The sequence below is a fragment of the Chiloscyllium plagiosum genome, unplaced genomic scaffold (genome assembly GCF_037043375.1).
Source record: "Chiloscyllium plagiosum isolate Xiang-an unplaced genomic scaffold, Cpla_swu_hap1 HiC_scaffold_21, whole genome shotgun sequence".
Classification (NCBI taxonomy): domain Eukaryota; kingdom Metazoa; phylum Chordata; class Chondrichthyes; order Orectolobiformes; family Hemiscylliidae; genus Chiloscyllium; species Chiloscyllium plagiosum.
Window position 1 is genome coordinate 99,703,838 of NW_028270159.1, and position 72,089 is coordinate 99,775,926.

At 41.9% G+C, this 72,089-nt stretch overlaps 1 pseudogene; it reads left to right on the top strand.

The window, feature by feature from the left end:
• Positions 1 to 433: 433 nt before the first annotated feature.
• LOC148146541 (uncharacterized) lies at positions 434 to 39,845 on the top strand (annotated as a pseudogene).
• Positions 39,846 to 72,089: the final 32,244 nt, after the last annotated feature.

A 72,089-nucleotide genomic window follows, 5' to 3' on the forward strand; every position in this document is an offset into this window, starting at 1 on the left:
CAAGAGCAAGCATTTTAAAAACTGCAAATTATAAAGAGTATTTAAAATGACAGATACACAACACTCAGTCGAAAACTTCATACTGTTCTTTGTTTATTTTTCTCCATATTTCAATACTAAGGCAGCATGAAACTCTTACTCGTGCCAATATGAAGTCAAGCACCTGAATTCCTTGTTCTAAAGGAGGTCATGATCTCTTCAATTTAAAAGCGTCGCTGCCAGATCTAGATGAGAAAGGGAATTCTTCTACCACATAGTCAACCTGCAGTTGCATTTAGCAGAGTAAGACGAAGTCTGAGTACACTTTTTCTTTTGCAAATTGCATGAAAGTTTAAATTCTGTACCAAAAGGGAAATTTGTATACAGTAAGGATCCTGGCAAGTGGTAAGTTTTCCAGAATGAGATATGATTGGAAGGCTGTCAAATAGCATGAATGGAGAAGCTGACGCACACTGAGACCAGCGAAAAAAATTGCAGCACAAAACTCAGATTGATGCAAGGAGTATGGAAGGTCGACTTGACTAGTCAGCGAAAGGTTGAAGTGGGTAGCGATCATCATGCGAGAGAAAATGCTGGGCAACGTGAGAAGGAGAATCGTGAATCAGAAGTAATGACATTAACACTGAGAAAAAGGTAACTACAAAGACATGAGTGAGATCTAGCAAGTGCCAATTGGAGGTGGAGACGAGCAGGGAAGATGGTGGAGCAGCAAACGCAGGAGTTTCTGGGGTTAATTCAAGAAATACAGCTGATAGTTTTGCCTATCACTTGTTTCCTGCACTGAATTAAGCATCTTTAATCTGGCCCTGTACTAATGCTGTGATTTAACACGCTCCTTGGCACCTTTCTCAACCTTTGGGCGGTTTAAGTTCTTATAGAGTCCTTCTGTTTGAACAGAAACAATCATTGCTGAGCATTATGTGATATCTTTTGAATGCCTGCTCATGTATACCCACTGATATTCCTCGCTGTCTATTTCCCCATCCAACATCAGACCAGATGTCAAACAGAAGTCGTCAATATTGATGCCTTGTTCATTTCCATAATTAAGGGGTAACGCCTGCAAATGGCTGGACACATTATCGGCTGAGAGTGAATCCATTCTCCCAATTTCCCCATCTCTGTCGTTTTTCTGTGGTGATACCACATTCCAGTGATCAGCCTTTGACAGGATTTCATTTTCTTTCAAAGTAGAAATCCCCCTAATATTAGTAGATTGACCCTTCAGTTGTGACTGTCCCATCTCTGGGCTTTTCCTTTCACCCCTTCACTTTCTTCCCAGAACAATGACAGAGATCCCCTTGCCCTCACTTCCCACTGCAGTAGAATCCACATTCACAGAATCATCTTGATCCACGTCCACCACCTGCTGCAAGTCATCATAGACTATAACAGTGCAGTACAGAAATTAAGCTCTCAATGTTGCACCGAACTATGAAACAAATCTAAAGGCCATCTAAACTGCTCTATTCCATTTTCATACACTTGCCGACGCAATGACAATTGTGGGCGGCAATGTGGCACAGTGGTTAGCATTGCTGCCTCACAGCGCTACAGACCCGGGTTCAATTCCCGCCTCAGGCGACTGACTGTGTGACGTTTGCACGTTCGCCCCGTGTTCTGCGTGGGTTCCCTGCGGGTGCTCCGGTTTCCTTCCACAGTCCAAAGATGTGCAGGTCAGGTGAATTGGCCATACTAAATTGCCTGTAGTGTTAGGTAAGGGGTAAATGTAGGGGTAGGGGTAGGGGTATTGGTGGGTTGCGTTTCGGCGGGTCGGTGTGGACGTGTTGGGCCGAATGGCCTGTTTCCATACTGTAATGTAATGTAATCTAATCCAATCCAAATGCCATTTGAGTTAACCAGGCTACTACTGTTGAAGGTTGTTTGTTCCATGCCACGACTACTCGCTGAGTAAAGAATCTACTTCTGGCAGCTGTCCTATACCATCACCTAGGAGAAAGTGAGGACTGCAGATGATGGAGATCAGAGCTGAAAATGTGTTGCTGGAAAAGCGCAGAAGTTCAGGCAGCATCTAAGGAGCAGGAGACTTGAAGGTAGGGAGGAGAGACTTGGGGGAGGGGCGTGAGAAATGCGATAGGTGAAAGGAGGTTAAGGTGAGGGTGACAGGCTGGAGTGGGGGTGGGGACGAGGAGGTCAGGAAGAAGATTGCAGGTTAGGAAAGTGGTGCTGAGTTCCAATCCTCCCACTTCCTCCAAACCAAAGGAGTAGCCATTGGGACCCGCATGGACCCCAGCTATGCCTGCCTCTTCGTAGGATATGTGGAACAGTCCATCTTCCGCAGCTCCACTGGCACCACCCCCTATCTTTTCTCCGCTACATCGATGACTGTATCGGCGCTGCCTCGTGCTCCAAAGAGGAGGTTGAACAGTTCATCCACTTTACCAACACCTTCCACCCCGACCTCAAATTTACCTGGACCGTCTCAGACTCCTCACTCCCCTTCCTCGACCTCTCCATTTCTATCTAAGGCGACCGAATCAACACGGACATTTACGATAAACTGACCGACTCCCACAGCTACCTAGATTACACCTCCTCCCATCCTGCTCCCTGTAAAAACGCCATCCCATATTCTCAATTCCTTCGTCTCCGCCGCATCTGCTCCCAGGAGGACCAGTTCCAATACCGAACCACCCAGATGGCCTCCTTCTTCAAGACCACAATTTTCCCCCAGATGTGGTCGACGATGCTCTCCACCGCATCGCCTCGACTTCCCGCTCCTCCGCCCTTGAGCCCGGCCCCTCAAATCACCACCAGGACAGAACGCCACTGGTCCTCACCTACCACTCTACCAAGGTCCATTTACACCGTATCATCCGTCGTCTTTTCCGCCACCTCAAAACGGGGCCCACCATCAAGGATATAATTCCCTCCCCTCCCCTATCAGCGTTCCGAGGAGGAAGAGCGCCTCATCTTCCGCCTAGGAACCCTCCAAACACAAGGGATGAACTCAGATTTCTCCAGTTTCCTAATTTCCCCTCCTCCCACCTTGTTTCCATCCCAACCCTCGAACTCAGCACCACCTTCCTAACCTGCAATCGTCTTCCTGACCTCTCCGCCCCCACCTCCTCTCCGGCCTATCACCCTTACCTTATCACCCTCACCTTAACCTCCTTCCACCTCTCGCTTTTCCAATGCCGCTGCCCCAAGCCCCTCCTCCCTACCTTTTATCTTAGCCTGCTTGGCACACTTTCCTCATTCCTGAAGAAGGGCTCATGCCCGAAACGTCGATTCCCCTGGCCCTTGGATGCTGCCTGTCCTGCTGCGATTTTCCAGCAACCCATTTTCATCTCTCCCATCACCTGCCAATATCAAGCTCTGTCTTTGCTGATGAAGGGCATTTGCCCGAAACTTTGATTTTCCCGTTCCTCGGATGCTGCCTGACCGGCTGTGCTTTTTTTAGTTACAATCTAATCGTGACACTTATCTCCAGCATCTGCAGTACTCATTTTCACCGTAAAACTATGTCCCCCTCATGCTAGCCATCACCATCCGAGGAAAAGTGCTCTCACTGGCGACGCTATCTAAACCTCTGCTCATCTGATATGTCTCAATGAAGTCGCTTCTCAACCTTCTCTCTAACGAAAACAGCCTCAAGTTCCTTAGCCTTTCCTCATAAGTCATTCCCTCCCGACAAGGCAACGTTCTATTGAATCTCGTCTGAACCCTTGCCAATGCTTCCACTTGCTTCTTATTGTGCATGAGATTGAGGGTGCTTTGGCGGTTTCGATCAAAAATTGTCGAGCTGATGGAAGACATTACAGGTTAACCTACAATATCCTTTGGCACTATCCACAACTCTGTCGACTTTAGTGTCATCCACAAATGTACTAACCTATTCTTCCACACCCATATCCAGGACATTTATAAAATTGGCAAAAGGCCGTGGCCTTTGAACAGATCCTTGTGTTCCACTACACTACCTGAACTCCAGGATGAACGGAGATGCACCAAGTGAATCAGCCACATTCAGGCGATTGAATTGGATTTGTAGCATGAGGAGAGAAAACCGCCAAAACGTATTGACAGATGGTGGTGGTAACTTTGAACTTCCTGCCGGCGAATGTCCTTTTATTAGAAACAGGCACTGTAATCAAAGTGAACCTTGTGATGCCAAACTGGACAAGGCAATGTGCCAAGTACTGAAAAAATTGGGATTAGAATCATTGGCGCTTGTTTATAAGTGATGCTACCACTGTGGCCAAAAGACATGATTTTGCTGTGCTGTACTATTCAAAAAATCAATCACAACATGAAAAATGGAAATAAAACAGGTTGAACATTAGCAAGAAAACTGAAAGCTGAATGCTATCTCCTGCTCGAATTGCACTGAAGTCCGTTCCCTTCTCTCCAGTAAGATTATCAACCTCAAGCTTTTCCTATGTAATTCGAGTACCTCCATTTAAAACTCGAATTAGAGGAATAAATGAGGCATAACATACACAATGGATCAAAAACGTCAATACTCAGCACTCTTTGAGGGTGTACAGCAACACCAAAAAAAAACTGAACAGTTCTAAAATGACATTCTGTTTGATTCAAAATAACAAAATGTATCAGTACATGATATAAGACTTGCTGGAAAAAGAAAAAATAAATTGCAGTGTGGAGAAGGTATAATCCAGGACTATTTGAATTTTACACAGTGCAGCCAAGTCCTGGTGGTGAAATCGTGGTCCGGAATATGGCGCGCGAGGCAGTCAGAGCCTGTGCAGATAATTCATGGAACCGGGCCCCGGGGCAGAGGCCAGGGTAAGGAGGCAGCTAGGCTTTCAGTTCTGATACCTGGATTTCATGGACTCAGTCAAACCAACTGTAATTTGTTTACTTTTTCAAGACATTTTTATTTATACGCTTACGTTTATTCTGTATCCTGAATTAAAGTTTGTATTGCTTTGTTAAACGTTATGTTTACACTGTCAATTTGTAACAAGCAGTTCAGAATCTATACCTAAGTTGGCACCAAATTGGTGACATTATCACCTTTTAAATGCACATGGCAGTGCATGTGAAAATAAAGGTCATTCTACTCTATTTTGATATTATATGCAGAAATAACAGAACTCTAACAAACATAAGATCCAATCCGGCTACACTAAAACGCATCCTGAACTAACAACTTGTGCAGTTTACCTCCAGATAATGTCTTTTTGAAAATTAGGAAATATTTTCCTGTTCTGTCGGCGACTGTTCACAAGTGTTACATCGTTCCAATGAACAGAACAACTGCATGTACATGACATCGGGTTCAGATGTTCACGAAGAATACTCAGTACATACAAGTGCATAATCGTTGTTCAAACAGTTATACACAGATTGACATAATAATTACGAGAAAGATGTCTGACTCATCAAAGGAAATTGAAAGCATTACACAGGGAACATGTCTGACCATGTAAACCCAACCTGTTTCTCCGATTGGACGATTATCGGGAACTTGAGCTACTTAAGCTGACTCAACTTCCTGAACATGCCCTTAGCCCAAGTAAATGAAACGTCTGAGAGATAACACCTTGTCTGCAACATCTGAAATTCAAGGAGAACATATTTCTTATTGGTATGCATACACTTCACAATGGGAGCAAAGAACTGTCCAAATTAAGTCATCAAAATACTTATTTTCTTTATAGTTTAACGATTTCAGTCTGTTAGATTATTCTAGTCCTGACCTCCACTTTCAAAATCAGAGTTTAATGCAAAATGTAATGATCTCATGTTCTTTGCCTTTCTTTATCTGCGCATCGTCATTGATGTCTCATCATCACGAATATTAAATAAACCTCGCTGTCGTTTCAAGTTCGTGCATGAACAGGATTGCAATTTGCTTTGCCCTCTCATTTGCATTCGTTAATTTTCTTAACTGTTTACTCTACTATTCAACTCAGTCAAAATGCTGTTTTGCGCATCAAATACAGCAAATCAGTAAACCGGTTTTCAAATTCTCCAGTGATTCATACAGTCTGACATGTAACACAGCAAAACTTTAAAATATTTCAACTAGATTGGTCGTGATGGGGACCAAATATCTCACCGCGGCCTACGGTGTTCTGGCACAATTCTAACACTAGCATATAACCAACAATGCAGAAAATTTCCAATGTCTAACTTTTACACAAAACAGAACAAATCCAACATAACCAATTACTGCAAATCAGCCTCCTCTTGATCATCAGTGAAATGATATAAAATGTCATCAACAATGCAACCAAGCAACAGAATTTAAATGACAGTGTGAAGAAGATGTAATCCGGGAATATTTGAATGTTTGAACGACACCCACTTTAGCTTCCACCAGGACCAATCAGTTCCTAACCTCACAACCATTTTTGTTCAAATATGGCAAATGGAGTTAAATTCCAGTACTGTGGTAACATCAGCCCTTGAAATCAAGGCTGCATTCGACCAGGAGAGGCATTAGGGTCCTCTATTATAGCTGGAATCAATGGTTATTAGGAGGAAACATCTCCAGTGATTGAAAACTTACCTCGTACAGATGATTATAGTCATATTCATTGGCGGTCCCACCTCCATGTCATCCATGCAGAAATTCCTCAGGGAAGTGTCCAAGGCCAAAGAAGCATCAGTTGCTCAGAAGTGAGGATGCTCGCTGGTGCCTGCACAGTTTTTAAGACAATTCACGAGTCCTCGCATGCTGAAACAGTCCATGGTCAAATGCAATGAGACCGGGACAATACCGAGGGCTGGGCTGACAAATGACAGGCAACATTTGCGCAACACAAATGCCAGACTCTGATGATCAGTGCCAAAAAGTTTGGTATTGGAAACTTACAGCCAGTCTGGCAGCATCCGTGGAGTAGGAAAGTCGACGATACAAGCATAAAATCTTCATCATGAATGTGAGGGGGGGAAACGAAACTGAAAGATCGATGGGAGTGATGCACTGGAGGTCACGTTGCTGAAAATGCAATAGGTCGCAGAAGCTGGTTGGGTTGGTGTGTCAGGTTGGAGCATTGGGTGTAGGGGTGGGGTGAGAAGGATGGCGTGCAGGTATGTCAGTTGAAAATGGCAGTACCAACATGGAGTGGTGAATTTTGGGATAAGGTGGAGGAGGACAGCTGAGGAAAAAGATGAAATTGACATTCCTCCTATGTGACCGGAGGGTCGCAAGGTGGACGATAATGCATTCTTTCTTCAGTCGTCGGGTGGCTGGAATTTGGCAGAGGAGGAGGCCAGGGACTTGCATGCCCTTGGCACGGTGGAACATGGAGTGAAACCTTTCGGTCACAGGACAGTGGATTTGATTAGTGTGTGTCCCCGAGATCTTTTCTGAAGCGTTCCGCAATTTAGTGTCCCGTCTCCAAAATGTAGTGGAGATCACATTGAGAACAACGGACGCAGTCAATTACATGTGTTTTTGTACAGGAAAATCTGCCTTGAATGAAGAAGAACCCTTTGGGCCTAGGATGGCGATGAGAGCTGCAGTTTTAGGCACAGGCTGTACAAATTTTGTGGTGTTAAGTGAAGGCGCCAAGAGTGGAGGATGGGTTGGTGGGGGCGTAGACACAACAAGGGAGTTGTGGTGGGAATGATCTGTGTGGACCACAGACATGGGAATGGAGGCACATATATTCCTGGCGGTTGTGTCCGTTTGTCGGTTGTAAATGATGGAGGATAATACACTCTATCGGGAGGTTGGTCTTTAGAAAGTGAGGATTGGGGCTTCTGTCCTTATTGCGATTGGAGGAGTGGGGTACAAGCTCGGAGTTGTGCGGTGAGGAGCTGATGTGCTGAATGGTAATGTTGATACGTCGAGGATGGAAATCGGTTCCTTGAAGAAGGAGGCCATCTGGGATCTTTTATGGTGGAATCGGACTAACTAATGTTAGCTTAAAAGATATATAAACTCTCAATGTGTTCATCCAGATATTGCGAACCAACCTGCTTAAATATGTAATTCTGTACCTCTCGAGGAGTTGGTAATTGAGCGCAGATGTTCTGGAACCGAGGTTGGGATCTAGCTCTATATCACAGGAAGCCTGAAACTATATCCATTTCAACAACAAACTCGCCCATTAACTCCCTAATAATATATTTCATATTCATATCTTACTTATTCCACGTGTATCTGCCGACAAAGTCAGGGCAAAGCAATATAAAATAGCAGGTGTTACACCATAGCTTTCCCCATTCGAGCTCTCAATTTAAAATCTGACCACTGAGTGGATATTGCGTCTCTCCAGTGTAAGATCCAGAAACAAAATCAATCAACATCTCACAGCATTTCAGATATTTTACTATGTTTTTGTTTCGATTCCGAAGTTTCATTGAACTCCAAAAATCTGCGATTCATCACTTCCCTGCTCATGACATTGCCAAAACGGTCTGAATATTTTTTTAAGACAGAATGTCGACAGGAATCAGCAACATCGTAAGAATGGAGACTTGTACTGACAGACTCAGCGGTTAGCAGTTTAACGGGCAAACTTCAGTGTCCCGATCATGTTCAATCAAATGTAACATTGTTAGTCTGAAATATGTGAAGTTTCATACCGTCAGTCCAACGCTTAAATTTGTCAATAGTCTCAATCATTTAAAAAGTCGTGCCCACACCCATGTTTTCTATATACCCTAAATTTGTTTTGCTTAGACTATTTAACAGTGCTCTTAAAGTAACAGTATTTTAACAGTATTTCGTTCTGACCCCGATTTTAGGCAATGCAACAACTACTGAGTGCAATGCTATCAAGTTCAGAATTGGGGAGACGTTCGAGTTTGCACAGGCAGCACTGTCACAGATGGTTTTCTGCAGTGAACGGTGCAGTGAACAGTGCTGCTGGATTTCGATGTATGTCCATTTTGGCGAATGTCAAAAGTTCAAGGAAATTTGGTGGGCTGAAGTTGATGAGAATCATGATGAACCTATCGAAGTGCTTACAAATTACGGAAGTGAGCGACAACGGGAGCGAGTGAGAGATGCAAGCTGTATGATTTTCCGTTGGCCACATATTGGCAGTTGTCTTCTGGAAGGTGGTCACTTATGATCGGAGTAAAGAGAGGTTAAAGAGGTCCAAAAATATTCCACCATCTTGTCCGCACTGGATCTGAGTGCAAGGCTATGGTTTCAATCCAGGCCAGTCGCTGTCTGTGAGTCCTCACAGAAGAAGATCGATCTTCCATCTGTGGTGGTAATCGTGGTTACGTTGCATCCCAGGCTGCTGTGATAACAAGCTTACAGTGCTTTGAACTCGTCGAGTTGTGATGTATTATTGTCCGCAATTCTGTTCAACTTCTCTTTGTATTCTGTTGTGCATGAAAGTCTTGGCTCAAATGACGGTGTCCAGATTAATGTGTACTTATGAAGGGCTTACTTGGATTTTCTGAACAAATCAAGATTACTCGACCTGTTCACCTCTGACGTGGAATTCAGTTGGGACAGGAACTTTCATTTCTGTCCATGTTGTGCACATTGCAAACATTCAGATTCCCATCTTCAGCACACAGTCTTCTGTACGCTTACGCTGTGAGTGACGGTGCTGGCATATTTGCTTAGTTTGGACACACTAAGTGCTTGAACAGAGCAAAGTCCACTTATTCTAGGTAGTCCCGCAATCGCCATCCATTGCCCAGATCAATACTGCACTCCTTTCTATATTAAATCCTCTCATGCCAATTCCTTCTTGCCAGCTGGGGGGAGCGGGACACACCCTGCGATCGAATGTTCAAAAATGCGAACGTTAAATGGATGGGTTCGCCACCTTTGATGGTGGTATATCTCTGGTCAAGAAAGTTCAGACCTTTGGTGGGAACAGGAGACATTAGGTTTGCCTGGTTTAAATCACCAACAAGAAGGGAAAAGACCTCCAAGTATTCTAACTTAAGATGGTTTGGAACATTGTACACTTCGTCTGGTGCATTCTTCAGTTCCGTGTACAGTGGGAGATAGACTACTTTCAGGATAGCAGAGGAGAAATCGTGCAGTAAGTCGTAGGGATGACAGTTTACTGTAAGATATTATTGATCCAGACAGTAGTAATTCATCAGCATCGCCACATCTGAGCACTAGAATGACTAGAATGCATAACTAACTGGGCGATGCTCTGCTCAAGGACACCAATCCCTCCATTCAATAAATTAAGAAGCACTCATGTAGAAATGCCTCGTCAGGTGCAACAGGAGTGAGGCATGTCTCTGGAAAACAGAGTGCCCAGCAGTCTGTAAATTCCCTTTGGAAGATACGTCTAAATTTAAGGTCATCCATCTTGCATTCAATAGCTTCTATGCTTTAGAGGTATATATTCGGGCAGGGGGATTTGAACCCTCGTAGATTAAACCTCACTGGAAATACAGCACATCTCCCAGGTTTCCTGCACAGCAGTTCCAGCTTATCGATCCGGGTGTGCTTGAGCGAAGCCTGCTATTCTTGGAGATATGTGATTGGTTCCTGGGCTCCCTTCATTACCCTGAGCATTCGAGGGCGTACTGCGACCTGTTCAATCGACATCCACGATGCGGGGTCACTGTGTTTCTTGTTCCCATGATGGCTGAGATTCGTTTCCAAGTTTCTGTGAGTTCGGATCTGCCAGTGTCGGCAAGCCAAGGAGGTCCAATTGGCTCTAGTGAGTGAGTCTCGTACATGATGCTTCACGAGGTCTTGCCGTCGTCTAGTCGGCTTGGTATTTGTCACCATGGGGTCAGTTCTTGCTCCCAGGCTAATTGAAGCTCAGTTCTGGGTTTTCACATGTGGGCTGGGTTTGCGGGGAGGTGGTCGGCCTTTTTCCTTGGCTGCGCTTGAGATTGGCGAGATTGCTTTCGAGACTCGTCAGCCGTAACATCTTGAGAACTGAAAGAAGTTGTAAGCGAACGTTGTTAGTAATTCTATTAGACTTGACATTAAGGTTTAAAGAGCAAATTGAATTAAAACGTGGAAATGCAAGGTCTGCTATCGACCTCTCGCAAAATGCCACCATGCTCCAGTGAAACCTTGAATATGGTTTATTTTTGTGTAATATTATGTGCAATTTAGTCATGGTGGCGTAAGTGGAGGCGTTATAGAATTTCTTTCTCGCTGATTTCTTTTGAAGGTCGTCAGACAAGGAGACCAATTTCAGTGTGTGTGCTGAGGGTTGTAATTAAATTCCGTTCCTGTCTGAAGCAAAATCAAGAAATGGAATAATAGCTTCCGAAATGAACAGGATTTTACAAAGAGAAACGTGAAGGAGCCATTGTTTCCTACTCTGTGTCTCTTTATTTCATTATTAAGAACCGACAAGAATTAGATGAAGAGAACTCTCTTATACTTGAATATTCTTGGCAATAGTGCGACCACTTTTACCGTGAGCTGCTGCTTTGATCTTGGCGATGTGGCTACTACATTCAGGCTTGAAACTCAAAAATTAAACGAGGATTGATCAGGCAATATAATCATTTTCCTTTGCATCAATTGAACTTTTGGCCAGTGAGATCGTTATTAGTCACAGTCTATACCAATTGACGTTGAGAACAAAACTTTAATTCAGCTGGAAAGAAAGCAACGTGTGGTGCCCAATGCATTTGTCGCACATTCCATGTTGATGAGGTCAGGTAAGTATACGAAATTAATTTTCAATGAGTATTTCAAACTTGAGGGTGTCAACACGTCGACGTGTGTTGTTTTTGCCCAGTACAGACACAGTTGGCCGAAGAACCTTTTGTGTGTTATCTTTCATTTTTGTCACCCTGGCTCTGAACTAGCAGGAAATTATTATGTACGGTCAATATTTGTTGGGTCACACTGTCTATGGTATGTCCCACATATTCCAACTGAAATAAGATTAATATCAGCGAAATCTTTGCTTCGCATGTAATATCATTCGTTGGCTAACACCAACATGGGCACTGATCGACCTTAGTTCATGAAAAAGCAATGGCTATTTCATGGAAGACATATCATTGTTTCAGAAGTTTACATTGTCTACCGATTTTAGGACTCCATCAACTCCAAGAACACAAACATCAGAGCTATCTGTTGACCACTGTTTTGGGCTGATCGGCACTGCCAATTTTTTAATCCATTCAATGTGAAATCAGCAGAGGCTGCTGGTTTCAAAACCATGATCTGGAAGAGGGAAGAATGTTAAATGACTCAATGCATACTTCAAAAATTTCAGTTTGCTATGGTTTTATAACGCAAATGTGTTTTATATTTCAACACACATCTTTAAAAAAAACTTAGGTTGAATATTTTTGTCACAACACATGAAACAGTAGCATTTGTAGAAAGTCCAACAAATAATCAATCAAATATGAAGCAAACCTAGTTTCCAAACTCTGCGTTTACTCTTAATTATTGTCTGCAAATTGGGGTGACTTGAGGATCTCATTGCCAAAGTGACTGAGTCTTGTTCTCAGGACTATTCCTTTGATGACCATGTTGCCTGAGTTTGTTTTCGGCATCCAACTAAAACGTTGAAAATATATTTAAATTAGTACCTGAACAGGTAAAGTTTGAAGGGTTTGGAAGTGGGGCTGTGGGTTGGGACTAGTGTAGTAATGAATTCTGTTCGGCATAGACTAGTTGAACAAAATAGTCTGCTTCCATGCTGTCTGACTCAATATTGTATGATGACATGCAGTGACATCAGAGTGAGAGATGCGAAATAGTGATTCTCTTGCCTGATAATATTAACAAAAATCATGCACCCGATGGAATTATCAAATCGAATTCGCATGAGGAGTGGTTGGCACTCGCTAATGGTGAAGTCCTGTTGAACATGACAACAAAAACAGTACTGGATGACCTAAATATGAATGCAGAATCCTTAGTCCTCAGATGGAAGGATCTTATTCAGGCTGTTGGACCGAGGCTAGTGTTGGATGGCAAGTTTCATCTTGGAGGGTTTCTCAGGTTGGTTTTCATCCCACTTCTTTGCGGAAGTGTGCACATTTCATGTGAGAAATACTTTTGCTTTCCGTTACCTTTATTGCAACTACAATGACCACACTTTCCGGAAAGGCATGTGTAATCGTTTCCTGCCCTTCCATAAGGAACGATTTTGACATTATTTCTACGTGTTTTCTGTTATCAATTGTCTTTAATTACCGTCCTCTACTTCTGTCAATGGAGATCGTTTCACGATTTATATTCAATCTAACAACACGATGTATTTCTTTGAACTTTTAGTGATTTTGCGATCATCCAGTGACAACAGAACCAGAACTACATCAAAATTGCATCGAAATAATCATCAGTTACCTTCATCTTAGCTTGATTCACTGAGCATTTTACGTTAATTTTGCTAAATTCGAAGCGTTGTGTATTCCATGAGCTATGATCTCAATCCGGCATGCCAAATCAAATAATCTCAATGCTGGTATAACTCGCAATCAGAAAGTAGAGCGTTCCTGTGAACTTTCCATAAACTGAAATGGCGAAAAGCGAAGAAACATTAATTGAATAGGGGAAAATGTGCATTTTTGGATTTATTTCATTTCGCAACAAGAGGCATGAATGTAGGTTTTCTGGAAAAGTGACGTTGTGTGAAGTGAACTTTTGAAAAGTGGGGATACCTGTATGTATAACCCCTTTTATCTTTTTAACTGCTTCCTTTTCGAAGTAACATGTTAATTGTATTATTTTACGAATTTGTCCCACAAAAATGACTCGCAACACACTTTTTTGAAATTAATCTGCATTTGCTCTGATATCCATCTGGTATTCGTGAACGCCCTGCGGCATTTCATACAGATTTCGCTTTTACCGTCATGTCATTTTTTGAGATAGGGCTCTGGATAGTTAAGTACAACCGTCAATGCATCTCAGAGAGGACAGAAGTCAAAGCACTGACTTTGGAAAATTCAACTCAGACAGAAAGTGGTAGAGTCACGGAGGGATACAGCACTTAAAAAGACCCTTTGGTCCAACTCGACCATTCCCACCAGCTATCCGAACCTAATCGGGTCTCAATTGTCATCACTTGGCTCTTATCCCTCCAAATAATCGATATGCATGTACCCATCCAGATGGCTTTAAATGCTGCAATTTACCAGCCTCCAACACTTCCCCTGACAATTCATTCTATTAATCCAGCAGCCTCTGCGTGAAAAAAAAACGTTGCCTTTTCGATCCCTTTCGTCTGTTTCTTCTGTCAACCTCAACCTACGTCCTATAGTTCTGGACTTCCCAGAACTATTTATCCTATCCATACCGCTCATGATTTTACAAACATCTATAACGTCACCCCTTAGCTCCGACATTCCAGCGAAAACAGCCCCAGCTTATTCAGCCTTCTCCTTACAGCTCACATCCTCCAATCATGACAACATCCTGTGAAGTGCTACTGAACTCTTTTAAATTTCACAACATCCTTCCGCGAGGAAGGAGACCAGAATTGCACACAACGTTCCAAAAGGGACCCAATCATTTTCCTGTACAGGCGCAAGTGACCTCCCAACTCAAATAGTTCGTACTCGGACCGATAAAGGAAAGCATATTAAGTGCATTCTTCACTATCCGATCCTCCTGCGACTATACCTTCAAATAACTAAGAACTGCACTGCTAAGTCGCTTTGTTTAGCTGCGCTCCACATGATCTTACTACTTAGTGTGTAAGCCCTGATCCGATTTGCTTTTCCAAAATGCAGCAACTCGTATGTAAGTAAATTAAACCCAACCTGCCTCTTCTCAGCCTATTAGCCCATCTGATCACGGTCCCGTTATGCTTCTTCGCTGTCCACTACGCCTCCAACGTTGGTGTCATTTGCAACGTGCTAACTGTACCTCCTATGTTCACATCAAAATCATTTGTATGAATAACAAAAAGCATTTGATGCACGACCCGTTGTTGTGGCACTACACTGGTCACATGTCTTCAGTCTGAAAAGCATGCCTCCACCACCAGCCTCTTCTTTCTATCATAAAGACAGTTCTGTACCCAAACGGTAGTTCTCGCTTCACTCTCTGAAATCTAATCGCATTAAGCATTCCCCCATGAGGAACATTGTTATACGCCTTACTAAAGTCCGGAAAGATGACATCTACCACTGTGTACTCATCAATTGTCTCTGTTAGTTTTTCAAAAATCTGAATCAAATTCGTGAGATATGATCTCCGACGCACAAAGCCATGTTGCCGATCGCCCAGTCAGCACTTGGCTTTCCAAATACATGTAAATCCTGTTGCTCGGAATATCCTCCAATAACATGCACAGCGCTGATGTAAGGCTCGCTCAAACAATACTTACATCGGAAATAACATTATCATTCATCGCATTTCATTAGATCCCTAGCACTCTTCTAAGTTCCTGTTCACGTTGATTCAGTACTTTTAATCCAGATACCCAACTGTAACTGCACGTTGTTTTCAAGCTTTCTTCTCAATATCAGTTTCCATTTAGACATTACGTAAATAGCATTACAGCTGTGATTCATACCTCTTTCCCCCTTCCAATCGAAGTCATTTGTTTTGAGTATTCTGCACAGGACTGAGTTTGAGGTCACTGGACAAGACTTTGCCTGACCAAGACAGTATCGTTTTTTGCACCAGATTCTGCAGTGTCCAAATCAAGCCCTTGGGGTAGTATCCGAATGGCGAGGAATTGCTGGTCTGAATTGTACTGATGAAATAACCAGATATGTTACGGAAAAGTCCGAAGTGAATCAGTTAAAACAAAAGTATTGTGTACAGTTCATCATAAAACTTCCTTATCTGTTTTCATTGTGTTTGAGATAATTTATGTGGGCCCAATGTATAGTGACGCCACACTGTTTCATTTTGGTAATATCTGAAATGTTGTTTCCCGTGCGTGTTTTTCTCTCAGTCACTCTGCACTTCAATCTCTCAATCAAATTGGTTTCGTCTGTTCGTGCCGAACAACAAAGGAACATTCATTCAATATTTTCATTGTGGTTCCTTCCCTGACTGTTCCTAGTTCCACATATGCTGTTTCTCATTTGCCTTCCATTTGGTGGCACGGTGGCTCCGTTGTTACCCAGTTTTACAGACTCAGAGAACCGTGATCGATTTCAGCCTCGGGCGACTGTCTGTGTGATGTTTGCACATTCGCCTTGTGTTTACATTAGTTTCCTCCCACAGTCCAAATATGTTGAGTTTATGTGGATTGGACATAGGAATGCTGCATGGCAGTAATCGGCTTGTGTGTAAGAGTGAGTGGGATGCTCTTCAGAGCTATGGTATGGACTCGACGTGCTGAATTCCTTGCTTCCATGCTGAAGATATTCTATGATGAGCGCCACATCTCGATGACACTTCAATTGTCTCAGAGTTCTTGGTAATACGAATTCTCTGCCTGGCTCTGTGATCCAGCATTGTCGTGCACACAGACACACATGAGGTTAATGTGACAGTAGAAATAACAACAAATACGCTTATTATCCCTCGGGGCTTGAATGTTAGCGACATTGCAAGCAAAATATTCAAGAGATGAACGGTAAACAAAAAAGAGATGAACGTGAACGATATCCACCTGTTGCAGCTTCCATACGTATTATAGATAATCAGAAAAAATAGGACCCGATTGTTCAGAAGAAGTGGCAAACACATATCTGGACAGAAAGTGTTGGAGATTTTCAGAAGTACTTTCTGCCAACGGCTGTTGACTCGATGTCATGTGATAATTTAAGTCGAAGAACCATTTTTTGTGAATGTTAAGCAAATTGATTACTATAATGGGAGAAAGGTAGAAATATTGAGTTTCACAAGACATCAGCCATGGTACATCTGGCCGAGATCTGTCTTCTGCTCCTGGTGCATTCTCTTGCCTTTTTGTCACGACCTGAGGTACATTGCGAGATGAGATTTTTTTGTCAAAATAACATTGTTCATTCATGCAGTGCAGTTTGTAGAATATGCAACTTCTCGCAAATTGCATGGGTAATAAAGAAATTAAATGTCATAAATCGTTGAATAATTCTGCATCAAATGGGCTCGCTTTGCCTTAGGTTAGATGTGAGCTATTGAAACCTTGTTAGAGTTGCACTCCTTTGAACATTTGGAGAGCATTCTGTCGTACTCCTACCTGTGCTGGTAGGCAGTGAGCAAACTTGGAGCTGCAATATTCCGAGTCACTGACGGCAGTTATCGAAATATGTGACAGGCTTTTGTCGAGATTGCATTATTTAATTCATTCCAATTAATGCCGTTTGAAGTGTGACCTTGACAGAAACATATTATTTGCTTTCCACGTGGGAGATTCAGTAATAAACATGTCATTAAGCGGCATAAATAATGTACTGCATGAATGTTTCTTGCAACTTCCTAGCTAAAACTTGGACTTCTTTCCAAGTCTTGCTTCACAAGTGCATTGACTTTTCCTGGCTTGAGGCGAACTGTTTTTCTCTGTAGTCATTGCCAATGTCCACACTTAAGAAACTTGAAGCTTGTATAAAGTTCGACCTGCTTCTGTGGTGTGTCATCATAAATCAGAACAAGTCACACGGATTGCCGTCAATGACATCATACAGTTTTAATGATTGAAGTCCAAAAGAAAAATGACCACGTTATTTGGTAGGCTCAATGGAATATTTTATCTGCTGTGTCTCAATTAACTGTGGCATTGCATTCAAACCGATCTCTGTTGAGGCTAAAGCTCAAGTTAGTTAACTCACTCTGCATTATTCAGATTCTGAAGGGACCTGTAATAATGTCAAGGCTAATTATTGCAACTGCTATCGAGAAGTGTATAAGAAATACTAGTCTTGTCTTGACATGTATATGATTATCAGAAACTTTAGACACGTTAGTTTTCTGTTTTTGCATGAATAATGAAACAGTCATTTCTTTTATTTTCCAAGGTTATGTTATCCTTTGAAAAATGAGAGGTCATAACGGCAGATTTGCCGAAGAGTCTGCATTAATAAGGGAAGGTGAGCACTAATTTCCCGCAGTACATATTTTCTTTTCTATTCGGTTTTACCTGTAACAGTCATAGGTTGTAACAACCAGGAGAGTTGGGAACTCCAGTAAAACGTCCTCTGAATTTCTTTTCAGATCTTCTCTGTGGATGTCGTTGCCTCCTGCCTGTAAGAATCTGTCTTGGTCTTAACTTTTTTTTTGCCAGGGTGTGATTATTGAATCTTATTCTATAAGAAAAGAAAATTAAAAATAGCTACTGTATCGGGTCTGATAAGTTTTCCAATAGGCTATTCTAAGTTCTGCTTTCATTTGGAATGTCTTAACTGCCATGCTTAAATAAGTTCTCTTTTGCTTAAGGTTGATTGGTTTGACCAGCTGCATCATACATTAAACATCCACTCACATCTGCCTTTGAAATAAAAAAAAAGTTAGGGTTCAGGCTACATTCTTTAAATACTTTGAGTGAAGCTGGTCATTTTCATAACTTATGCGTTGCACTCAGGAAAGATATCTGCATCTAACGGATAACAATATTTAGAAATCTAAACTGACTGTAATTGGAATTTCAGCAATAACACGGTTGTGCTTGTTTTCCACAGAAAGTCAATAATCGTTTCGTTCATATTCGTGGCGAGCTTATTCTTTTTTCATGTTTTAAAAAACCTCAGAGAGCATCACAACACTTGTTAGAGAAGATCAGCCACAGATGCAAATATTTTACAAACGATAACCAGATTCATGGGGAAATACCTCATTATTCTGTGGGATAGTTATGCCAGGGTCAGGCAGACAACAGCATACCAGGAATTTGGCGAAAACAGTAACGTGGAGGAGTTTATCACAACAGGATAATGCTGAAATGTGTTGCTGGAACAGCGCAGCAGATCAGGCAGCATCCAGGGAACAGGAAAACCGACGTTCCGGGCATAAGTCCTTCTTCAGGAAGGGCTTATGCCCGAAATGTCTATTCTCCTGTTCCCTGGATGCTGCCTGACCTACTGCGCTGTTCCAGCAACACATTTAAGCTCTGATCTCCAGCATCTGCAGACCTCACTTTTTCCGCAACAGGATAATGACAGGGGAAATAAAGCGGACATGATTGAATCAGACTGAGAGAGGGAATGATGGAAAAACAAAGTCAAACCCTGGCACTAACTGCAAACAGATAGAGAGATACAATTAAGTATGAAGTGGTGAATGAAAGAAAGAAGACTGAAAGGAAGAAGAAAGAACGAACGAAACAAAGAAAGAACGAGAAATGGACAAGCACAAAGATCAGCAAACACGATCGTGGACAGAATGACGTAAAAAAAAACAATTTTTTCATCACTCTGTCTGGATTTCTTGTTCAGAATAATTTTAACCCAAACAGAAGGAAGTCGGTTTTGCATGGGATAAACTGATTTTTGTGATGGTAAACCGCTACAATATTTTGGGTTCATGGCATAAAATGTTTTTTTCCATGCAAACGCGAGAGACGATTTGAGGCTCAGTGATTCACGAACAAGTTAAAACATAATGAAGGTACTGTAGTTAATAACTGAGCGAGTGGAGACAATGATGTCCATGTATGTCTGTGCCTTGGGCCAGATTAAAACAAAATGGGTTCAGCAAACTCCTGATAAAATTCCCTATTAGTGTTCGCACGTGCTAGTCAACATTCCTTTTGGTGATTTCTGGAAAGGCATCATGACACGTTTCCTGATGTTCTAAGATACGTACAAGAAGCTTCACTTTCGTTGTTCACCGCTCTGGCCCCAGCCGGTGATTCAGTTGACTACAAGTGAAGCACAGTGTTCAGCTCTGGTCATCATATCACTTTCTTAGAAAACTGTGAAGAGTGATGTGCAACTCCGACCCCAAAAACAACTGCACTTGACAATAATTTTCTTATTTATTCATTCGACATGTATCAAATAGAATGAAATGTGAGTATTGTGCAGAGACATGAACATTCTGAATATTAAATAATTGAAACAACGTGCACAGTTCTGGACCGCAAACCTCTTTTCCACAAAGGCATGAGGGGATGCACATTGTCTCTTATCTTCAGACACAGCGCAAGAGGTTCACAGTGCACAGCCAGATTCTCAGCATGACTCATCGCCATGCCCACATTTTGCACCTCTAAATATATTAGATAGACGATACTCTGAAAGCGCTGCTCTCCCTAGATTTTAGTTCAGCCATATGTGGAATACTGGATGCGTTGTTCATGTCAGACTGCAACAAAACATAAAGTCATATGTTACAGGGGTGAGTTTCCAAGTTGAATACTGAACTGACTACTTCATGTAAGGTCTGTGATCACGGTGAAGGGCGTTTTTTTTTCAGAATGGCGAACTGTGACTCTTGGTATTCCACAGGAATCAGTGCTGTGACGTCTGCTGTTCGTGATCTATGTGGGTGATTTGAAAGGAAATGTAGCTCGTGTAATTAGTAAGTTTTTAGACCATATAAAGGTTGCTGGATTCGCGGTTACTGAGGGGGATTGTCAGCGGACGCAGCAGTATGTAACTCACTTGGAGACATGGGATCAAAAATGGTGGATTGAATTTAACCGGAACAACTGTGAGGTGATTTATTTTGCCAATGTACGCGCAGATGGAAATTATAGAATCATGGCAGAAACGTTCAGGTATTGATTTTTTGACTGTACTGAATGTGAAGGTCCACAGATCGTTGAACATGACAGCACGAGAAGCTGGCTTATCAAAAAGAGACAATTGCACACCTCCCCTCATTGCAACGGGCGCTGGACAAGGATAGCAGTTTTATCGATATTTAATAAGGCCATACTCGCAACACCGAATAGAGTTTTGGTCACCAAACAAGCAAACGTATGTGGATGCGCTGGAAAGTGTACAGTTTTTAAAAATAGAATCCCTAAAGTGTGGAAACAGGCCTTTCGGCTGACAAAGTCCACACTCCATCTAGGAAGAGTATCCCACACAGTTCTTCTGCCTTTCAGTATGCATTTTACAGACTTTTATGCACCCAACATACACAATCCTAAGAAGTATGGGCAATTATTTTGGCCAATTCGTCTAAACTGCAGATCCTAATACTCTGGGAGTAAACTGGAGCACCTGGAGAAAAACCAGACAGACAGACGCCCGAGACTGCAATGGAAGCCAGAGCCCTGGCGCTGTGAAGCAGCAGTGCTAACTACTGAGTCACCGCACCGTTCACCACTAAGTCATCGTCCTGCCCCACTTACTGGTACATTTCCTGTTTGGGGGTTTGAGCCGTAAAGAAAGTGTGGATAGGGAAGGGTTGCTTTCACGGGTGCGCAGGAAGTTGAGGAGTGACCTACTATGTTTTTACAAATTTGTGACTGACATTGGTAGAGTGGAAAGGATGAGGCTTGTGCCCAGCAAAAGGGGTCAGTTACGATAAAAAATAAACACTGGTTCAAGGTGCCGCGGCGCACATTAAGGAGAGGTGTGTGAAACACATTTTTTTTGTGTTGAACGGGTGGTGAGTGCCTGGAATGCGTTGTCGGAGGAGGTTCTGGTGGAAGCAGATATAATACTAGTATTCTACAAGCACGATGACGACGAAATTTTCAGAACGGAAAGACTGGCTTAGGTTTCCTGCAACCGAGAAGAATTTTATTGTGAAAGACCAAAATGTGGAGACACATGTCAATAAGTCAAAAGTGCCTGTTTCCTTGGTGCATTGTTCTTTGTTCTTTGTTACAGAGTTATAGAGGATTACAGAATAGAAACAACAAAGCAGCGACTTTCGCTTATAACTAACTTTACAAATTTTGCTTTTGACCCTTCGACCAATGTCTTTGCATTGCAAGTACAGTTCTAAATATTTATGAAATACTAAGAGAGTTCTGGACACTTACAGTCATCGAGTTATACATTTCCATCAACATTGCCGTTAAAAATCCTGAGAAGTCTCCTGAAACTTCTCTCCCGTTACTGTAAGTCCATGTGCATGGTAATTCAACCGTCCGTCTCGGGGAAAGTTGTCTTCCCTTCCATGCCATCCATCTCGCTCTTAAATCTACATACGGCAATCACGTTCCCTTTGTCTCAAGGAAACAATCCTGTCTGCTCTTCTTTACGTAAGTTAGACAGATAGCAGTATGCACAATAAACATTTCTGCTTTCAATTTGCTTGTTTTGCTGACACATGGATCAATGTGTGTTTTTTTCCCGGTTTTTCATACATCTTTCACAGATAATCATAAGTACACCATGCACCAAACATTTTCAGTAAATGTTGTGTCAACCAGATTTGCAAGATAGTTTGTAACTGAGTTCTCAGCAGTCTTCATTATTGTATGACCTAGACAGGAATATTTCCTGATTGGTGATGCCAGTGACCTCTTCCTTTTTCGCAGTTTTGTTCTTCCCTCCTTTCTTCCTCGAGTTATTTACAAGTTAAAACATCGTGATAAAAATGATAGCAACACTAAAATATATACGATACAAAATACCTGTCATGTGCCCCGGCACACACAGGCAAATAGCAGCACACATTCACTTGATCAACGTCAGAATTCTTGGACAGTCTTAACAGTGACACGCATGAGAATTCTTAAAGGCTTAGATTTCAACCCGTAATAGCACACAGAAGTATTTTGACATAGATCCCACATTCAAACCACTACAAGTCAAAACCAGAGGTGCTGCCACCTACCTGAACAGACCGACGCATATAAATATCAAGAAAACTTCACGGACGTTGCACTGATGATGTTATCTGTTATGGTTATGAAACCTTTGCATGACAATCCAACGTGACGGGGAGTTAATCTACAACCACGTTCACGTATTACTTTCGATGTGGTTGAACAAATGGAAAGGTGACTATGCATTAATGATTCTACAACAAAGTCTAATACCTTTAAACTTCACAAATCCGGAATATCAGCAATTTTGCATTAACATAACATGCAAGAACTCAAGTGGAGACGTATACAATGATGCTAGATTAGAATGAAATTATAGTTTCTTGGAAGGAGAAGAATATAAATGGAAAGATCGGAACAGAATGTGAAATTAAAAGGTAAGGGCACAACATTAGTTTCAGGGGCGAGTGGCAAGGAAATAAAAGCGATACATATTCAGGAAAGCAGTAATTACAGTCTTCTGGTGCGGTGCAGATATCAATTGAAAGAGGAAAATGTCGATGGAAGCGTGAAGTGTCATTCAAAGAGGAATGAGAATTAAAATGGATAATGCGACACATTTTGTATCATGTCTTTCAAAATCACTTGATATTCCAGAGGAATACCCGGATATAAAACTACTGGTGAAGAGGTATTATCCACAGATCCCCGGAATCAAGTTGCACAGAGAGATCCCCGATCTTCAGTTGCATACTGTTGCGGCAGCTCCTGGTCAGATGTGGCACATTGTGGTCGTCCATTGACCTAAATATGGCTGCAGTAACAGAATTAAATACCCGATGCTCAGCTAGCTGAGGCAATTTGTTAGCACAATGGCTGCTCTGACGTAGAGTAATTTCAAGGTAGCAGTGTCTACTTTGAACAAAGTCTCTTACGATCTTATTAACAGGTATTTCTGCAAACAACAATACCTGCAGATGCATGCAGGACACAGTTTTACAAGAGATATGTGAGAACAGACAGTCTTAATTTTGTAGTAACTGTTAAAAATAATAGAATAGCACAATTACATAGACAAATGATAATTTTGGGGATCATGTCTTGTCAGACGCTAGAAGATCAGTCAAGTTCATTGAGCTGTGCAAGCGAATAAATTTTCGTATTTTTTTTTTAAATGTTGTCCTATTAGGCAGAAGGGTTAAGGAGAATAAGGGCAGTAACTTCCATATCAAAAGTCAATATGTGATAATATGCAGCTGAATGACAGAAGGGCAGTGACTAACTGACCCTCCAATGTCAGGTGGAACAGCAACTGCACACAATTATTTCGGTAATGACTGAAAACAATAACAGTACGCATAAAGTCTTTAACATCAAATTAGCATTATTTTAGAGCTGATGTTAGGAACTTTACAGAAACTTGGAGTAACTAACTTCCTTTTTATCTCCTGTAATGAGGGCAGTGGGAAATGTAAGGTGAGCAGAATTTGGGAGCTAAAGCAATGAATACTATGAGTAACACAATTCAATGAGTGCTCACAGATAAGGAAGTATGGAAAATGTCTGTAAAAGATAATAAACGTTAACTTTGGAATATGAATAATTGGATATATTGTAAGAACCCAATAGTTGACGATTACGGGTTCTCGTAAACATGAGGAAGTCGGGCTGTCGATTGGGCTGACCTTCATTGATCAGGTGGTTTGCAGGATTTGATGCACAGTTTAATTGGAAGGAATAATGGCATTGTTGCATGCAATCATTATGATGCAAAATGAATAGAAGTGTTGTTCCTACTGTGAAATGTATCGGATCATTGATCTCTCTTCTGATCTGAGCGAAATACTCAGCGGGCCACGTTAAAGCCATGTTTGGAGTCGTCTCTGTCTTGTTGTGCACTTGTGGAAAAGGACCCAAATAAAGATTGATCGCAGAAGAGACAAAACTTTGAAACTCTACACCAAAATCTGCAAGAGCATTATCTGCTGCATTGTTATAAAAATTATGAATGCACCTCGCAGAGTTTGAGAATAGACCTTTCTCTACACTTTTTTTTTGTCTGAACATGATATATTCTGCACGTTGTTCTATTACCATCATTGAGTTCAGTTTAGTTTTGCCTGGAAAGCATGTAAATCTATATGCTTCAGCGTATCTTGGTAACGTGTGGATAAAAACTCAAATGCATTAAATTAAATGTAAACAATTGTGGTTACTCCATTGGTGCATTTGCAAGCCCAGTGTTCACAGAATTCCGTCTATAAAACATCATTCACCATTACCTCTGGCTTTTAAAAGGCCGACTTACTTTGGGTTCCACCTGGCGTAATCTTTTGAACAATTCCACCAGGAAAGATCTTGGAAAATACTTCAGTGAAGTCCATGGAGACACCATCCTCTGTCGTACCATTCTTTAAAAAATTAAACAGATTTATGGGACAAGACTTCCTCCGCATAAAGCCATGCTCACTCTCCTGCATTTCCAATTTCAGATAAATGTTGCACGTTAAAATCTTAAGCAATTATTTTGAGACCTTGACGTGAGATCATCCAACCCTAATTTCTACAAATAATATACTATGTTCTTCCTCAACTGTAGAAATGGCACTGGCTATCCTCCTGTCTTCCGCGACCTTTCATGCATTTAAATAGGGTAGAAGGATCTCTGCAGATAGCCCAGGAATCTCCAAAATTTTCTCCCTTATATCCATGGAATAGATCTCATCAAGACGGGGAGATTGATCTACTTTCTTTTTTTTTCTCAAGGTAGCAAATGGCTCCTCATTAATGTCGAAATGACAAAAAAATCTGCACGCCCCTCCCAAATCTTTCCAGCGTCTAATTTCTTATCGTTATAGCATGCAGACGCAAATACGCATTAAATGATTCATCCGCTTTATCAAGCTCGAAACCTAAAATTATTTATTGCACCTTGAGAGGGCGTCCTCTTTCACTACCTCCGATGTCGTCCTAATATGCATACAAAAACGTATTGTGATTCTCGTTATGCCCAAGTGCCAAGGGCGTTTTATCGCCCCTTTACCCCCTTCTAATTTCTCCTTTAAGTTTATTTTCCTTGCTATCTTTACATTAAGCAAGGGTCTAGACTAACGCTTACATGCTTTCCCTTTTCTTGTTTACTGCTGTTTCAATATCACGTGTCCTCCAACATTCCCAAATCCTGAAATCCTTATCTTTCATCCTGGCAGGAATGTGCTTTGACATATTCTCTGATGAACTGGCTTTAAAATGCTTGCATCTGTCAGATGTGGATACTGGATTTACTTTCAAACAACCGCTCCATTCTAATTTGTCCACTTACTGCCTGCTTCTTTTTTATGACCTTCCCACAATTTCCGCGATCAACTGTCCACCCGTTTATCCTGATATATAAATACCCCAAATTTTACAGAACGATGATCACTGTTCGCCAGATCCTGCCCAACCGAAATTTAAAATACTTCTTGAGTCTCGTTGCCCAATTACAAAGACTAATAACGCCCCTCTCCGACTTGAAATTTGCACATATTGCTTAAAGAAACACTCCTTCATTCAAATTCTGTCCGAACTAAACAGGGGTCATGAAGGAAGTCTCAGTCAATGTACAGAAATCTAATCAACGAGGATGATACAAGGGTATTGTATAAAACATAGATGGATTACGTGAGCATGTAAAATGCATCGAATTGCTTTTCAAGTGACCAAATATGTAATTGTGGATTCTGCCAGGAAAAAATAAAGGGAAGCATATATCATAGCATCATAAGAAACAAAGCTCTGAGATAATGAGTCACCTCAGCATCCACATCAGATGCACCAATTCAAAATTAACGAAAATTGAAAGTCTTTGATTATTATAACTGGAAAGAGGTTCCATGCTGCAAGTAACAATAACGCACAGATGTATCAGGAAATAACTATTTGCAAGAAGAGAGAATCCATTCATCACTAACTGACGTTCAATAGCAGTTTCTGCAACTATTCCATCACTGTCAATATCTTTTGTATTTACATTAATGTAAACCTAGAAATGCAATATGGTGGCCTCAAGAAGCACTAAATGCTATCACTGTTGGAAACCATGTCTCTCCCAATTCTGTGAAGCATCGACATAACACGAATCAGGAGTGTGACAGAATGTATCCCACTTAACTGTATAAGTCCATATTGACCAACTTCCAACAATCCCTACCCCATGGAGGACCATTTACTGATAGGAGCTGTCACTAACAACAAACGTTTGATCAGGTTCTATGGAACCTTCCTTCAAAGTTGGGACCCAAGTTGGTAGGATTGTGAAGATGGCATATCATATGTTGGCTTTCATTAGCAGTGGGATTCAGTTGAAGAGCTGCAAGGTTATGCTGCAGTTCATTAAGCTGTGGTTAGAATGCAGTTAACATATTGGGTTCAGTTCTGATCACCTCATTATAGGAACGAATTTGAAATTATAGAGAGGGTGCAGAGGATGCTTTCACAGGATTATGCCTGGACTGAAGGGGAACATTTATGAAGAAAGTGCACGAAGACAGATGTGAGATTTATTGATAGATTTGTAAAAGATGATGAGAAGCATGAATAGAGTGGATAGCCAGAGACGTTTTCTGAGGGTGAAAATGTTAATCGTGAGGGGGCATAATTTTATAAAGAAAGAAGGTAGGATTAGGGGAGATATCAGCGTAAATGTATTTGCACAGAGAGTGGTTGGTGTGTGGAATGCAGTGCGAGAAGGGGTAGGAGAGTAAAATGCATCAGTGACATTTGGTATTTATCGGATATGCACAACGGATGACAGTAAAATGAAAGATATAGAGTTTAGTTTGAACTTTGGGTAGAATAAAAGGTAGGCACAATGTCGAAGGGCGAAGGTCCTGTAGTGTTCTGTACTTTTCTATGCTCTTCGACAAATGATGTTTCAATCATTAGAAATTTGCAAAATTAGTGATCAATTGTGTCTACCTTGGTCGGCCATGAAATCCGAGTGGCATTGAATGGTTGTTCATTGAAACGCAATAATTTGTTGACATTGTGCATGCTGTCAATTTAAAAAAAAGGTGACCCAATGAGATACGATTGATGAGAAAAGGCAAGAGACTGCCAAAGAATGAAAAAAAAACTTTTCCTTACTTTGCGACTTAATCTTTAGACATAAGGGTCACATTAGAAGATGGAGAAGGAGAAAGTGAGGACTGCAGATGATGAAGATAGGAGTCGAGCGTGTATTGCTGGAAAAACACAGCAGGTCAGGCGCCATCTGAGGAGCAGAAGAATCTGTGGTTAGGGCAAAAGCAATTCATCAGGAATGAGGCTTGTGGGCCACCCTTGAGAAATGCATGGGAGGGAAGAGAGTTTGACGGGGGAGGGAGCTGAGAAAGGGATAGATGGATGATGGTGAGGAAGGTGATAGGTCAAAGTGAGAAGTGATGGACCGGCCCAGAGGTTGTGCCCAGATGCAGGCTTGGGACTGGAATAAGTGAGAAAATCCCAGAGGACCTCCTTCTTCCATGATTGCAACATCCCTTTCCATATGGCTGACGATGCCCTCCAGCACGCATCGTCCACTTGCCACTGCACTGCCCTTGAAACCCACCACTTGCAAGACAAAAAGGACAGAACCCCCTGTTCCTCATCTTCCACACCACCAACCTCTATACATATCGCATCATCCTCCGTCACTTCTGCCAATTCCAAACGGGCCCCACCACAAAAGATATATTTCCATCCCCATTCGTATCAGCGTCCCAGGAAAACAATTCCTCCCGCAACTCCCTTGTCAGGTCCACACCCCATTCTTGGAACCATTACCTTCCACTGCAGGAAATGCAAAACATGTGTCCACAGTACTCCCCACACCGCCTTTCAAGCCCCAAAGGATTTTGCCACATCCATCAGAAATTTACCATACCTCAATCATTGTCATCAACTGCGTCCGTTGCACTCGGTGTTGGCACCTCTCCGTCACTTTTACAGGATTCATTGTGCATATCGTTTGTGAGAACATTTCTGGGACAGCCGCATCTACCAACTCCACCACCTCGTGGTTGAAAACTTCAATTCTCCCTCCCACTCCGTCAAGGACATGCAGGGCCTGGGCCTCCTCCATTGCCAAACCGTTACCACCCGACGACTGGAGGAAGAATGTCTCATAGTCCCGCTTGGGACCCTGCAACCACAGGATAAATGTGGGTTTCAACAGCTTCCTCGTTTCCCCTTCCACCACAATTCGGCACCGGAATCTGCACCTGTCCATCACTCCACCCTCATAGTGATCACCTACTTCACCTGTATTCACCTGTTGCTTTCTCAGCTACCTTCCCCCCACAAACCCCACCTCCCTTCCATTTATCTCTCAGCCCTGGCTCACACACCACATTCCTGATGAAAGGCTTATTCGCGAAATGTCGATTCTCCTTTTCCTCTAATGCTGTCTGACATACAATTATTTTCCAGCAACACACTCTCGACTTCCATCAGAGGATGGGATAATTGAAAACTATATGACTGTTCAAAAAGAAGGACGCAAATTTGTTTGCAAAAACCACAGGTCGTTTGTTTCAACCTCAGTGGTGTCGAGGCTTTTGGAAGTGAAATTGATAAAATGAAGGAAGATGGGAAAATATCAATTAGCGTATGTTACTTCTCTGGAACTTTCCAAAGATTGTATGTCTTGGAATTTTTGTTTTTAGATTTTCAGCGTAATAATGTTGAAGTGGTGAAAACCAAATTCAGATCAGGATCGTCAGACCTGTCTTGAAGAATGGACCCAATGTAATGACGTGCACAACAGCAACACGGATAGAAATTCGCCCCAATGACACGTATTGAAAAATCGTTAAATATTATTTTCAGAACAGAGCAATGGTTTAGTTATTTTCCCAATATTTAATGATCAGAAAGCATATGATTGTTACCGTCTTTGATGTGCAGGGTTGAATCTCAGTCAGTGCCAAGTTATGAGTCTCAGACAGTGACAGGGATTGTATCTCAGTCAGTGACAGGGATTGAACCAAAGTCATTGAGCGGAATTTAACCTGAGTCAGTGAAAGGAATTCGGCAGGCGATTACAGAATAGGATTTATTGTGAATTGTGAGTGAAGCAGAGTCAAATGGCAAAGGGGCACGAAGAAATTGGTGGAATGAACAGACGAGGGCCAATGAAATGTCAATCAGAAATGGGTGAATTGATATCTGTGCTGAGAAACGCAACTCAGAATAATAGCCTTGGAAAGAAAAAAGAAACAGGATGCAATTCCAGAGGAGACAGAGGAGCGGAGAGCGCTGAATGCTTCAGTAAAAATTAATGACCCGACCAGGAATCTTTCAGGGAACACCTGTGTTTGGCCCACGGGGAGATCTAGCTGAGAGTCAGGCAGAGGTGGTCACGTACATCTCATTAAAGTGAAAGCTTTGAATAATACACTCGTAATGGACCAGACCAGATCCCTTCCAAACCTTTCTAGAAATTTACCCAAACATTAATTTTGCTTGTTTCTTTAAGCAGATGCAATGCGGATATTCCAACTGGGGATTCAACTCAGTTTAAGAAAAGCAGGATTTATTCACAAGATTACGGACTGAAACGCGATCAAAAGAGAACAGAATACCGAATAAAGTAACCGATCCAAAAACGCAACCAGATCATCCCAATATAATGATGCTGTTATAAAAACTTGCATAAATCCCCGCATTTATCATTTGGCACAAAAGGAAAAAGCAAAAAAAAGATCACAGGGTCCCAAACGTGACTGATAGAGCACGCAACATGGAACACCATCTTCCATGCAGCTGTTTCTTGATCCAGCAGCCTTAGAGAAACTGACTACACTCAGTGAACTAACAGACAGCCAAAACCAAATCTAACCAGAGGAACACTTCACTCAGAGAAATGGCCACACCCCTATCATTGCAAAAATGTTTTTTTAGCTTGAAAGCCATTTGTCAAAGTCAGTAACTGTTAGCTATAATCAAATTGAACCTAAAACGAATCCAAGCCATATTTATCAGAATCTATACTTTAGCTACCTCCCAGAAAACCCACGGACAGCATTACTTCATGAATGGAGGACAATTATTACAGATGACAGACCGAAACTGGAAGCTAAAGGGCAATATCCAGAATGGAATGATTTGCTGAAATTTGGCGTGTCAATTATTGTGTTTGAACAAGATAGATGTGAGTTGTGTAATGTTTTATTGTAGTGGGGCAAGTTCAGCTTGTGAAGTGTTGCGGAATTTTGTACTGGAGATGGTGTTCCTGTGAGCTGATGTGTGGGTCATTTCATTATAGACAAAAATGCATGTTATAATATGGGGGTTGTTTCATACAGGAGACGGTGCATGTAAGATCGGGTGTGGGTTATTGAATTGTGGACAGGGTAGGTGTGAGATGGAGTGCAGGTTCCTATGGAGGAAAAGCGTGTGCATGAGTTGTGCTGTACGTTCCTTTGTATCGGACAGGGATTGTGCAAGATGGAGGAGGTTACTGTATGGTGACAGGATGCATGCGAGATGGGGTGCAGTTTCAGTATAGGTGCCAAGCTATGTGTGAGATAGGGTTTTGCCTTGTGTGTTAAGGACAGATTCTGTTCGAGATGGAGTGCTGTCTGTTCTGATGCAGACATGATATGCCTCGATAGAGTTTCAGTGTTTGAGGCATCGTGTTTGGTGAGATGGTTTGTGCATTATTAAGTTGGGGATAACCTGCATTTCGGATGAGGGGTGCATCATCCTTTCGTGGAGAGCATGTGTGTGAGATGAGATGCAATTTAGGAACAGGGTGAGCGTTAGATGAGGTTTTGGTTTGTATATTGGATACGATTTGTGTGTTAGATGGAGTATTTAATTTACTGCATTCGGGACTGGGTGAGTGCGAGTTGGCACTGGATTAGTGTATTGGGACAGGAGTATGGAAGTGCAATGGAGTGTAGATAATTTTGTTGAGGTCACGTTCGATGTGAAAGAGAGTGAGGATCGTTCATTTGGGGGACAGGGTCTGCCTGAGATAGTTTGGGGATCATTGGTACATTGTGTGTGTGATATGAAGTATGCGTTATTAGCTTGGTGCAAGGTTTGCTTAAAATGGAGCACGACATGATTGCAGTTTTTGCAATGAATACGAATAGATCAGAAAATGAACGGATTGGAACCGACATGAATTAATTGCATTCTGAACTTAAGATATATATGCCATTGCACTTTCAATATAAATCTCAAATGCTCCTCTCCAAAGATTCAGCCATTCGTTTATAAATTTGCTAAATAAACGTATCACAATCAATCAAACTGTTTACTTTCCAAGCGATTGAGGAAGATTTTGAACATCCTCGATTTCACTTAGACTCCCACATACCCAATGCAATGCAATCAGCTACGATGTTAACTCACAAGCAACACACGTTGATTTCATATTCTGAATAGCCCAGTGTATGGCATCTTTTCCGCATGGATTCCTTATCCCTGCATGTCTGATTCAGGAGATGCAGCATGCGCTGAGGATCACATCTTGCCAGAGTGGACTTGTATTTCTCTCTTGTTTTCCACACTGCCAGCTCCCGGTATTTGTGGTTTCTGTTCTCACTCTTTTTCTCTCGACATGTGCGCTTTTCTCTCTGTCTCTTTCTCTCCTCTGGCAAACTCTCGCAGAGAATGTCAGAGAATTCTTGGGTTGAGCACAAACCCTAGAGGGTTTAAAATACTGCCAACGTGTCGGCTTCTTTTAAGAAAAAGATCCCATTAAATTAAGCCAGATCGGTCAAATTCTGTCATTGGTAAATTGCAGGTGCGACAATCCCCTACCTCAAATAATATTGAGCATCTCCATCCCGACAAAAGCAGGTTGTTTTCCCTTCTCCTCCTAATTCTGGAAGGTTCCCTGTCCATGGGATACAAAATCTTCAGTCACTCAAGAATACAGTGGACATATCAGCCGAGAGACGTAAAGACTAAGTGACAGAGAGAGAGAGAGAGTGAGAGAGAGAGAGAGAGAGAGAGAGAGAGAGAGAGAGAGAGACCGAGCGAGATTGATTCAAATGGTGAGACAGAGCAAAACAAAGAAAAACAAAGAATGACAGAAAGAAAAGTGAGGGACAGACAAGAGAAAGACAAAGAATGAAATGGTGATAAATAGAGAGATTGAGAAGTACAAGGGAGAGAGCAAATGAAAGAGAGAGAGAGAAAGAGAGGGAAAGTGAAAGAGGAACAGATAAACTGCGAGAGACTGAACGAGAGAGGGGGAAATATAGTTAGGGAATGTCAGACAGTCAAATGCAACGGAGGGGAAAGAGAGAGAGACAAAGAAAGAGATAGCGAGAGAGGCAGATACAGAGGCAGAGACAGAGCGAGGCAGACAGAGATAGAGAGAGTGAGAAGTGACAAGAGATATTAATGAGGGAGCAAAAAATGAGGAGAGAGAAAGAAGCAAAGGCTGCGAGAGAGTGAGAGAGGAAAGGAAAAGGTAATGCAAGGCACAAAGACAAAAAGAGTGAAAGGAAAGGGCAGAGACAGAGAGTGTCAAAGGGTGAAAGAAATACAGTGAGAGAGACAGACAGAGTGTGTGAGGAAAATAACGAGAGAGAGAGACAAGCAGACAATGGGAGAGGATGAAACAACTGCTTTTCATGCGAGAGAGAGAAAAGGAAAGAGTTGAATGAAAAATGGAGAGAGAAAAGAAGAAAGAGAAAGAGCGCACCAGAACGAGCCAAAAAAGTTGAGACAGAGTATTTGTGAGGGAGACATGTTGGGAGAGAGGAGACAATGAGATAGAGAAACGCAGACAGAGGCAAAATGACAGACAAAGAGAGAGACGCAACGATACAACAATACCACGCGAGACAGGTAGAGTGGCAAAGAAAGATAGGTAGAGAGGGAATGCGGCAGATACGGAGGCAAGTAGAGAGACAGAAAGAAAGAGACGTAAAGAAGAGAAAAAGGAAGACGCAGACAGGGACACAGAGAGAGTTAGAAACAATAAGTGAGGAGAGACAAAGATGGAGAGAATATTACTGAGAGAAAGAAAGAGGCAGAAAGAGAGAGAAAGAGAGACGCAGTGAAATCAAGAAAGAGTGGTATCGAGTGAGAGGTGGAAAGGCAGAAGAGACAAAGGCGGAGGGAGACAAAGAACAAAGAAAATTACAGTACAGGATCAGTCCCTTTGGCCATCCATGTCTCCGCTGATACAGATCCTCCATCTGAACCCGCCACCGACATTCTCAGAGTCTGTAACCCTCTGCTCCCTGCCCATTCCTGTAACAGTCGAGGTGCAACTTAAATGACACTACTGTGCCTGCCTCATGGTATATAGTCACAGTCTTCATCTCACAAGTCCACCATCACTTTAACTTTGAGAGAGCTGCAGGACAAAGTCGTAACTTCCCCAAACCATCCCAATGAATCCATGATTACGTAGCAACTCAGCAAACTCCAAACTCAATGTTGTTAAACTGAGAGATACCTAAATCTACAACTATGACAGATTACTGCCTGTGGAAGCAGAAACTGTGGAGAGTGTGATGTGCAATTGTTCGGAGTGCATGGCTGAATGCAAGATGGAAGATGTTTAAGTCAGAGAAATGCGAAGTTATCCATTTTGAGAGTCAAAATGTGAAAGGGGATTAAGAGATAGAACAAGCAATATCTCGGAATGGAATGAAATGCCCCTGGAAATTATCGTGCATTTCAGTGAAAAGGCAGGTCAGGTTAAAGTATGAAACTGACAGAATTCTTTTGGTGATGATTGTGTCTTGTCTTTCTTTGAAGAACGTGGTGATCAAGCCACTAGCCGAGGCATTAGGCCTTTACATGGGGACACAGTAAAACCGCATAGGTCTTTTGCTAAGATCATATGGAAGTCAAAAATGCGAGACAATATTTGCATACCCATGTAAGTGTGCAAAAGTGATTATTACCTCAGAAGTAAAGACCATGACAGAATGCTGAGAACAAGAGAATTTTACACTGACGAACTAGCGTTAGACATGTGCACATACTTTACAAATGAATTAGTGTGGCTTGAGAGGACACAAGACCATAGTTAAAACCATAGGATGTGACACGTAATGCACACAGAAACTGACTTTAAGACAGTAATCGTGACAGTGATGATGTGGAGAAAACAAAAATGATACTGGCTTTGCAGAACTGTCTGACCTTTGACTACTTCCTCGAAGCACAGGGCAGCACCCATGTTGTTATTAGCTCTGAATGTTTCACTAATAGCCCGGACACCCCAGACAATATGTTTAAATGGCAGATGACATATGACGAGAAGTAGACAAGATTAATGAGGAGTAGAAGCAATTCCATAACTATAACCCAAATGGCTACATTGGATTGCTTCTTAACGTCTCTTGCGGCCCTTACATTCCACATGTATTGATTATTCTCATATCCCTTGTCATTTCCTGTTGCTTAGTTATAGCCCTGCTCAATTCAAGTTGCAAATGTCTGCGAGGATTATGCTGGGTGTAACTCCGCTGATAGTGGGCGTACAAACGCACGATATTTGGTTGCTCACACATGCCTCGGACAATAAGATGAGAATTAAAAACGAAAAATGAAGGTTTCAAGTCAAATCTGTACTGAGCCTTGTTTTCCACACTATAACATGATGTCCTGCGATATTTTCTGCAAGCAGATATGGAGGAGAACCTCTGTGGTCATGGTCTCAGCAGAGTTCAGACAGCCATGACATCAGCAGTCAGCTTTTAAGACAAACCACAAAAGCTTCAGAGCTCTATGTCCCGTAGGCTGTGTCATGTGATTATCTTGTGGTCCTGCATAAACCTTTGCTAGTTGCCTGTAATCTTCAAGAAAGTAGATTTAATTGTCAAGGCCTTTGTCTGTAATAAATGACTTCTGATTGACTTCCAAATTTGAAATGTGGCATAATTTAACCGACAAAAAGTCACAGCTTCAATTATTGGACATTGAATCTCTTTCACATGCAAAATCGTCGATTTATCCCATTTTCACTTTCATGTGGATGACTTGTGCAGTGTCTGAAAGACTACGACTGGTACACAGTCGAGGCATTTGAAAATAATTGTTTTGTCCACGTTTCAAATCTCCATGGACTCAAACAGCTTAAAACATCAAGAACATTAGATTCAGTCACTAAACAAATGATATCAAACAGGCTCTTTAATTAGATTAGATTACAGTGTGGAAACAGGCCCTTCGGCCCAACAAGTCCACACCGACCCGCCGAAGCGAAACCCACCCATACCCCTACATTTACCCCTTACCTAACACTACGGGCAATTTAGTATGGCCAATTCACCTAACCTGCACATCTTTGTGACTGTGGGAGGAAACCGGAGCACCCGGAGGAAACCCACGCAGACACGGGGAGAACGTGCAAACTCCACACAGTCAGTCGCCTGAGTCGGGAATTGAACCCGGGTCTCTGGCGCTGCGAGGCAGCAGTGCTAACCACTGTGCCACCGTGCCGCCCACTATGCCACCGTGCCGCCCACTGTGCCACCGTGCCGCCCACTTGCCACCGTGCCGCCCACCTACATCAACTACATTAGATTCGAGAAAAATAATATTGTTATCAGATAATAATGAAATAAATGATCCAATAGAAATTTTAATCAGGAAGCCGTATTATAGAGGCGATTTCTGCACGAGCAGTGATGGAAAGTCACCACTGCTCACAAATATCAAGCTGACCCGGACGCCGGTTGATACCGAGAGTTCTTTTTTTTTCTTAATGAAACGGTTGTCCTCGATCTCAAACTTGCTCCACCCCACAACTTGTCTGAGGTGTCCGGGCTGTTTCTGAAACATTCAGAGCTAATAACAACATAGGTGCTGACCTGCGCTTCGAGCAAATAGTCAAGGGCCAGACAGTTCTGCAAAGCCAGTACCATTTTTGTTTTTTCCACATCACTACTGTCATGATTACTGTCTTAAAGTCAGTTTGTGTGTGAATTCCGTGTCATGTCTTATCGTTTTAACTATCGTCTTGTATCCTCTCCAGCCACACAAGTTAATTTGTAAAGTATGTGCACATGTATAACGCTCGTTAATCAGTGCAAAATTCTCTTGGGTTTCTTGCAAGCCCCGCATTCCAATACCTCTAATTTTCTTTGATATGTCATTGGTATGTCTCTGTGGCTAACACAAGCATCTCATAACACGAGAAAACTGGATTCGCTTACATCCCTGGGCAATGGTCTGTGTGAATGTTGCACATTCTCCCTGTGTCTGCGTGGGGTTCATTCCACAATCCACAGATGTGCCGGTTAGGTGAATTGGCCATGCGAAATTGCCAACCGTGTTCAGGGATGTGAAGCTTAAGTGCATTAGTCGGTTGTAAATGTAGAGAAACAGGGTAGGGGTTTTGGTCTGTACGGTTTAGGCTTTGAATGGTCGGTGTGGGTTGTAAGGCCTGTTTCCACACCGTAGCGATTCTAAGAATTGAGGCCTTGTTTTTCCCAGCTCTCGCTTTCCCTGACGCTTCCCTCTATTTACTTAAGACTTCTGGTGTGTACAATATCTGAGAGCTGAATTTATGCTTTTGTCCATTGAATAAAATTGTTTCCATCGGTATTACTTAATGAAATATAACCCTGCCCATTATCTGCCATGTTTTATCACAAATAGTTTTCATGTACGTAAGTTTGTAAGGTATAAGGTGTGTCTTCACCTCTGCTCACTACACACTTGTGGAAATGTTCAATCAAGCCCAATTATGATGGAGGAAAGGACTCAAAATTTTGACGACTATGATGGAAAATCACAACCTCGCCAGCTTCTATAACTTTATTTGAGTTTTGCGTTTCTTTCTAACCTTGTCTATTACATTGAACACATAATTAGTGTGTTATCTTATACCCTGGATGCCAAAGTGTAAATTTTGCTAAACATTCTCGGACACTTCAGCCCTTGCAAGATGACTTTATGACTGTATGTGGGTCACTGTAGTGAGCAGCAAAAAAAAAAAAGAACTAAATCCGCTGGCTTCTCTAACTCAGTTTAACTCAGCTTTCTTGATAGCTGGTTTGGAATAATCAGCAAATCCATCAGTGTGGGCTCGATTGGTGCACCTGGGAGGTTATATGAAACGTTATGGATCATAAAACATGGAATGTAATTTGGGATTGCTCCCATAGATTTACTGTTTAAAACGAAGTTCCTTCGAGGTTTGATGTCAACTTTTGGCATGTTCAATCCACTCCAGGATAATGCCTTGCAATTTGGAGCATCCCCTAAATTTATTTTAATGTCAACATTTTACGCCTTGTGATTTCTTTCAACTGCTGAATTGAGGATAATCCCACTTTTAATATCGCCAATATTAACAGTTCCTTGGCTGTATAAGGTATTTCAAGTTCATTAGCTGAAGTGTTAGTGTGGTGGGGGTGTTTGTGGGCTACCCAGACCCCTTGGCATCATGGTAGCTAAAACTAGCAAAACTAATATCATTTACAAAATTTCGTGCAAGGACTGTACCAAAAACTACATTGGACAAACAGACATCAAATTAGACACCAGGATATATGAGAACCAAATAACCACTGAAAGACATGCCCGTCTCTCACTTGTATCCTCATATACGGATGAGGAAGGACATCACTTCGACTAGGACAGCACATCCATTTTGAAGACAAGCCAAACAAAAGCACGCATAAGAATTTCCTAGAAGCATGGCATTCCAACTGAAACTCTATCAACAAACACTTCGAGTTAGACCCCATCTACCACCCCCAGAGAATAAGGAAGTGGAAGTGACTTCACCACAGGGATGACATCAGCAACACAAAGAAAACCAAACATATAAATAGAAAGCAGGAATTTTCAGCATTTCTTCGGCTGCGGCCCACTGAACAATTTACCAATAGGGTAACCAAACGTCTGGAAAATAACCTTGCTGCTCAGCGAGCAAAACTACATCAAAATTCTCAACCTGAGCTACAAATGTTCTCAAAAATCGCTGAGACCAATGGGTGCAATACCCTCAAATAGCCCGAAAATGGGAAACGAATGCCATCCGACAGTGTGCCCCCCCCCCCCACCCCGCCTGTACTTCCTGCACGAATGCCTAAGGAAACAGGTAGTACCTAAATATCTTCAATACAACCCACTCCTTAAAACAGCACTGGCCATAAGAATAGCAGAGCAAAACGGCCGCAGAATGCTTTAACAAAAAAGATTAATGATGCCCACAACAGACTCTCCGTAAATAGAGCGGGTACACTTTGCATCAAAAATCCTTACTCAGTCAAGCTACAGACCAAGGATGGATAGACTCAGTATAACAAGCCATAGATATTAACCAGCGACAGAAAAGCAAAGATCTAGATCTGCAGAAAAAAAACAAAACTCGACAAACATAAACAAAGTAACAACACTGACAGCACAGAAGCATGGACAAAAAAAAATATCTGACCGACCCTTAACAGACACTGAAAACGCCGTCCTGTAAGGGGATTAAATTACAACTGCCAGGATGCGACAAGAAAGATTTCTTGGCAGCATTAGAAACAACACTAAAAGACAACCAACTCACAGAAGAAACGAAGCAAGCCATCAGACAGGTAGTCGCCCCAACATTAAGCAGACAAAGGAAGGAAACACACTCAGTACACAAGAAAGGAAGGCACTAGAAAGATTAAAAGCAAGATAAAATCATTGTTACCCTACCTGCAGACAAAGGATGCTTGACAGTAATTCTCAATCGAAGAGACGACATTGAAAAACCGAACGCATTACTTACAGATACCAAGGCTTCCCAACAGGTGGCGATAGACGCGATGCCACAACTACACAACCGAATTACAGACCTACTCCAAAAACGTCAGAAGTCTGGAGAAATAAATAAGACCGATTTCCCAACAATGAAACCAGACGGATCCAACACACCACACGTTTACGGATTACACAAAATTCACAAACCAGGAGCACCCCCTCAGACTCATAGTCTCACTACCTGGGAAACCAACTTACAGACTGGCCAAGGAGTTACACCAAAGATTAAAATACTTAGTAGGAGACTCACGCCACTCCATCCACTCCACCCAAGAATTCCTGAAGACCATCAAAGACAATAAGATAGAAGAGGACGACGTAATGTTTTCATTTGATGTAACAGCCCTGTTTACAGCAATTAACATTAATCTGACCAAGGAAACACTGACTACATTATTAGTAGACGCAAAGACACATACATCAAACACCACTAATGTCATTAACAAGGACAGTATCATCAAGCTAGTGGACCTATGCCTTGCCACACACTTCACCTTCAACATCAAAACCTACAGACAAACCAACAGAACACCCATGGGATCTCCGATAGTAGAGTTATTAGCAGAGGCAGTAATGCAGAGACTTGAACAAACAGCTCTGCCAATCATCCAACCCAAACTTTGTGTCTCTACGTGGATGACATCTTTGCCGTCACTAAACGAAACAAATTAGAGGCAACTTTTAAGACCATCAATATACCCTTCCTGCTTAAAATTCACAAAGATGAGGAAATCAACAACTGACTGCCATTCCTAGATGTTACAGGAGAACGAACATCCAATGGCGAATTTCAAACCAGCGTCTGCACGAAAGCAACACATATGGAACAAATCTTGAACTACAGAAGCAATCATCCAAACACCCACAAACGAAACTGCCTCAGAACATTAATTCAAGGAGCAAACACACACTGCAGCACAGTGGAACTACGCAGACCAGAGAAACATCACCTGTACCGTGTATTTAAAAAGAATGTGTACCCAATGAACACAGTCTGCCGATTTCTCAGCAACAAACCCAAACAAACAGACAAATACACGCCCAGAAACCAATAAATATCCATTTACTCCAATTATTGGATGTGTTAAACATTGAGAGTGAGTATGTACACCATCAGGAATCCATGCTGCATCAGTTGCTGTGCAATCCACACACCTGTTGTCTGATTTTCAGTCACCTTTGAATCAAGGTTATGTCGAGGACTTTTGCTGTGATATTTTGTCTTTCTGATCTGACAGCCGATATCAATGCATTTTTCCCTGTCTGCCTATGTACATCATTATATGTTTAAGACCAATTGATAGAGGAGAGGTTCCAGCGACCGCTGTGCGAAGAAAGAATGATGACAACATGACAGCGTAAAGAGCCTGGCTATTTAACATCAGCATTAGAAACAACACTAAAAGACAACCAACTCACCATAGAAACGAAGCAAGCCATCAGACAGGTAGTCGCCCCAACATTAAGCAGGCAAAGGAAGGAAACACACTCAGTACACAAGAAAGGAAGGCACTAGAAAGACTAAAAGCAAGATAAAAAACATTGTCACCCTACCTGCAGACAAAGGACGCTTGACAGTAATTCTCAATCGAAGAGACGACATTGAAAAACCGAACGCATTACGTACAGATACCAACACTTCCCAACAGGTGGCGATAGACGCGACGCCACAACTACACAACAGAATTACAGACCGACTCCAAAAACGTCAGAAGTCTGGAGAAATAAATAAGACCGATTTCCCAACAATGAACCCAGACGGATCCAACACACCACACGTCTACGGATTACACAAAATTCACAAACCAGGAGCACCCCCTCAGACTCATAGTCTCACTACCTGGGAAACTAACTTACAGACTGGCCAAGGAGTTACACCAAAGATTAAAATACTTAGTAGGAGACTCACGCCACTCCATCCACTCCACCCAAGAATTCCTGAAGACCATCAAAGACAATAAGATAGAAGAGGACGACGTAATGTTTTCATTTGATGTAACAGCCCTGTTTACAGCAATTAACATTAATCTGACCAAGGAAACACTGACTACATTATTAGTAGACTCAAAGACACATACGTCAAACACCACTAACGTCATCAACCAGGACATTATCATCAAGCTAGTGGACCTATGCCTTGCCACACACTTCACCTTCAACAACAAAACCTATAGACAAACCAACAGAACACCCATGGGATCTCCGATAGTAGAGTTATTAGCAGGGGCAGTAATGGAGAGACTTGAACAAACAGCTCTGCCAATCATCCAACACAAACTTTGTGTCCCCTACGTGGATGACATCTTTGCCATTACTAAACGAAACAAATTAGAGGCAACCTTTAATACCATCAATATACCCTTCCTGCTTAAAATTCACAAAGATGAGGAAATCAACAACTGACTGCCATTCCTAGATGTCACAGGAGAACGAACATCCAATGGCTAATTTCAAACCAGCGTCTACACGAAAGCAACACATATGGACCAAATCTTGAACTACAGAGGCAATCATCCCAACACCAACCAACTAAACTGCCTCAGATATTTAATTTAACGAGCCAACACACACTGCAGCACAGTGGAACTACGCAGACCAGAAAAACATCACCTGCACCGTGTATTTAAAAAGAATGTGTACCCAATGAATACAGTTTGCCGATTTCTCAGCAACAAACCCAAACAAACAGACAAATACATGCCCAGAAACCAATAAATATCCATTTACTCCAATTATTGAATGTGTTAAACATTGAGAGTGAGTATGTACACCATCAGGAATCCATGCTGCGTCAGTTGCTGTGCAATCCACACTCCTGTTGTCTGATTTTCAGTCACCCTTGAATCAAGATTATGTCGAAGACATTTGCTGATATCGATGCATTTTTCCCCTGAATATCTTTGCAAAAGCGGGGAGGGGGTGTCTGCCTATGTATATCATTATATGTTTAAGAAGACCAATTGATAGAGGAGAGGTTCCAGCGACCGCTGTGCGAAGAAAGAATGATGACAACATGACAGCGTAAAGAGCCTGGCTGTTTAACATCATTAAAAAAGGAACAAACCCGTGAAAACACATTTTTTTAGATTGGACTGCAAACCAAAAAAATACATGAGATGCCAACGGGATGAATACGCAGTATGGCGCTTTTAATGACACTTTTTGTGACTCTCAAAAGAGATACATTTCACAGAGACGATTTTAAAGGGAAGGGTGAACCATTCGTGAATAATTATGGAAGTTAAATATCGTATCAAGGTGAATGAAACTGTCAACGCTGTGAAGTTGATGGGGAGAAGGATTTTGTTTTATAAAAAAGACCAGCAATGGATGAATTTTCGAAAAATGGAGAATGCAGAATTATAATGTGAAGTAACAAGAAGTGCCTCGAAAAGAAGCGAGCAAGAATTTACATAAGACTAGGCAAAAACGATGAAAAGAGTTGAAGGATTCCTGAATGAATGGATCCCGTAAATTAGCAATCGTTAAATAGAAAATAGTCTGAATATAGAAAAACGAATTGTATGTCTCATTGACGAAGACATTAGGAGCAATTCAAAATCCGGCTCTAAATCAGGAGCAGGGAGTAAAGATGGAAAGTAATTTTTGTACTATCTGCGAAAAAAACGTGTATTGTAATGAAGAATATGCACTGCAAGGGTGTTGAGGAAAGCAGGGTGTTAGTGCTTTGCATTGATTCTGCCTTGAATGGTCAATGCAGTTATAGTAGCCCAATTGAATACTGCCTATGCTGCAGCAATCCTGTGAATTGTTTGGGACAACTAAACGCTCCAAATGTGATCTAGGTCCCGACACATGGTTATTTGAATTGCAGAATGTTGAAAGAAGTAACAGCTAATGACTTGGAAGGTGATGTTCAATGTTGCTGAATTCCATTTTCTGCGACAGTCCAATTTGATCACAAAACCAAAGCATCAGATATTGTGCATCATCAAAAAAAATCAATTTAATGGGAGAGATTAGTCAAGGCATCAAATCAAAGCCGTGGAGTGTTCCTTGTGTTTTACGTGGGAATCCAGACTCATTTCAAGTCATCAGGACCAATATGTGCGCAGAACAAGTCTCGAGTTGCAATTCCTGGAAGTCTGGGTTGGACCTGGAATGGCGGCTGGGAACAGTTTGATGTTACTAGAAATTTGAGAAACTCAAACATGGTCACACACACACACAGAGACAGGCAAAGACGGACATGCGTACATATATTTTGTGTGGTGAATTTGTACTTTCAGGGTTACATTGTACTTTGCTCAAAAACTGCATGCACTCATGTAGAACTCTGAGCTCAAAAACGGCATGATTTTTTATAAAACTCCGTTATCTCACTTTTTAGATTAGAATTAATCTAAACGTTATGGCATAGACAGAGAACACAGAGGGCCAACACCTTCAACATATTGTCGAGCTATCAACATTGTTAACAGCTAACCCGAGATTGCAACTTTAAAAAAAAGTTTTGAGATTTACAGATGAAAGAAGTGAAACTATCACTAATTCTAACAGATGAAAGGCTTAACAGACAATCAATTTCTCAATGGATAATCTTAGTTACATTACACTGTAAATTTTTGCTATAAATTCTGTGTGACGATCGAGCCCTCCACTATCAGCTGATGAAGGAACGTCGCTCCGAACGCTAGTGTGTTTCCAATTAAACCTGTTGCACTTTACCCTGGTGATGTGTGTTCTTTGACTTGGTACACCCCAGTCTAACACCGGCATCTCCAAATTATGTCAAGGCAGATTAAGATAACCGCCACGCCCACTCGCTAGCATGATTTCTATCACTTCAAATAAGTATTTATGTCAGGGGTTGAGTTACATATAGGGAGTAGTTATTGCAATGTGAATTTCTGTCACGAGCATCGTTCTGTTGAACTCGTTGTTGTGTTTGGGACTAGTCATATTCTGAGTCATTGTCGCAGCGAGGGAGTCGTATCGGTGTGCTTGCGGTGTCAGGGTGATCATATCATGGTGTCGTCATGTCAGGATGTAGTACTGTTAGAGATATTCATGTCAGGAGATTAATCATATCATGGACAGTTTGATCGGAGTAGGCATGTCAGTAGCTCGTACTGACAGGGATCAGTCAGGTCCCTTCCTCAAAGGTAGGTGTGTTAGTAGATAATTGGGTCGTGAGGAGAGTCAAGTTAAAGGGTAGACGTGTGCTGGTAGTTGCGTCAGGATATAGTTAATTCGGCAAAATTGAGTTCGGACTGACATTTTGTGGTGATCATCAACTCAGCAGAAGATATGTCAGGGGATAGTTACCTCAGGGCGTAGTCACATCAAGGGCAATTATGAAGAGTTACATATGTTTGGGTCGCCCTATTTCAGGGCATTCGTGTCAGGGGCACTCTTGTCTGGGGCTATCTTTTCAGTGGTACAGTTATTGTTGATAATTATGAAATAGTGCAGTCATACATTGTTATTAAAGATAGCTGCATCGATATAGTTCCGTCAGGGGTTGTCGTGTTGGTGATAGTCGGATCGGAGGTATTCAGGTTGTTGGTTACTCAGATTTGTAAGTAGCAATGCCAATGTTATCTGGGTCGTGGTCAAGCATGTCAGGAAGTAACTCGGTCAGGAGTACCTGTGTAAGGCGGCATTTCTGTTGGGGTGCAGTTGCCAGGGTTGAGTGGTAAAGTCGGGAGTGTAGCTTTGTCAGGGGGTAGCCGTGTGAGAAACTAGTCATGTTGGGGCAGATTCTTGCAAGGGAACTTTGTGAATGAGCGTCGTATTCTCATTGGGTAAATAAGTCGGGAATTCAGTCCTGTCAGAGAATGGACATATTGAAGGAATGTCATATTAGACTATAGTTGTGTCTGAGCATTCTTTATATTTGATAGTTGTCTCGAAATACTTATTTGAGGTAATATCCATGTCGGGGTTCATTGTGTGTACAGTAATTATTTCACAGAGTTGTCACATCAGCAGATAGTCGTGATGGCAGCAACAGTGCTGGGGGGTGGTCTTGTTTGGGCGGTGATCTTTTTAAAGGAGCAGGTCGTCAGATCGGTGATTTGGCTTTCAGTCATTTCTGTCTGGGTGAAATATGAGTCAAATCAGAGAGAGGGAGTTCTCCATATTCTGCTTCTGCCATGTGAATTAATAATACTACAATTTCAAACGTATGAATGAAAACAGGTTTTGAATCATTTCTGCCTCTCCTGTGCTGACAGAATTCAAGTCCAAAATAAAGACATCTCTGTTCCTGTACCCAAGTTAATATTGTATCTTTTATTTTATGTTGTTCTTCTTCAGTCTAACGCCCAAAAAACAAATCATTGCACAACTTGCTCCATTCTATCTGCACGAGACTGACTGATAATGATGTACAAAGTATGTTTTGTGCTTTATTCTTCCAAATACAGTCGAATGATTTCGATGGAGTTAGTCTATCAGTCAGTTGAGATTTGTTCCAGTCAGCCTTTTCATGTTAGCATAGCAATGACGTTGACTTTCTAAATTGGGAAAGGTTAAGAAAGAGCAGAAACTTTGGGTTCTCTGTGTATTTGAGTGGAGTGCAGATTCACCAGAATTCTTCCTGGATAACAAGTTGTCTATGATGGGAGAGCGAAATGCCACAGCTTGTGTACCTATAACTTTGAATATCTGAGATGATTGAAGCATGTTCGAGAAAAATAAAACCTGTTGAAATAGGGACAGAAAAAAGATGTTCGACGAACTAATTAGATCCCTTTCACGACCACTTTTTGTCTCTTGTTTCTTTCACCACCATTAACGGCCGCTTTGACTTTTGCCATTGCCCTCTACACCAATTATAGATCCTCTTTCTGACTTTGTCTGAAGAAATTAATAAAGACATTTTTGAGCTTGTAAGACGTTGCACTGAATTCAAACATTAACACTGCATTCCTCCTCTATAGACTCTTCCGAATCTGTCGAATGTAATCAGAAGGCACTGCTGTTTGCACCAGATTTCCAGCATTTTCAGAATGTTAGTAACAATAAAGAGTGCTGTTCTTGGGGTTAAATGGCATCTGACTTTTTTTTGACGAAACAGGAGCTGAAAATACCTGTCCGAGTGGGCAAAGTAAAATGCATACCTAAAATGTGGAAGTGGAATAAAAGGCAGAAAGAACCCTGCCCAGGCAGAGGATTTGCAAACCATCCAAGGAAGGATGTATGATAGATCATGAGGCATAGAACATAGAACAGCACGGCACAGCACAGGCACTTCACCCACGATGTGGTGCCGAACAATTATCTTAATGTAAGATTAAACTTACCTGCACATTTCTCAATTTACTACCGTTTATGTGCGTGTTCAAAAGTCATTCAAATGCTCCGACTGTTTCTGACTCTAACAAAAACACTGGCAGTGCATTCCTAGCACCTAACAGTTTCCCTGTAAAGAACCTACCCCTAACATCCCCGTATAACTTCCTTCAACTACCTTATAATTATGACCGCTCATGACAGCCATTTCTACCCTTGTGAAAAGTGTCTAGCTGTCCGCTCGATCTATGTCTCTCATTACTTTGTGCCTCTCTATCAAGAAACCTGTCTTCTGTCTTCTCTCTAGAGCAAAGTTACCGAGCTCACTCAAATTGTCTTCAGAAGACAAGCCCTGCAGTACAGGCAGTATTCTGGTAAATCTGCTCTTTGTCCCGTCGAAAGCATTTACATTCTTCCTTTAAATCGGTGACCAGAACTTAACACAACATTCCAAGCGTAGTCCAACCAGTATTTTATAGAGCTGCAGCAAATCCTCTAGGCTCTTAAATTTAATTCCCGAATTAATGGAAGCCAAAACACTATACGATTTAAAAGTTTGCGAGAAGATTTGTAGCTCGGGTGCTCGTTGTTGTGGTTCTGTTCGCCGAGCTGGGAATTTGTGTTGCAGACGTTTCGTCCCCTGTCTAGGTGACATCCTCAGTGCTTGGGAGCCTCCTGTGAAGCGCTTCTGTGATCTTTCCTCCGGCATATGTAGTGGTTTGAATCTGCCGCTTCCGTTTGTCAGTTCCAGATTTCCGCTGCAGTGGTCGGTAAAAAGGGTCCAGGTGAATGTGCTAATTGTTTGAATCTGTCGATGAGTGCCAAGCCTCTGGGAATTCCCTGGCTATTCTCTGTTTGGCTTGGCCGACAATAGTAGTGTTGTCCCAGTCGAACACATGTTGCTTGTCCTCTGCGTGTGTGGATGCTAAGGATAGCTGGTCGTGTCGTTTCGTGGCTAGTTGGTGTTCATGGATACGGATCGTTAGCTGTCTTCCTGTCTGTCCTATGTCGTGTTTTGTGCAGGCTTGGCACTCATCGACAGATTCAATCAATAAGCACATTTACCTGGACCCTCTCTACCGACCACTGCAGTGGACAGCTAGAACTGACAACCGGAAGTGGCAGAGTCAAACCACTACAAATGCAGGAGGAAAGATCACAGAAGCGCTTCACAGGAGGCTCTAAAACACTGAGGATGTCACCTACACAGGGACGAAACGTCTGCAACACAAATTCCCAGCTCGGCGAACAGAACCACAACAACTATACGATTTCGGAACAAACCTATCAACTCGGTGGCAAACTTTGAAAGCTCTATTTATGTGGACCTCAAAATCCTGCTGTTTCTCCACACTGCCCAGAATCCTGTTTCTAGCAATGTAATTAGCATTCAAAATCGTCCATCGAAAATGAATCACTTCACATGTATGCAGGTTGACCTCCATCTGCAAGCGCTCAGCCCAGTTAGGCATCCTTTTAATGTGTTCCTGTCGACTGAAACAGCCCTTTACACTATCTACACAAGTACCGCAATTTGTGTGATCTACAAACTTATTAACCCAATCCTACACTTCTTTATCTGATTCATTTACAAAGACTGTAAACAGCAGAGGCATAAGAAGAGACCACGTGCGACATCACTCGTCACTGACCTCCTGGAGGAATACTTGTCTTCCACTAATACACGTTGACTTCATTTGTCCAACCACTTCTATTTCCAGACAGCTAAATTCTCATATATCCCATACCTCCTACTTTTCTGAATGAGCCTAACCTGGGGAACATTCTCAAATGCATAACTGAAATCCATATAATCCACATCGACTGCTCGACCTTCGTCGACTTGACTCGACATGTCCTCCAGGAACTCAAAAAGTCTTGTGAGACAGGACTTGCCCCTCACAAAGCCATACTGATTATCCTCAATCAAAATACGTTTATTTTTATCCAAATAATCATACACCGTATTCTCAGAATTCTTTCCAGTACGTTTTCTACCACAGACGTAGGACTGACTCGTATGTAATTCGAACGACTTCCCTATTCCCTTTCTTGAACAGAGGAACATTATTCGCCACCTCCAATCATCCGGTACTGCTCTCACGGATATTGAGGGCACAGGGATCATCGCCAGAGACGCAAATAATTCAATCCTCACTTCCCGCAGCACCCTTGGATATATTGTGCCCGGTCCTGGGACTTATCAATCTTGATGCATCTCAGAACTTCCAACACATCCACTTTCTTAATATCAATTTGTGCAAGATTATTAACATAGGTCACGGTGTTCTCAGTTTTAAGAACATCGTTCTCTTGAGTGAATACTGAAGCAACACACTCATTCCCCTTCCCCTTCAGACTCCAGGCACACATTCATGCCACTATCCCTGTTCAGCCCGACCCTCTACTTGATCATTCTCTTATTCTTCCAGTTCGTATAGAACGGCTTTGGATTTTCTCTGATTCTTCCCATCAAGTTTTTTTTTTTTTTTGCTCCTAACTCTGCTCAATCCATTTTTGAATACATTTCTAACTACTCAGTAATAATCAGAAGTTGTGCGAGATCCTTGGTTCTTCAAACTTACGCAAGCTTTGGTCTTCCACTTGATGAGAAAAACCTCTCCTCTTGTCTTCCAATGCTCCTTCACCTTACCATTCCTTCCCTGTCTCAGAGCTAAAAATGTGTTGCTGGAAAAGCGCAGCAGGTCAGGCAGCATCCAGGGAATCGACGTTTCGGGCATAAGCCCTTCTTCAGGAATGAGGAAAGTTTGTCCAGCAGGCTAAGATAAACGGTAGGGAGGAGGGAATTGGGAGAGGGGCGTCGGAAATGTGATAGGTGGAAAGAGGTCAAGATGAGGGTGATAGGTCAGACTGGGGTGGAGGCGGAGAGGTCGGGAAGAAGATTGCAGGTTAGGAAGGCGGTGCTGAATTCGATGGATTTGACTGAGACAGGGTGGGGGGAGGGGAAATGAGGAAACTGGTGAAATCCGAGTTCATCCCTTGTGGTTGGAGGGTTCCTAGGCGGAAGATGAGGCGTTCTTCCTCCAACCGTCGTTTTGTTGTGGTCTGACGATGGAGGAGTCCAAAGACCTGCATATCCTTGGTGGAGTGGGAGGGGGAATTGAAATATTGAGCCACCGGGTGGTTGAGTTGGTTTGTTCGGGTGTCCCAGAGGTGTTCTCTGAAATGCTCCGCAAGTAGCCGGCCTGTCTCCCCAATATAGAGGAGGCCACATCGGGTGCAGAGGATGCAATAGATGATGTGTGTGGAGGTGTAGGTGAATCTGTGGCGGATATGGAAGTTTCCTTTGGGGCCTTGGAGGAAGGTGAGAGGGGAGGTGTGGTTGCAAGTCTTGCACCTCCTGCGGTTGCAGGGGAAGGTGCCGGGAGTGGAGGTTGGGTTGGTGCGGGGGGGGTGTGGATCTGACGAGGGAGTCACGGAAAGAGTGGTCTTTACGGAATGCTGATAGGGGACGGGAGGGAAATATATCCTTGGTGGTGGGGTCCGTTTGGAGGTGGCGGAAATGACGGCGGATAATGCGCTGTACATGGAGATTGGTGGGGTGATAGGTGAGGACCAGTGGGGTTCTGTCCTGGTGGCGGTTGGAGGGGCGGGGTTCAAGGGCGGAGGAGTGGGAAGTGGGAGAGATGCAGTGGAGGGCATCGACGACCACGTCAGGGGGGAAATTGCGGTCATTGAAGAAGGAGGACATCTGGGTTGTGCGTTTTTGGAACTGGTCTTCTTGGGAGCAGATGCGGCGGAGTCGAAGGAATTGGGAGAATGGAATGGCGTTTTTACAGGGGGCAGGATGGGAGGAGGTGTAGTCCAGGTAGCTGTGGGAGTCGGTCGGTTTGTAGTAGATGTCCGTGTTGAGTCGGTCGCCTGAGATAGAAATAGAAAGGTCGAGGAAGGGGAGGGAGGATTCTGAGACTGTCCAGGTGAATTTGAGGTCGGGGTGGAAGGTGTTGGTGAAGTGGATGAACTGTTCAAACTCCTCGTGGGTGCACGAGGTGGCGCCGATACAGTCATCGATGTAGCGGAGGAAAAGGTGGGGGGTGGGGCCAGTGTCAGTTGGACAAGCTAATCCCTGCCTCAGTTGGACAAGCTAATCCAACACTCCCAACAAGTGACCCTGAAAGTGCCTTCATTTTTGTTTTGTTTGATGCCGTACAAGAATAACTCCCAATTTATTCTCCACAGTTTCTTCCTAATATCAATAAAATGTCCTCTGTGCGTATTTAAAATCTTCCAATACTGTTTGTTCCTATCCAAATCCATGGTTAACGTAAAGATGAGGGAGTTGTGGTCACTGCCACCGAAATTCTCCCTTTTCAAAGAGATCTGACAATTGGTCTAGTTCGTCGCCTAGCACCAAACCCAATCTGACCTCCCCGCCAGTTGACCGACCTACATATTGATCAGGAAACCCTCCTGGACAATGCTGACAAACTCGGCTTCATCCGGACCAAATGCACTCAGAAAATTCCATCAAAATTGTGCAAGTTGAAGACAACCATAACGCCAACTCTGTTACATCTGCATCTTTGCAATACCTGCTCTCCGATAATTTCTTCTGTGTTTCGAATTCTATTTTGGGGGTCTATAGAAAGCCCCCAATAAAGTGACTGCTCCTATCCCGACTTTCACCCACACTGACTCTGTCGACAAACCCCTTCCTCCCCAACAACCTCCTTTTCTGCAGCTGTGATTCACTCTCTGATTAACAATGCTACTCCCCTTCATTGGAAAAAAACGTCTCGGAACATCCAACAACTATGGTAACGCTTTGAAATCAATTTCTCAATTATGGCCAAAACCTACCAGTCCATGAACTAAGTTCATCACTCTTATTACTGATATGCTTTCCACTGAAACAGGCAGACTTTGACTCACCTGTTTGTCCGATGTATATCTTGCTTGGGACAAAGTGAAGACTGCAGATGTTGGAGATTAGAATCGATTGTAGGTTGATGGTAAAGCATAGCAGATCAGTTGGCATCCAAGGAGCAGGAGAATCGACATTTGAGCCTCATTTCTGATGATGCGTCCTTGTCCGAATTGTTGATTCTCCAGCTCCTCGGATGCTAGCTGACCTGCTGCGATTTTCCACCACAACACTCCTGACTGTGTATATTTGCTCACAGATACTCTGTATTCTAATTCTGCTCATTCAACAATTACCCTCTCTTCTGACTTGTAGTTCTTGTTCCCGTTCTCCTGACCAACTAATTTTTACATTCCAGAAATGTCATAAACAAGATATACACATGTATCCAGTGTATATCCAAGTTGTATTTGCATTGACACATACAACATGGAATTTGTCAGTTCACCAATAGACAAATATATTTCAAAAAGTAAGCTGTGCTGAACAAATGGACAGTGCAAACCAAGCACAAAACAATAGTCTAAAAGTTACGAGATGGGACCAACTTTATAGAAGCCATTAGCATTCGGGGAACGTCAAAAAATACAACAAGAGAGAGCATGGATACAAACATACTGGCAATCAAATTTGTTTGGACTAATATGGGGGTGCTGCTGCCACACTTCTTCAGCACTTGGCCAATTAAGTTCCAGAACAGAGAAGTATGCAGTTTACTATAAATTTCACAACATACATTCAATGTTGGATCGAACAATTTCAACAATGCACGTTTTAATTGAAAGCATGTGGTCAACTCTCCTCCCATCTACCTGGCCCAACGCATCCATTGCCTCAAGAAGGACGTTCTTGAAGCCGTCCATATTGACCTTCATTTATGTTCCATAATTACATGCTCAACCCAGTTATTGCCTATGTTTAATCTCATCAAACGTCTTTCATATCAAGGCATTGGAAATACTCAATGTCAGGAATATGTAGTTGTTATTAAACCAGTTTAATTGATAGCAAAGTTTAAAAAGCCACTAAGAGAGCAATCTTGCTAAATAGTTTGTTGAAAAACCTGGGCTGCTGCACAGCAAAACTTCATCAATTGTGGCCTCAGTACAAGAATACTGGGTACAGTATAGAGAATGAGGCTATGCTCTACATTACTGAGGAGACTACAGAATGACAAACTTAGCAAGTGAGGACACTATCACTTGGAATCCCGATTTAATTTGCTGAATGCAAATAAGCTAATTATCAGTCTGAGTGAGGAACTTACTTTGATTCAATGCAGTGAATTACACAACGTAGTTTGTGGTTGTGGTTCTGTTCGCTGGAGTTTTTTCAACGCTATTATGATTAGTTTATGGCCTACTGTATCAAAAGCTTTTGCTAAGTCCACAAACACTACTGCCAAATTTATCTTGTTCTTTTTAGCACCATTCATAATATTTTCAAGGATTTTTATGTTTTCTTCGCATCCTGCTATGCCAGCCATAAACCTTTCTGCCTTTTATTCAAATTTGTGTTGCAGTCGCTTCTTCCCCTGTCTAGGTGACATCCTCAGTTCTTGGGAGCCTCCTGTGAAGCGCTTCTGTGATCTTTCCTTCGGCATTTGTAGTGGTTTGAATCTGCCGCTTCCGGTTGTCAGTTCAAGCTGTCCGTTGCAGTGGTCGGTATATAGGATCCAGGTCGATGTGCTCATTGATTGAATCTGTCGATGAGTGCTATTCCTCTAGGAATTCCCTGGCTGTTCTCTGTTTGGATTGTCCTATAATAGCAGTGTTGTCCCAGTCGAACTCATGTTGCTTGCCATCTGCTTGTGTGGCTACTAAGGATAGCTGGGCGTGTCGTTTCGTGGCTAGTTGGTGTTAGTTGGAAGAGTGCTCAGATAATGCTCTGATGAACTCGTCGATGTTCTCACAGACACCTTCAACATGTCCATGAGATGCGTCATAGATCCAATGTGATTGAAGGCTGCTAAACATAGTCCCCATGCCAAACAAAATATATTTATGTCCTGTCTCAATGATTCCCGCCCCATTGAACGAACACAAATCAGTGTGAAATGCTTAACAAGGCTCGTGATTAGGCAAATTATGATCGTGCTGCCCCACCACCCTCTCACTGGACACCCTGCAGTTCACGTATTGTCGCAACTGCTCAACTGACGATGCCATTTCCATTTATCTCCAATTGGCCCTTAACCACCTGGATTAGAAGGACAGCTATGTCAGATTACTATTTATATACGTCAGTTCTGCATTTAACACTACCATTCCTCAGCACCTGATTGGAAATTTGAGTCTGCCAAGCCTGTGTGCCTCCAATTTACTCACTGGGACGCTTCAGTCAGTTCGGATTAGGAACAGCATCTCCAAACACATCACACTGAGAACGCAGAGTTCCCAGCCTGAGCGCTCAGTCCACCATCGTTCACCCTGCTGACGAACGACGGTGGAGTGATGCACAGGTCGAATTACATCATCAAGTTCGCTGATGACACGACTATAGTTGGTCTCAGTGGAGGAATGACGAGTCAGCATAAGAGTGGAGGTGCAGAGACAACAACCTGTCTCTGAACATCGACAAATGAAAGAGATGGTTGTTGACATCTGGAGGGCATGGAGCTACCACTGTCCACTGGATATGGATGGTTTCCTGGTGGAGATGGTGAAGACCACCAAATTCCTTTGCTTCCAACTGGTGGAGAACGTTAGCTGGCCCCTCAAAACCAACTCCATAGCCAATAAAGTCCAGCATTGTCTTTACCTTCTGTGAATAGCGGAAAAAGCCCACACGCCACCCTTCATCCGCCTCACAATCTGCAGAGGGTTCATTCAGAGTCACCTGAGCTGCTGCATTATTGGTTGGTTCGGGAATTGCACTGTCTCAGAACGTATGAACTTAAAATGGAGAGTGAGGATAGCTGAGAGGATCATCTTGGTCCCTCTCGACTCCACTACAAACCTTAGCACCACACGTTGCGTCCGAAAGGTTAAGACGATTGTGAAAGACCCCACTAACCCCGCACTCCTTCCTGACAGATGTCAGAAGATACCAGACCACTTGGTCTCTTGCAGCCAAACTGCAGTTTCACGCCCTAATGCGTCAGGTCCTTTATACTGCGTGATTGGAGACTTTTGGAACTGAACTTATTTGCAGCACGGCTTATGAACTTATGTGCAGCTGGAACAATTTCTATTATTAATCATTTTTTTGGTAAACGTAAATATGCGTGTTTTACACTTCTTATGCACGTTATGCCGCCCTTTGCATAATCGTGTATTTTGTGTTGCGCACCCAGAAACGTGGACCTGGAGTAATGCTGTCTCTTTCTTTTTAACGTATCAGTTATATTTCATTGAAATGGCAAAATCTACTCAGCTCTACTCTATCCCAAGAAGAGGATAAACCTGATTCCGGTCTTCAAATGTTAATCATTATTTTTTCTGCAAGCAGCAACACGTGAACTATTTCATGCTCTTCTGTTTCCATAAATTTATAAATAAGTTTTGATTTTATTTTCAAAGATGACTTTCATTGTTAAGAGACTGTTCAGTCACTAATTACCACCTATACAGAGCTCCTTGCGAGAGTATGTTTTTCTCTGTACACTGTTGTACCATTTCATTTCTTGCTAAGTCAGTATCTGATGATGCTGCCCGTTTAACAAGCTTACTTTGCACTTGGTATTATTCGAGAGAGGTCATAAAGGCAATGGTGCTGCATTGCCTGAACTGGCTACTTTAATTATTGCTAACCGAGAATGCCTATATCAACAATCAGACAAGGCCTTCAGACTCTTTTTATTTGAATTAAGAAAATGTTGTACAATTAAAAGGGACAGGCCAGTTTGCCCAGCTTGGGTTATTTTACCAGTTGCTTTAGTTTGATCTTAGTACCCAAAGAAAAATTGCTGGTGAAAATTCTTCCTGGTTTCAACTAAAGTTTTCTGGCTGACTCTACCTCTGGCATCTCTCTTGAAAGGAAGTAAGCTTGTTGTTACTTTTTTTTTTTTGCCGAGGGCGCCTTTATGTGTGGAATTCAGGAAATTGGAACAATATCACTGAGATGGGTTAGAGTTGGTTGGATTTTCAGTTAGGTTAATTTAAATCAAACTCTTTTCGATTGTTGGTTGTGTTTCATTCGGTATTCTGTCAATAAATTCTGTTTGGTGTAAAACTCGTTGGTTTGATCTGATGCATCACTTCTCGAATATTCAACATAAAACTGCATAAAACAAAGAGAAATGATAGAGCTTGGCGTACCTTTCTAAAAGGGTTTGAGGGGTCTAGTCAGTTCCATAAGAGATTGGAGACTCTTTGAAAGATTTATGCTATCGTTCCAATTTGAGATTAGGATTTCAGAGGCAGCGAGTGTTCGGTGTCAGGATCTTTTATTGGATTTTATTGTTGATTTATACAGTGCTTGAAGTAGCAATGATTCTGTCAGTCACCAAGAGTTTTCTGGGAGCGAAGAAATTGCTTTGGGTGTTTGAGAGAAGGTAGACAGGAAAAGCTGCTGATGTTGGCAAAAAAGCTCACGTTGAAAATGCCTTCGACTTCGAAAATAATATATGTCGTTATAGCTATATGTCAGCATTTAAATTGTATGGAAACGTCGTTCGAATCTCCAGAGATGTTTAATATTCAACTGAAAATGAAGCAGCTTGAGATAGAAGCAAATGAGAAAAAAAGAGAAAATGGATTTAAAATGTTTGAATTACAATCACAAGCAGAAGAAACAGAAAAATAAATGAAAGGTACCGTGAGATCAAAAAGAAAAGAAGCGAGAGTTTTAACTTCAGAAATTGGTGCTTTGTCTGGAAAGTCGGCTTAAAAGCTCAACGTTGAAGATCGAATGTCAGATTAATGAGGTAGTGAGAACTCATGTGATTAAGCAGAGAGTTAAAACTGCAAGATTAGCTGGTCATATGGCTCATGATACCGAGTTGGTTCATTATCCAACTTGAATTTCAAACCATATTGGATACAAATGAAGAAAAATAAAATCCTCAAGTGGTCAGGGAGAAATGTTGGCCTCGGTGAAGATCATTTGGTTAACACACAACAGGGTAGAAATTAAACCCATGAAGTGGAAACAGAAGTTCAAAAGCTCTGGAGATTCCACAGCAAAAAAAACTACATGAAGTCGCCATGTTTTAAGATTAGAAGAAGCATTGTGAAGATAGATATAGGAAAACATGATCAGCCACTGGATTTCGTCGGAGTGTCAACAGGAAGCACAGTGGAGGCTACAAATCTGCACAAATATTTGCAGTCTGGTCGGAGGTTCGTTAAAGAGAAAGTGCTAGATCTTCTTAAAATATGTACTTGTGATGGAAAGACTACTCGTCATGGACCCGCAGGTCAAGAGTTACAATATATAGAGATACAGGAGCCTCTCATGTTGAATTAATGTTGAAAGATGAGAATACATAGAACTCCGAAGCACTCTGCCAGAAATAAAGTGCTAGTAATTGGAATTCACGACGAGATAAGAAGTGTTAACTATGTTGGGTAAGATTAGCGTATTCATTGAAAAATGGTAAAGTGGCGGCAGGATCACTGGAAAATCTCGCAGATGCAGGAATACAATTTGTCCTTGCTAGTCGTTCACAGGCAGTATTGCTGCCACATATTTTTGAAAAGTCAGTGGTAGCACACATTACTGAACTATTATAGGAAACGTATCCTGGAATTTTCGAAACTGTGTGGCAACAAGGTCACAAAGTCAGTAATTGAAAGAGAATAGATCAAAGGCTACAAATAAGAAATTTGAAGTGAAATTATTAGACAACCCTTTCATCAAATGGTTAAGACAAACCAGGAGCATATGGATGAAAGTCGGCATCGTTAGCTCATAGGAACACCCAAATTATGGAAGAAAGACGTGAAACTTGAGCAATTGTAACAAAAAGCATGCATGGAAGAAGAACCTAGATGTATCACTCAGTGCAACTATCTTAAACTGATTTATTAATGAGGAAATGTAAACCATCACATATTCAGGCAGATCAGAATTGGGAAGAAGTTCATCCAGTCGCATTGTCAGTGATATACAGAAATAACGTTGTGCGGGTAACACAGAAACTGCCATGTCGGAGGTCTAACATTGAAGTCTGATCTGTGAATGGTGGGAGATTTAACATTGATCAAGTACTGAAAGCCCTCCCACGCCTCATTCATAAGAAGTCGACTGTCTCAAAATACAGCGAGCCTGCTCTTTTCCGTTGCATATAATAGATTATGCAACCATGTCAGTGTTTTCTTCTTCGGTCGAAATAACTGCAAAAGGTATATTTGTGAAATGGCTATAAGTAATGTCACGAATGTTTTTGCTGGCTTGATACTCTGAAGGTTAGTGTCAATACAAACACGGAGTTCTTTCTATGACTTAAGGTGTACATTGTTCAGAGTCCATCATCTCTTAGAGACAGATTCTTGCTCTGACAATGAAATGTACAACGCTGCGATTCAGCTGGCGAAAGAGGCTTACTAACCAATTCTTGTATCAGTTGCACTTCCTCGTGAGTTATTTTAAACTGACAGTTGTTAACCTGAATTAAACATATTCTTGTTTATACTTATATTGGGTAACAGTGAATACAAAATCGACAAAACACATCATTTACGTTTCAGCGATATTCACATGTCGTATTCAAATGAGTTGATATTTACATTCTTGAAAGTACCTGGACCGAAGGATTTACTGGATTTTTCTACTGTATTGTCATCCATTGCAGGAAGGTGTTCGTGTAACTTCTTCATCCAATTCAATGTCTGAGTCATGCTCCTATTTTAATAGGTACACTGAATGGATTCATGTACTATCAACAATTATATTTTTCAGTCACAGGTATGTACATTTTATGTTCTATCTCTCTTACGTAGTGATAATCTTGATTGTCTCAAGAGGAAGATGTATCATTTCCACGTTTATCTGACTTTGCATAGTGGACATGTCAGTAACTAATTTACTGGTCACTTTTAACTGTTATGACACACCGTATATTTACTTATTATTTTCAATTTTCATCATCTCCCACACGTCGGTGTGCAAGATCATATTTTTTTATCTGACTGTTGTCTCTCTCGATTTATCAATTTGGTGCATTGTTTCCGTGATATTTGATCGATATATCATTCTCTCCTACCAGAAGTGTTTTTTAAAAGTATGCACCAAATTAACAGTAACAGTGGTTTAATTTTTTTTCAGTTCTGAGTCTCTTAAAGGAAATACGAATCTTATTTCGATTTTAACCTTACGAAATAATTAACAAAGTGCACTGAAAGAACTGCTTATTACTCTTGGCCTGCAGGAATAGCGTTGGTCTGCTATTGCACCACCTCAGTCGTTTGGCGTTCATTTAGTCTGATCATCTTGTTTAATTTCATAACTTTCTGACGTACTTTAGCGGCGATTACGATACGCTCAAGATTCCAGAGTAAGAATCCAAGCGTTCTGCAATCTCAGAAACGAAGGAAATCCATTAGCTTACTCCTCTCCGTATCAGTCGATTTTATTTTGCTCTTTTTCGAAAATTACTGGGACCTTTGTAAGTTGTACCACCTATTATAACCAGGGTAACCTGAAAAGCCCTGATTATATTTCCACTAAACCTGGAGCATTACTGAAGTTGTTGCATTGTGTTCACAAACGTGTATTTATACAACGACACATATGAAGTTCAGAGAAGACCTGACAAGTGTGGTGAAGTATCAATTAAGAGACATGAAAAGGTGAAGAGAAGAAAAGAAATGTAAGAAGCAATGTTAAAAATACATTAATTCTTGCAATAAAAGTACTGGTAGTGATATTTCTCAACCTTCTGTATTCTTTCTGCCAATGTCAAAACTGGAGGCGATTCATGTGCAGAATACCTGTGTTTTGCTCATATGTTGTTTCCAGCTGCTCTTTTCCAAATTTCTGAACAATTTGCTGATCATATATATCCTATTGTGTCAATTTCAGGCGTAAAATATAATGATGACAAGCTTTAGTGACGTCAGGCAAGTGGAAATGGAATAATTCACTACTGACACGAATTTAAATCAGAAAATTATGTTTGGTATCTAACTATCTCATTTTCGTGTATGGAAGGCCTTGCCGATGCTGCTGAATTTAAGGTGTTAATATTGCAATCTCCATTTGTGTACTGCTTCAAAGGAAAATCGAAAGATTCGCTTATCACGTGATGCATGAGACTGAAGGGAAGAACTACTTTAAAACGACCAATTTCATTCTTCCCTGCTTCCATCTTGAAGATGCAATTTTAAATTACAACATTGTGCTAGTTAATGTATTTCTCGGGACAGGGGTGAGATTCTCTTTGGAAAAAATGGAAGAGATCCCAACATAAACAACGTTAAAAGTTAGACTTGTTCTGCGATTTATTGGGACAACAATCACTAAACGTTTAACCTCTCCTTTCTTAGGTGTAAGCAATGAAAAATCACATACATTCCTTTAACTTCGTGTTTGAGCACTGAACGGCGGAGAAATGACATAAAACTATTATCACCCTCGACTGACAAAGCTTTACATTAAGAAGAAACATAATTGCACTTATGTTGCAGGAGGAGACCATTTGCCCCTTTGTATCTAAACTGGTTCTCTGTGAAGTAATTGATTCAGTTCCTTCTCCGTACTTGACCCAATAAGCATTGAAATTCCTTGTGCACTCGATTTATTTTACAAATCATTGATTACGGATGTTTGCTCAGCACTGGTGAAAAGAAGCTGCGAATTCACTGCCTCTCATCACAAAACTAATCATGCAGTGTGGATGATATTGATGATTTCACAGTGGTGCAACGCGGAATTAATTGATTGTTTTGTCAAACATATGAATGTAGATGAATAACGTCATTTACTCCCTCACAGCAAACTTATCTACTTGAAATTGTTATTCATGTTAACGCATTTTTCATTTTTTACCGGTTCTAGTTCTATCAACGCGATTGCCACTATCTTTTACTGCATAAAATAATTTGGAACCAAACTTGATCAGAGAGGTCTGCACATAATTACGATTTCAGTCTAAATGGATATTTTTTCAGTTTGCACAACATCCTGTCCAACCCAAGTAGATTGGATGGGGCGGTGTTTGCGCAGTGTGTCCAGGAAGCTTTTCTAACTCAGTATGTAGATTGTCCGACCAGAGGGGAGGCCATAATGGATTTGGTACTCGGTAATGAACCGGGGCAAGTGATGGGCTTGTTAATGGGTGAACATTTTGGTGATGGTGACCACAATTCTGTGACTTTCACCTTGGTTATGGAGAGAGATAGGTGCGTGCAACAGGGTAGATTTTACAATTGGGGGAAGGGTAATTACGATGCTGTACGACAGGATCTGAGGAGCATAAGTTGGGGGCATAGGCTGTCAGGGAAGGATGTCGTGGAAATGTGGAACTTTTTCAAGGAACAGATACGACGTGTCCTTGATATGTATGTACCTGTGAGGGAGGAAAGAAATGGTCGGGTGAGGGAACATTGGTTGATGAGGGAGGTTGAATGTCTTGTAAAGAGGAAGAAGGAGGCTTACATAAGGTTGAGGAAACAGGGTTCAAAAAGAGCAGTGGAGGGATACAGGATAGCCAGAAGGTGCCTGAAGAAAGGGATTAGGAGAGCTAAGAGAGGGCATGAAAAATCTTTGGCGGATAGGATCAAGGATAACCCAAAGGCATTTTATGCGTATGTGAGAAACATGAGAATGACGAGAACAAGGATAGGTCCGCTCAAGGACAGTAGTAGGAGACTGTGTATTGAGTCGGAAGAGATAGTAGAGGTCTTGAATGAGTTCTGCTCTTCAGTATTTACGAACGAGAGGGACCGTATTGTTGAAGAGGAGTGTGTGAAACGGACTGATAAGCTAAAGGAGATACTTGTTAGGAAGGAAGATGTGTTGAACATTTTGAACAACTTGAGGATAGACAAGTCCCCCGGGCCTGACGGGATATATTCTAGGATTATGTGGGAAGCAAGAGAGGGAATTACAGTACCGTTGGCAATGATCTTTTCGTCTTCACTTTCAACGGGGGTGGTACCAGGGGACTGGAGAGTGGCGAATGTTGTGCCCCTGTTCAAAAAAGGGAATAGGGATAACCCCGGGATTTACAGGTCAGTTAGTCTTACTTCGGTGGTAGGCAAAGTAATCGAAAGGGTACTATGGGATAGAATTTATGAGTATCTGGAAAGACACTGCTTGATTAGGGACAGCCAGCACGGATGTGTGAAGGTTAGGTCTTGCCTTACAAGTCTTATTGATTTCTTTGAGGAGGTGACCAAGCATGTGGATGAGGGTAGAGCAGTGGATGTAGTATACATGGATTTTAGTAAGGCATTTGGTAAGGTTCCCCATGGAAAGCTTATGCGGAAAGTCAGGAGGCATGGGATAGAGGGAAATTTGGCCAATTGGATAGAAAACTGGCTAACCGGTCGAAGTCAGAGAGTGGTGGTAGATGGCAAATATTCAGCCTGGAGCCCAGTTACAAGTAGAGTTCCGCAGGGATCAGTTCTGGGTCCTCTGCTGTTTTTAATTTTTATTAATGACTTGGATGAGAGAGTCGAAGGTGGATCAGTAAATTTGCAGACGATACGAACATTGGTGGAGTTGTGGATATTGAGGAGGGCTGTTGTCGGCTGCAAAGAGACTTAGATATGATGCAGAGCTGGGCTGAGGAGTGGCAGATGGAGTTCAACCTTGCCAAGTGTGAGGTTGTCCATTTTGGAAAGACAACTAAGAATGCGGAATACAGGGTTAACGGTAGGGTTCTTAGTGAGGTGGAGGAACAAAGGGATCTTGGGGTCTATGTTCATAGGTCTTTGAAAGTTGCCACTCAGGTGGATAGAGCTTGTAAGAAGGCCTATGGTATATTAGCGTTCATTAAGAGGGATTGAATTCAAGAGTCGTGAAGTGATGTTGCAACTGTACAGGACGTTGGTTAGGCCACATTTGGAGTACTGGTCGCCTCACTTTAAGAAAGATGTGGAAGCTTTGGAGAGGGTGCAGAGAAGATTTAACAGGATGTTGCCTGGAATGGAGAATAGGTCGTACGAGGATAGGTTGAGAGTGCTTGGTCTTTTCTCGTTGGAACGGCGAAGGATGAGGCGTGACTTGATCGAGGTTTATAAGATGATCAAAGGAATAGATAGAGTAGACAGTCAGAAACTTTTTCCCTGGGTGCAACAGAGTGTTACAAGGGGACATAAATTTAAGGTGAAGGGTGGAAGGTATAGGGGAGATGTCAGGGGTGGGTTCTTTTCCCAGAGACTGATGGGGGCATGGAATGCGCTGCCTGTGTGAGTGGTAGAGTCAGAATCTTTGGTGATGTTTAAGCAGCAATTGGATAGGTACATGGATGGGTGCTTAAGCTAGGACAAATGTTCGGCACAGCATCGTGGGCCGAAGGGCCTGTTCTGTGCTGTATTGTTCTATGTTCTATGTTCTATTACCCCATCCATTATGCAATGTTCATTTGTTATCTTGTTAACTGTTTTTTTTTCAGGATCCGATACGTTTGTTCAACCGACATTTACTCTGCTTTGATCTGGGTATCAAAAGTGCAAGCAATTTCCTCAAGCGTGACGCAACATGCCTGAAAGTATGCAGTTGATGCAAAGTGCAGATGTATAACATTTGGCCCAATAGGTCTGCACTCCGACTGGCATCCTACCCTATTCGCAGGTAGGAAAACATACCGCAGTTAACCCACCTAACAGACCGTACTGCAGACAAACTGAGCAAGGCCTATTCACTTAACATGCTCATCACTGGTCTATTAAAAGAAGCAGGACCATCTAGAGAACGCACAAACACCATAGACTCCGAGGTGAGAGTCAAACCAGGCTCATCACTGCACCAACTCACCTTTCCATTTTTCAATCCTTCTTTCTAAAATGTGTGGACACGCATTCTGAGTGTGTGTTTTATTCAAATGAAATTGATATCAAATGAAACAAAATGAGTACTAAAACATCTTTCCCGATGTTTTATTTTGGCGTTGTGTACTTCAGTTAGCATCAGACAAGGGAAAATCTGTTAAAAGTATCATTTAGCCTCCTTCACATTTCTTTTTCATTAATTCACGAGAGGAGTGTGCGATTGGGCAGTTCCTTGTTTATGCCAGAATCCAAATTACCCAGAGGGCAATTGGGATTCAACTAAATTGTCATAGGTCTGAATTCACATGTCGGCCAGAGCGTGTAAGGACAACAATATGCTTCCCCAAAGGTCCTTAAACAGCCAGATCTCTTTTACTTAACTGAAATTCAACAATTTATACACGTCTATCATTCGAGTCTTAATTTCAGATAATTGAAATCATATTTTATATTCTGGAGGCATTTTAACCCCTGGTCCGTTGAATAATACCTGCTTCTGCGGATTAACAGTCCAGCTATAATTTCATAACCCATCACTCCGTCTTAAATCATGGCGATTGCTGTCTCCGTCTTTTGGGAAACCTTTTCTATGTGGTTGAACACTGCTACTGAAGAATTTGCTTGAACTCAGCTGTTCATTTAATGACATATTCACTTATTCTTTGCAACCTATTGCAACTATTTCACAAACATATTTCTGGAACATTTCTGTCTATTTTGAAATTTACTGTATAAATGATTTTTTTTATTTCTTAACATTTATTGTTGTCTAATGGTTTTGACGTATAATTAATTATGCTACATTGAAAATTAGTCAATGAATTTTCAGTCAGCATTCACTTGCAATTCTACAAATACTGCTTTATTAATCTAGAGCTGTGAACACATACATCGGCAGAGACTTACGAGCAGCTAGTATACACTACTAGAAAAGAAAATAATCCGTTACTGAGCTGCCATAACACACTGACTGTGTTCAACAGTGTCGGAAAGGGTTTGCAAATCGATATGACTTGCAATGTTACAGCTAGGTCGTCAGTAAGGATTTCACTACCGTTCATTAGGCTCTTTGATGGAGAGAATCGGATCCTGGTGAATCTGTCGCATTTAATGTAATATTTTCCTCCTTCGCATTAATTGGTTTGCATGAATGCGCATAAGCCGCTGAAACCGATACACCATTCGCTGTATTGGAATTCCTGGCATTGGAATTAGACGAAAATTATGAGGATAAATGAGCACAAAAGGTAGCATCGACATATAAGGTTAAGGAGAATACAAAGAGACTCTACAACTACGTTGGATTCCAAAGTGAAAATCGGGAGATATTAGGCCCTTAATGATCAACAAGGCTGACTACGTGTTTCTGCACAGGAAGTGGGTAAATATGAAATGAGTAATTCATTTCATTATTTACTGAGGAGAACGGCGTAGAAGTTAGGGGACTTTGAAAATTAATAGTGATCACTTGACAAGAGTCCAAATTACACAGGAGGAGGTGCTAGAAGTCATACAGCGCACACAATTGAGAATATCGTCGGTTCTTAATGAGTTCTGTCCCACACGCTTGTGGGAAACGAGGTAATTGAATGCTGGGACTCTATACCGAAATTTTGTATTGTCAACAGTCACGGGTGAGGTACTGGAAGTCTGGTGGATAGATAATGCTGTGTCATTATTCAAGAAAGTTTGAAAGAAAAGATGAGCGACTACAGACCTTCGAGCTGATGTTAGTGTGCACGGATTTATCGAAGAGGATCTGAGGGAAACGATTTACGTGAACTTGGAATAGCTACGACTGATTTTGCATCGTCAATACGGGTCTGTGCGTAGGAAATGACATTTTACTGATGTGATGAACTGTTTCGACAAGGGGACAAAGAAGAAGAGAGAGTGATACATTTTGATCCTTTCGATTTAAGCGAATCGTTTGACAAGATTCCATAGACAAGAGAGGACAGCCACTTGAATCACATAGGATCCAAGGGATGGTAACCAAGGGAAGGTAACCAAGATTTGCTTGAAGATAGAAACAAAGTGTAGTCAAAGACGATTGTTGTTTTGCACTGGAGGACTGTGATCAGTAATTTTCCACAAGGATAGTTGCTTGGTCCACTGATTCTTGGCATATATATAAATGATTTGGATGTGCATTTTGGGCGCATTCGTAGATTTGTGTATTCATAAATGGATACTCTGCAGACATAATCAACTCTACATCAATTTAACTTGCACTAAAGGAAGACTAATACCAATGCTCTGCATTTACTCCATATCATAACAGTCGTTCAGCCAAACAGGTCCACATCGGGTCTCCGACAACTCAGCCCCCTACCTTAATCACTGTAAGCTTGCACGTCTCATGGCTAATCGACCTGATCCATAAAACCTAGGACTGTATGAGCAATTTAGCATAGCCGATCCACATAACCTGCACACCATTGGACTCTGGTAGGAAACCGGAATACCCAAAGGGAACCCACGAAGATGCAGGAACAATGTAAAAATTCCACAACAACAGTTGCTCGAGGGTAGAATTGAACCCTACTCTCTGGCGCATTAAAGCAGCGTTACTAAAATATGAGTCTCCACGCCATCCAATCTGAGCTGATACGCCGCAATATCATTGAATGTTATGATATTTGAATTAGTCATTCAAATACGTTTGTAAAATTTCCGAACTCCAATACCTTCTCAGTTGGTTTTCCACTAGATGTTGAATGAAGAACGTATTCACTGGATTCCTCTCTGAGTCTATAGTCAATTACCCATCACTATGCTTTCTCATGATTGATTCCTGATTCAAGGGGAACATCTGTTCTGTGTTTACTCGAACAAAACCCATCATAATCTGATAAACCTGGATCATGTGCCTCCCGAATCTTCCCTGCACGAAGAAAAATTATCCAAGCCTATCGAGTCTCTCCTTGAAGATCAATTGCTTCATTCTGGGTGAATTGTTTTTTGTAAACCCTCTAATGCTATCATATCCTTCCTGTAGTGAAATGAACAGAACATTCCTGAAGAAGGGCTTATGCCCGAAACGTCGATTTTCCTTCTTCTTGGATGCTTCCTGATTCATACGTCTGAACAGTGTAAAACTCTAATCGTCGAGTGCTCGCTGTATGGCTTTAAAGCCATTCAGGATAAAGTAAACTCAAATTCAAGAAAAACTGCGAGATGTCTTCTTGCATTCAGACAAATATGTGAAAATGAAAGTGAACATCGGATTGAGGTGGTGCAAACAACAAGAAGCCGTCTCAAGAATACCTGTGAATCCTGAGAGGAATCATAAGGAGTTGAAACAAAGAGCGACCAGAATACCGTGAGGCAAGAGTGGGAAACAGTTATGAATCTCCACTGGAGGGGCAGATTATTTTAAATAATTTCATGATGATGTCAAACCATGCATGGATTCATTGATCATCGAATACTAAATCACGGATCAGGCCCATCGACACAACTGGTTCATGCTGACGGAAATGTCAATCTACGCACACCCGATTTCCCTTCACTTGTTCCATATCCTTTCAAACCTTTCCCATACATGCATTTGTCCAAAAGCCTTCTAAATGTTGTAACTATACCCACCTCAACAACTTCATTAGGCAGCACGTTTCCTCTGCGTAATAAGTTGCCTCACATGTTCCCTATCATTCTTCCCACTCTAACCTTAAACTGGTGCCCTCTTGTCCTCGTTTCCACAATCACGGGACAAAGACTGTGTGCATTAAGTCTATCAATGCCTCTTATGATCTTTCACACTTTTATAACATCCCCCATCAGTGTCCAAAGTACTAAAGAATGAAGTTAAGCATGCCCAAAGCTTTCTCTACAATACAGAGCGTTGCGTCCTGGCAACATTGATTTTTTTTCTGTACTCTTTCCATTTTAATGACATTCTTCCAATAGCCAGGTGAGCAAAACTGAACACAACACTCTAAGTGCAGCCTCATCAACATCCTACATAAGTGCAACATAATTTCTGAACTTCTCGACCCAAAGCCTTCACGAATGAAAACCGTTTGCCAAAAGCCTTCTTCGCTGCCGCGTCTAACTGTGACTCCACTTTCACAGAACAGTGCACTTGAACTCATGCATTAATTTATTTATTTAAGCTTTACCATTTAACATGAAAATCCTACCTTGATTTGATTATCCAAATTGTAAGACCTCACATTTATCTACAACATACTACATTTGTCAATTCCTTCGCAATTCCACAGAAGATTGAGCTCCGGCTGCTATTGATGATAACCTTTGTGCAGACACTGTTGCATAGTGTCATCTGCAAAGTCATGCCTTGTACATTTTCATCCAAATCACCGATATACGTATCAAACAGCAAAGATTCCAGTACCGACCACTGATACACTCCACTGGCGACAGGCCTCCAGTCCAAGTATCCTATCAGTATTACACTCTGCTTCCTGCCTTCAACCAATTGTGTATCCAATTTCCCAACTCTCCCTGGATTCCATGCGATCTAACTTTCTGGATCATGTTAACTTCTGGAACCTTATCAAATGCCTTACAGAAGTACGTATAAATCACATCTACCACCATGCCATCGTGTATCTTCCTCGATGCTTCAACAAAAACCTCGAACACATGAGTGAAATCTGAACTCCCATGCATGAAGTAGTGCTTATCGACCATAATCAATCTGAATCTTTCCAAATGCATGTATATTTTAATTCTCAGAATATTCCAAGTATCTTACCCATCACAGGTCTTTGTGGAGTTTGCATGTTCGCCCATTTCTGTGTGGGTTTCTGCCGGTTTCCCTGGTTTTCTCCAACAGTCCAAAGTTGTTCAAGTTGGGAACATTGGCAATGTTTAATTGTTTATTGCCTTCAGGGATTTGTAGGTTAGTGTATTAGGTCGTGGGAAATGTGCAGAGAAATGATAGCGGAAAGAAATCTGGGATGGATGCGCTTCAGTGGTTCAGTGTGGTTGTTTTGCGCTAGTTCCCTGCAGGGATTCTGTTCTATGGAATATTCATTTTCGAACAACAAGTGGCAAGCCAAATGTCAACACGTCCTCACCAACACAACAGCCCCTTGACTATCATCAATCACAGTCCAAAAATAAAAGTCCCTGCCATCATGAAATCACTCAACTCAGCCTCAATATTTATGATTGTTGAATGGCTGTTGTGGCATTTTTATTTTATTCACTTCTTTCATATGAGAATCTCTGTGCGGTCCAGGATGTATTGCCCATTGCAAGTTCCCTTAGAAAGGTAGTGGAGACAGCTGCCATCATACAACGCTGCAATCCAAGTGGAATACATACAAACACAGACTATTTGAGGGCACGTTCCAGGATTTCACTGCACCAATACTGAAAGAGCGGCACTAACATAACAAATAATGATGGTGTGTGATGCGGAGAACTTGCAAGATGATATTCTCAATTGACTGGTGCCGCTGTCGCTCCAGAACGTCGTGGTTAACATTTTCAAATGGGCAGGTAAAGGGGTCATGGTGAATTTCTGAAGTGTACTGTGAAGATGATACAAATTTTCGAAAGTGTGCGTTGATAGTGGTGGGCGTGCTTTTTTATGGATATGTTGTGAGTCATTCAGGATTATTCGATATGTTGCGAGTCGTTCAGAATTGCTGTTTCTGTCAAACTTCTTTATTGTTGTTGCAGCTTCATACGTCGAGCCAAGTGGGGAGCATGACACCACTGTCATGGAATTCTGCAATTCCTACAGTGTGGAAACAGCTAATTGGTCCTACGAGTCCACACTGATGCTCCGACTTCCTGATATTTCCAATGACTAATGAACTTACCTTACTCAGTCATGATCAATCTGGTCAGTTTAGCATGGCCGATTCACCTCAAGTGCACATCTTTGGATAATGGGAGGAAACCAAAGCATCTGGAGGAAAACCAGGCAGGCACAGGGAAAATGTGCAAACGCCACACAGAAAATCGACCGGAGTTTGGAATCGAACCCGGGATCCGGGAGCCATGAGCCAGCAGTGCTAAACACTAAGCAACCCTTCCGCAATTGGTTTGTGACTTAGTGCTGGTGGACCGACTTTGAATGATTCCCCAAGCATTAGCAGTGCTCTTATACACCTGCGTATTTAATTAACTTAGAAATGATCAGATTCTGGTCAATAATAGCTGGCATCAGATGAAATGGTGGCTCAATGGTTAGTTCTGGTGCCTCACATCTGCAGTGTCTTGTATTCAATCGCACATCCAGGCAGCTGTCTGTGATGGAATGGACGTTCTCCACATGTATGCATGGGTTCTGCCGGTGCTCCAATTTACTTCCACAGTCCAAAAATGTTAAAATTCAGTGGATTGGCAGATAAAAATTGTCGATGTTCTTCAGGGATGTGTATGCTATGAGTGTCAGCAACATTAAATGTCAGGTTTTAGGAAAAGGTTGAGAGTCGAGGACAAAAAAGACAATAATTGTGAGAACATTTAAAGTAACTGTCTTGCCGTGGCAATGATAGCACAATAGGGTCAAGAAGACACAAACAGATAACTGGATTGACATAAACATATCAGAAATTTGAGGAGTAGGACGCCATTTTGCTCCTTGAGTGTTCTATGCCATTCAGTGAGATCAAGGCAGACCAACCACATCAAAACCGTTTTCTTTTAAATCATGCGTAATCAGTTGCTCTTGAAAGCTGCGGAAATTGAACATTTCCAGCGTGAGACGAAAATTAATTGAGCTGAAATTAACAAGAGGCGTCAGATATATGAAACTTGAGCAAAGCATAAGGTCTGATCTTCAGCTGATCAGCTGTAAATAGGGCAGGAGGGCAGACAGCATGCCTCCTGAAGGGTAGAAAATGAAGCGAGATCGATAATCTCTCATTCACCTCGACTGGTTGCACCCTCGTTTCCTCACATTTGTTCCGGAAGGTGATCATATATGAATCAAAGCAAACGTTGTGCAAGCTGCAAAACCTTTTGTGCCAAATCATTGTCAGTGTTAATTATATTTATTGAAAATCTATTTTATTTTATTGTGAATTCAGTCTAGTCCTAGTCCTGGACCTGTTCCATTTCCTTCACCCAACGTTTGTACAAGGATTTTAGTGTGAAGCGGCGGAGTGTTTAAATGTGGAGAAAGCCAGGTGAGGCGTTGGAGGTGAGATAGTGAGATCTTGGAACGAGGAAACAATGGAACAGGCACAAGCTCAGTGCAAGGTCTGACGAATACACTCCATTACAGACCTAATAAATGCACTCGGCCTGAATCATTTACAAGCAGTTCATACTTATGCCGAAGGGATATGTAGGGGGCCAACCTGATCACTTTCATCATCTCCTTGTGACCCATCTTCGCAACCTGACACATCATTCATTCCAGTGCTGTGCCCAGACCCAATTATTCTGATACATTTCTGCTTGTCCTCAAATATTCCAAACTTTAGGAAGTTTATTTTCGTCAGCAAAACTGCACATGTCTGTTCCTGAGCTCACACAGTTTCCAATTCTGATAGATAACCCTGCGCTCCTTGCATACACGCAGGCTGCTGTCTCTTATCATGTTGACTTGCGTTTTGTTTAGCCATATTTCCATTTTCCCTCCCTACAGAAGTGTGGTACCTGCTAATCTGCTAGGAGAAAGTGAGGATTGCTGATGCTAGAGATAAGAGTCGAAGTGTAGTGCTGGAAACGCACAGTAGGTCAGGCAACATCGGAGAAGCAGGAGAATCGAACTTTCCGGCAAATGCCCCTCAAACCTGATGAGGGGCATTTGCCTGAAACTTCGATTCTCTTGTTCCTCGGATGCTGCCTGACGGGCTGTGCTTTTCGAGCACTACACTCTCGATCCTGCTTGCCTGTTAATACTCTAGTTTTTGTCTTTTACCTCCTCCGGCGAATTTAGCTCTGCCGACCTCTGTCACATGCATGAGTACTCCAAGATCCCTTATTTCCAAAAGTCAATCAGACTCCGATCAATAAAACATAATGTCTCTGCAGTACTTTCATTCTTTCAACCGTGGGCAGCATTTCCCATGTTCAAGATATTCTTTATCTACCGCCCTCCATATTCATAACTCTCTGCACCCATTTTACTCTTCACCATCTTCTGAGCATCCTCCAGCTGCCATTATCTTCCTTATCTACTGCTTACCCTGACTTCCTTTCAATTTCAGTTGCATCCTCCAGACACGCCAATGCTTACAATACGTTCTTTCTCCTATGTCCCTGAAACATATTTTTCAATGAATCATTTCCATCTGCATTCCTGCATGATTCTGGTTTAGTGGTGCTGGAAGAGCACGCAGTTCAGGCAGCATCCAAGGAGCTGCCTTTATTCCTGATGAAGGACATTTGCCAGAAAAGTCAGAAAAATATTTCGCTGATCCTTGGATGCTGCCTGAACTGCTGTGCTCTTCCAGCACCACTAATCCAGAATCTGGTTTCCAACATCTGCAGTCATTGTTTTTACCTCTTTATTCCTCCATGATTACCAACAATCTTATGTCTCTATTACCGCCCCCAATCCTTTCAGCTCTCCCTGCCTGTGGAAAGGATTCAATACTGTAATATTATCTATCCTCCCATATTTATTCAATCAGCAGCAAATTTGACTCAATTTGCGTTCTCCTTCTCACCATTGCATGATTAGTAACTCGGCAGATTCAACCTTATTAAAATCCTTCCAAGTTGCAATGACAACCTCCAGCAATTTCTGCTTCATTCAAGTTTGAATCTTGCACCACAACCCTCACGTTTTCTATTTCACAGTCCTATTCTCACAGACGTTTTTGCCTCCGATCCACGGACTAATCTCGCATAGCGACATAGACACACACAGCAAGGAAACAGGGCCTTCATCCTGCCATGTCCATGCTGAACGTAATCCATTACTAAGGTAAAAACAATGACTGCAGATGCTGG